The sequence below is a fragment of the Populus alba genome, chromosome 14, assembly GCF_005239225.2.
Source record: "Populus alba chromosome 14, ASM523922v2, whole genome shotgun sequence".
In the NCBI taxonomy this organism is placed as follows: domain Eukaryota; kingdom Viridiplantae; phylum Streptophyta; class Magnoliopsida; order Malpighiales; family Salicaceae; genus Populus; species Populus alba.
Window position 1 is genome coordinate 12,187,416 of NC_133297.1, and position 62,976 is coordinate 12,250,391.

The following is a 62,976-nucleotide window of genomic DNA, read 5'->3' on the forward strand; positions in this document are numbered from 1 at the left end:
TAAATTATTCGAACACTACAAGGTTTTATATCGATAGCGACCGAGAAAGAATAAGTAGACGAGGTGTCTTTATTACATAATTAACACCTGTTCTGGGCACTTTCATCTCTTCTTTGGCACTCTCAAATCAAATCCCTTTGAAAAATCAGAATAAGTTGCTTGGGGAATTTGCTTCACAGATGTGTTTTTCAAAAATTTGTCCCTGTGATTGTCAATTCAGACTGATCCCACAAGCATCGTATCTATTAGGGAGGTTCGAGAAAGTATAGAGTTTGTTCCTTAAAATAAAATAATTAAGATCCGTGTCGAAGTAAAATAATTAAAGTTAATATATTACTTTTTAAAAACATTCTAAGGTTTTTTTTTTTTTTTAATAAAATAAGAAGCCTCCTATCACTTTTAAGATTTTTTTTAAATAAAAAGCTCATATACTTTTAACTTAATTTTTTAAAATTCACAACAAGAGAAGTGTAAAATTAGAAAAACAATGATCGGGTACTAGAATCCGAGCCATTGTCTTCCGAAAATCGACATCAAGATTTTAAGATTGTGAGAATATTCTGTATTTTATTTGTGTCAATTTTCAAAAAAATAAAAATAAATAGCAATCCATTTAGAGGCATGTATATATGTAAAACTGAAAATTACAGGAAAAAAAAATTAAAAATCTTAAACACTTGCAAGCTTCTCCAATTAACGGGTTCATCAAATTACAGATCCAACTTCTTGGTTCATCAAATTTCTTAAACACATCAATATCTTTCATTGACTTCGCCTCAATTTGTTGATCTCTAGCTCCAGGCTGCCTTGGTTGTTCCTCCGGTGCCTTATTTTGCTGTTATCCACCATTGTTGATCTCTAGCCACAGACTACTGACCCACCATTGAACAATCCAATAGTGTTTTCAATAGTGCTTGTATGTATATTCAAATATGTCATCGATCTTTATAAAAAAGTGTAAGCAAAAAAACCTCAATTTATATGGCCAAGATTGTGACGGTCCCATGGAGATTCTTACAACAGATATGAGATGCCCATTCTAAAAGAAACCAAATAAAATAAAATATACATTAAAAAAAATACCCCATAGAAGCTATAGGAGAGAGAACCTTTTTATCAACATAAAAAGCACATTCAGCCCCCCCTTTGAAAATCATATTTTTCATCCTGTTGCAACAAGCAGCTCTTTGATTAAGGGTCTCTTTGCTGTTTTCTTATTTTTTGAATTTTTTTATTTTAAAATAAATTTTTTATATATATTTTTAGATCCTGTTGATGTTAAAGATAAAAAACTATCCTAACTTATGGTATTACCAAGCAAGGTGTGATTAAAGTCACAAGACAAGTTCTTTATTCTCGCACGTACATATATAAAAATCATGAGACAAATTCACTGGTCAGGTTTTAACGAGGAGGCTGTTTACTACGAATTACTATACTCATTTCAACGTATAACTGAGATTGAAATATAACAACAACAAAATTAATTAATAATTAATAGAGGATTATAGAAAAACTAGAAAACTGATTTTTTTACAAGTAAAGTTACCATATTAAATGTCAAAATAGAATTGGTGTGAGTATTTAGAGTTTATTTAATAATATAGTTATGATTATTGTTTAAAATATTTTTTATTTAGAAATATATTAGAATAATATTTTTTTATTATTAAAAAAAATTATTTTTGATATCCACACATCAAAAATATCTAAAAACATTAAAAAAAATTAATTTTTTAAAAAATCGAAAGTACATAAATAAAACAAACAGTTGGAAACACGTGGCACAACCACGTGGAATGAAATGAGGGGGGGGTGTTATTTCCTCGCATACTGCGGTTTATAAACAGCCACGATGTGTTTCGTGAATCCCATCCCACTTGCCCATAAAAACTAGATAAAGAAGCCCATAGGCCAAAAAGTAGGATATTAAAAAAAAATCAAAGACTTGGTGATGATCTAATTTATGTTGCTTTCCAAGTAAATACATATATTAAAAAAAATCTAGGGCATGTATGTATGATCTATATTACATTTATTTATTATGCAGTTCCTTCATTACTTCACAAACTTTCTTAATTCTCAACCCTTAATTTCTATAATTCTTTTTACATATATGTATTTGTCTCGTTTCTGATCTGTGTATACTCGCTTGCTTTGATGACAGCTAGCTGGGCTATATATTGACCTGTGGCGATCGAGGTGCAAGGGTAGGATTTTAGCAGACAAGAAAAATAGTAAAGCAGACCTCGAGTTATAAGAATCTCTGAGGATTTTAAAGAAACAATTATTTACGACAAGATTTGTTGAAAAGTGTTGTGATTTTGTCTAGTCCCGGGATCGATTTTCAAGAAATAGAAGTTGATAATTCAGTATATTACCTGATCCTGTGAATGGTTTGCCTCGAGGCCGTAGGCTAGATGCTTTATCCAAAAAATGAAAAAAAACAAAGAACAAAGAAGAGGTATAACGGTATTTCGGAAGAGGGACGGGCATAATTACTAATAAAATTCAAGTAATAACATGTTACTTTGGAAAAAAATTATTCCTGGAGCATAATGATAGCGGGAAGGGCATTAATTCCAACGAAAGGATCGATTCCATAATTAGCCGTCATCGCTTGATCTTAGCCACAATGCACTAACTAAAGTCACGCATGGATGTGACCAAAAGCTTTCGTTAACAGTGCTGGTTAAATGAATTGTTACAGATACAAAAAGTAAAAGCATCCGATCGATACTGTTCAGTGCTGGAGCCCATTAATCCTGTTTTTTATAAGTCGATCATTCATGCATGGGGCTATAATATGACTTGGTTTTTTGATAAAAGAAGCCTTTTTTTTTTCTAATTTAATAAGACTAATTAACTAATCCTCATAGTTTTTAATAATTTCAATTAAAAGGGATCATGTATGGCTTACAAAAAGCATGCCCACATGCAGGTGCAGGGACGGTTTAGGTTATATGGTTAATTTCAAGCTGGCCCGGAGAAACTCAAAGATCCTTTAAGAAGTTTCAATGATATTTTCGGACAATATATACATAGAAAAGTGGAACAGTACAAGATTGAAAATCCCCCTATTTCTGTGCAAAACATCGATAGGATTCTGGAAGTGAGTTGTCATGGCAGACAGATGGTATTCTAAGAATGCCATGGTGTGGGACCTTAATTTTCACCTAGCTAGGTCAAGACAAGCTTCGTCATGTTGCATGCTACTGTCCATTATGTTCTTCCTCCTGGATGATCAGTGTGAATACCATGTGCGTCTCCACTTGCGTCTGGCATGGTACTATACAAGCCAGGGGTTTCCAGAATTAGTGGCGGACGCCCAATGAAAACCTTTTTTTTTTTTCAAAAAATTTTTTATATTAGAATTTTAATATAATAACTTAACAAGTTTAATTTTTTCTAGTAATCCAAATTTTTTTTTTTTAACTATTGTTCGTATATTTTTTTTTTTTACAAAATTTTTCTTTAAATTCTAAACTATTAATTAGTTAAGTAAGTAATCTTTTATGCTCTATATTTTATATTTTAGGTCAGTTTTCTTTATTTTTTTTATTGCATTGTCTAAGTTTTAGTTTTATTTCTTTAGTTATTAAAAATGTTAGAGTTTATGATAATTTATGAGTTTGTTAAATTAATGTGTATGGATAATATTATATGAATTGAAATGAGTTTTGAATGAATTAATATTATTTTGTTATGAATTTTTATATGAAAAATAATAATAATCAATTTACTAATGATTAAAAATAAAGTACTAGATAACCAAAAAATTAGGGACACAATAAAAAAAATATATTGATATCTATATTTAACCTCACTTGTATAAAACAACAAATCAATAAATAATTTGTTCCTAATAATTTTACTATCACTGAAGATTTAGAAATAAATAAATGAAAGTTTGATTGTACATATTAAGAAAGAATATTTTAATGAAATTAAGAATATGTAATTATAAAGCAATTTTCAAAATATGAAAACTGGAAAAAAAAATAATTATAATGTAAATTTTTTTATTTTAAAAATATTTTAAATTAATTTTAATTACTTGATATGAATAAGGACATACATTTCAAATTGATTTTTCTATATATAATATATAAATATTAAATATTTGTCATTTAAAAAATCTCGGGCCACCGGCAGAATTAATGACTGGGAGCTCGAGTTGTGGGACCTTAATTTTCGTAGAGGTCAAGAAAAGCTTCATGATGTTGCATGCTACTGTCCATTATGATTCCTCTTCCTGGATGGGCACTATGAAAGCCATGTGCGTCTCCACTTCGTCGTCTGGGCATGGGTTTCCATACAAGGCCGTTTTGAAAAGTGCAGGATAATTATTGGTTGTGGGTCTGGCCAAATTAATGGATTTTGCTGGATTAAAAGCACCCGAGTTTAACTGGTCTGAAAAACCTTTGATAGAGAAGTTACAGTTCTGGAACTCTTGCTGAACTGAAGACGTATAGGACAAGGCCACGGTAGAGTTGTTTCTAACCGAGTGACCGACCAGTACATAAGGAGGAGCCACAACCGAATTCCCTCCGATAATGACGTACAGCCAACGGGTATCCAGGGTCCATGGCCCCCATTGCTTGTTCTGAGCTTTTTTTCTTTCTTGGTCGGTCCTGGTCTGCTGGGATTAATCAAGCTTCCCCGTAGTTTTAGGCTTTAATCCTGGCTGCATGCCTCGGCTGTCAGCATATCGTTAATTAGAGTTATATCACCCATTACAAAAATCAGTGAGAAACTAGAATTTCAAAGCTTGCTTCTCGCCAAATTAAGTGAACTTTAAACTGATTATTAGTTGTAGTTTGCCTATCATTAGTTAGAAAACTATAAATTTTAGTTTCGTTCAAGATTTATATATTTGTTAATTTTAATGTTTTTAAAAATTAATTAAAATGTATGTAAATTAGTTTAGATACCTATAATTAAAAAACAAAAAAGAAAGAAAGAATGTAAGACACTTTTGAGATGGTTTGATTACTTCAATTCAAACCCTATAATCTTCGAAGCTTCAATTATATGTCCTGTGCATTGAGATTTCCCCTTATTTTAACTCTTTCTCGGAATCAGCTACATTTTTTCATGAATATAAATTGATAGTAAACCGACAAGTTATGCATATACGATATGTTGAAATGCTTCTATGATTAGGCTAATATATAACCGAAACTTTGATTCATTTTCACTGAAATTGTTTGACTTAAATGTTTGATGGGGTCAAACTTCAAAGTGCAAGGAGGTTTATCCCTGTCAGCATTTCTCAAACAGTCGGAAGTCGGAAAAAAAATTCAATTTCAATTTTTTTTCACCATTCTCTTCTCAATTTACTATATACTCTTTATCCTTTTGTTTTGACCCCACGACTCGTTCGGAAAGGTACTAAAGAAAGCATGCGAGGATTGAGGTGATCCATTGATTGTGTTTTCCACGAAGTAAATCATCATTGTTTCATAAAAGCAATGCTCATTTTCAATTCAGTGCTGGGTTTCCGCTCGGTTGGTGGAAGCTTGTGGAGGAACCGGTGAGGGAAGCTGCCAGCCACGATACTCCGTCCCAAGTATTACATGGCTAAGATTTAATTTCCTGGCATTAAAACACGATTCAGGCCATGATTTTGCCACTTGTTTCACAAAGATTGTAACGTACATTTTGTACATACACGAATCATTCATGAGCTGGACCCTACAAAACCTCTTTGTTTGACTTCCATTAGTTGTCAGACCTGATTTCAGTCTGTTATATACAGAAAAAAAGCTGAGTAATTGTAACAATTCAACTTCCATAATTTTTTTTAAAAAATAATATTATTTTTTAATTTGTCAAAATTTAAATAATCTAGTCGGATTAAACAAATTTATCCAGCTAATTTTTTTAATTCAAATTAAAATTTGAACCAAATTAAGTTTTGAATTAATTACAAATTTTTGAATTCAAGTTGGGCACTAGTGATTCTTATCCACACGGTTTGCCACCCCAATTAACAACCTGTTTGTTATTAAGTTTTAAAAATATTTTTTAAAAAGATTACATTTTTTATATTGTTTTTATATGTTAATATTAAAAATAAAAATTTTAATTTATTATTTTTAAAACATTTTAAAAATAACAACTGCTGCCATACCAAACTAGCTCTAACTTTATAGAATCAAGGGGTCACCATTTTATTGTTATATATTTATAAATTATTGTAAAACTTATAAATTCTAAAAGCACAACCTCTGTTTTGAAAAATATTATTGTAAAACAGAGTCAAAATCTTGATTTAATAGAAAATGAAATTTAAAATTTTAACTTAAAAAATCTAAATCATACCACACATATTTTTTTAAAAAAGTTATTTTAAATCATTTTTATCAAATATACATATAACTTAAAGTTATCTTAACTCGTTACAAGTTATTTATGCTTGAATTACGATTCAAAGTCAACGGTCGGCGCCTTTCCCATCAACTGGGATCCAATTCAAGATTTTTTTGGAAGTGATACTTTGAAAAATCTAACAATCCAAATTTATTTTTAATGGATACAATCTGTCGATGATAAAACTTTAAAGGAATTCCATGTACCTTTTTATCTTCAATAAATATCTCACCCTTTAATGAGGTTGAAAGTTGAAAAACAATTATTTTTCATTTCTAACAATTTACCATTTAAAATTACACTTCAAATAATATATATTTTTTTTAATTATATTTTTATGTTAATTATATAGTTTTAAAAAATATTATTAATTTTTTTTAAAAAAATTATTAAATTTTTTTATAAAAAAACTTGTACCATACTCCTAAACATTTTTGGAAAAAATAAATAAATTTAAGACTTATATTAATTATATAGTTTATTATTACAGAAGAGATGCATCTAATTAATTATTCTGATTAAATAGTTAACCCCTCCTAAGTCATGCTAAATATATTATATATGAAACCTGAAATCTTGTATCGATTTAAAAATAGTTGAGATATTGAATTAAATAAAAAAAAAAAGACAACAATTTCTCAGCTTTTTCTTACTAATGTTAAATTACAGTTTACGTGTGTGTATGAACACACGAGCCAAAAGCATACCGAATTGTATCCAAGTAGAACTCACATGACAACATAAGCATGCCGGATGCCACGTTAGGGCATACTTTAATTATTATTATTATTATTATTATTTTCCAATGATAACCTCTAGTTTCTAAAGCAATCAATCTCCCAATTACCTTACGCGTAATTAAGCAGTCAATTCTCTAACCAGTAGTTTTAATTAATCCCACTACCGTTGCTTGGAACGAAACATGTCGTTAGAAATTAACTCTTAACCAGCCTACCCTCCCTCCCCTCCCTCCCTTTCTCTTCAGCAACCTCTACTCTGATCCCTCTCTCTCTCTGAACTCCTTGAAAACTTGCACTTCATTGCTTTCCTTTTGTTTTTAGTTCCTAACGTGAATATCCACAGACCATGAAGTATTCTAGAACGAAGCAGCAACCAGAGGTGACTGTCTCTCGTTTTCCTCTTTCTTTTCCCCTTCTTCTTTTCAATTTTGAATATTTATATGGAAACCTGAGAGTGAATTTGGGGCAGATAAGTAGAGCTGAAACGTGTTGTTCTTTGGGTTGTCGGTGCATATATACAGCTATTCTGGCCAAGAGTGGTGGTTCGTAAATTGCTAAATATCAGCTCCAAAGAATGCGATTACAGCGCCGACTCTGACGACGATAACGCTTCTGATTCTGCTTCCGATATCAATGGTAACACCAAAATCCCACACTCTCTGAATGAGAAAAGAACTGCTTGTCTTTCTGTTTTCTAAATTATTTCCTCTTGGTTATTTCTATGAAGAGATTTTTGGTTGTGTTTTGGTGCAGAATCTGATGAATGCTCGAGAGGATCACAATCTGGAAGTAAAAGAGGGGAGGATGCTCAAGGTGATCTCAAACTCTATTTGCTTTTTATTGCTTCTTCTTCTTCTAAGTTTCAATCACTCGCAGCTGGATTCTTGGCGCTTTGAGTTCGACTAGTGTGAATATTGACGCTTTTCCATGATATTATCTTGAATTAGTTGCAAATTCGTCCATGGAAGCATTTGATTCTTGAACATAGTCTAAACTGTGGCTTTGTATTCGGTTTAGAATTCTATTGATTCTGGGACGTTGAGATGTTTTCTTCTTGTAGTCTGGTGGGATTGAATTTTATAGTTCTGGGGATTTAAAGATTTCAATTTTGGTATGTAACTCAAACAATTCCATATTGATTCCTCATGTTTACTTTCTCATATAAGAGCTGTCAAGCATAATTGAAAATTGGTAAAGATGCCTGCTATTTCTTGACTATTAGTTGGCTGGCGGTAGGCACTGATGCATTTTCTTTTACTTTATTAAAATATTCAAAGAAATCTTCTAAACCATGGATAAGGCATTGATTGTTTGATGTGACGGTCGTTTTGGTGTGCCCGCATGGAAATATCATCATGATATCGGAATGAGTCAATACTCTCTCTCTCTCTCTCTCTACTTAGATGCAGCAGCCTTGTTTTGCGAATGCTATAAAAAGAGTTAGAGGTCGAGTATTTCGTGGTTTGGAAGTGAAGCAGTCATGGCTGCTTCAAACTTGAGTCTGCATTGATGAGAAGTTTCATTATGCTGCATTGCCTTTTCATTTTGACTTGTTTCCTGGACAAATGTTTTAAAACTCCAGATTCTATTCCAAGGATAAGGAGAAGATTGTCAGAGACATTTAGAGCACAGTACATAAACACAAAGGAAATCAGGTCCAATATCCTTCCCTTATATCCTGGTAACATAAGAGCAAACTCCAGTTGCACTCACGCTGGATTTCTTCTTCTTCTCCACTTTGTGTTACTTGGTGCTTTCTTTGTTACTGAAAAAAAAAAAAAAAAACTCTGTTTGGCCTCCTGTTAACTAAGAAATTGGATTTTGCCAAACTCCTCAGAATATGCGTTGGGACGTGGAATGTTGGAGGAAAACTTCCAAATGATGACCTAGATATCGATGACTGGATAGATACTGATGATCCTGCTGACATCTACGTGTTTGGGTAAGTGTTTCTCTCTACCTCGTCCAATACCAAACTCAGCATATCCATAGGTAATCTGCTATCCATGACCTAAAAAAGGTAATCTGCTATCTCTGCCACAATGCCAGCATAAGATCTGAACATTAATCTTCATTGATTCAATTAAACCTTGCTCTTTTGCTAAGAAACAACATGATCAATTTAAAGAGAAGTCTATATGTATAGAACTCAAGGAAATCAGAGCTCTTGACAAAGGAAAGCGAGGCAACATTTTGATTTTCAAACTGTTATTGGTAAAGGCCAAAGAGGGAAAACAAGAGGTATGAACCTCTACTCTTTGGCACGAAAATTGAAATTTCCACCCATAATTAAACCTACTCTTAGCTGACATCTAAACAGTAACATGTCAGTGAAGGTAAATGATGTGGTTTTATATCCACTCGACGTGACTCCAGCAATTTAATTTAATTTTTATTTCCTCAACTTGATGCATGTTGTTTGTTCTTATCCATAAAATGCATAGTTTGTCTTCCTGGTTCTGTCAATCCTTGTCTCAAATTGGTTCTCGTCCAAGTTAGTTCACTTGAGAAATAGGACAAATGCTTCATTTCTTCAGGCTTCAGGAGATTGTGCCCTTAAACGCTGGAAATATCTTTGGCGCTGAAGACAGCCGCCCAGTTCCTAAGTGGGAAAACATTATTCGTGAAACACTGAACAGAATTCGACCAGCAAGGACTAAGGTTAAATGCTACAGTGATCATCCATCTCCATCAAAATTTGTGCCCACTATAGAAGAAGAGATATTACTTGAAAGCGATAGTGATATTGATGAAGAAATCCACCCCTTCCATGAAGAATCCAAAGGTTTTGATGGACTCGATGATAAATCAAGTACAGGTGACATGAACACAAATTCTGGAGTTCCAGACAATCAAATTCTGGATTTACAGAAGCAATTTTCTTCTCCCAAAAAACTAGATAGATTAAATTGCTCGCGGACCGAAGATTCTGCAGGAGATGTAGAAGCATCGGCAGCTCCTAAAAAATTAACTAGAATTCTTAGTAGTTCTGAATGGATTGGCTTGAGTTGGCCAGAGCCCCCTTTAAACTTACTATCTCAGCATGTTTTGCAGAGACCAACTTCCTTCAAATCAATTAAATCATTTAAAGCAACCAAATCTTTTGGAGGATATAATTCATTAAAGTCTGTTTCAAGTGAAATACAATCAAGATTGGCTTTGTTTGCCGAGCTTGACTTTGAATCTCTCATGAAACGGAATAGAAGATCATCATATGTAAGGATAGTGAGCAAGCAGATGGTCGGAGTCTTCCTCACTATTTGGATTCGTAGGAGCTTGCGTAGGCATATTCATAACTTGAAAGTGTCCACGGTTGGTGTTGGTGTTATGGGCTATATTGGTAACAAGGTCCGTTTCCTAACCTAATTTTACTTGCATTTTGATAATTTCTTTTCAATTCAATCAGTTTGAAGGTTATGATATTGCATACTTTTGACAAGTGATAGTTCCTTTCATATTTAGATTAAATTTTCTTTCCTGGTTTGAGCATGTACAGCTTGATAGAATTGGAAAAGTAGTGATTCTCTCTGAAAAACTCCACTGTATTATCATTTGTTCGGGATTTCAAATCTATTTTATAGACAACTTTATCAGATAATGAAATGTGGAATCTTGTTTCAAGAAAGCCAAATGCTTAATTATTGCCCCTGATGTTATCATGCCTAGAAATTGGTGAAAATATTTCAGAATTTTCATGTTTGAACTGCAAATATGAATTGCTTCAAATCCTTTTCATTTAAGGTAATCCTTCACATAGCATGACTGTTTTTCAAAACTTTCAGGGATCAATATCAGTCAGCATGTCTATATATCAGACATTTTTCTGTTTTGTATGCACACACCTCACGTCAGGTGATAAGGATGGAGATGAACTCAAAAGAAATACTGATGTTCATGAAATACAAAGGAGGACTAAATTTCGTCCCTTTTCCAGTGTTGGACTTCCTAAAGGCATCTATGATCATGAGTGAGTATATGGCATCTAAATAAAAATGCAACATGTCTTGTGTTTTGGCCCCGCATTTGACATCCTTCATACTTTTGAATTTTTTCTTTTCCAGCCTCCATGAAACTTCTTGTTGCTGGTTGTTTTCATCGTCTCTTTAATAGAAGATGATGTAACATAACACTAACCTTTATCACCTATGCAGACGAATTATCTGGTTAGGTGATTTGAATTACCGCATCAACTTGTCATACGACCAAACATGTGAACTCATCTCCAAAAAGGAGTGGTCCAAGTTAGTGGAAGGGGACCAGGTACCTAAGCAATTGTTAATTTTTTTAAGCAAATTATGTAATAAGAGATTGAAGACTTTCCTGTGTGAGTGATTTGTATGTGTATGCGTGAATGTACTCACCTGCTAAGGTTTCTGAACCTTGAGTTATTTGTACAGCTTGTACGAGAATTAAGAAAAGGCCGTGCATTCGATGGATGGTCAGAGGGTATATTGGATTTTGCACCAACATATAAATATGAGATGAATTCTGAGAAATACTGCGGAGAAGATCCAAAGGCTGGAAGGCGTATTCCTTCATGGTATGATTCTGCAGTATTTGAGTTGTATAATAGCTTTTCCACTCATCTGCTTAATTCATTTTGTTAAGTCGTCATCTGCATCTGTATATTTAATTGTGTTGTTGTAGGATTATTTATTCTGTTGAAAACAGTCTTTCACATGACTCTGTATATAATGTTGCTGGGTTTAGAAGACTCCCCCACCAATTTGTTTGTTAGTTCATTCAGTATATAGGATTGTCCGAGGTTACGTGGTTTTTCTTGCTAGTTTGCTGTTCACTCATCTTTTAGAAATGATGCTTACATTTGTGTCTGGGGCATGTTGTGGTGTTCTCTTTGTACATCTTTCATTTTATTCTATCTTTCTGAGGCTAAAGTTTTTACTTATCCACTTAAGATTAGGTTACCATATCCCTAACAGCTTTATGAAAACATACCAATGGATACACAAGCATTCTGAATGGTTGAAACTGCAGTGCCCAACTTGGTCATCTGGTGGCCATCCCAAAATGTGTCTTCTGTCAATCATTTGGTGAAGATGCTGGAAGATGACCATGTAAAGTATAGGAATGGCTATTGTATTAACACAAAATAAGTTGAAAATTACTCAACCTTGAATGGAAAAAGGTATCATCATCCCCTCCCTGAATCCTTTCTCCTCATTTACATTCATTCCCTCTTCCATCCTCTAGATTTTTACCATTAATGTGCTTGCCGTCACAGCCACCATATTTCCGACCCTCCAGAGAAAATTGAACATGATAGATTTTAGAATATTATATATGTAAATTTTTATATTATACCAGTAAATGCTTCAACTCTCAGTTTTTTGCTTAATAGGACCTACCTAATTGTGTGATTATCAGTTTCTTCTATGAATTATACACCAATGTGCACTATCTTTTAGGTGTGATCGCATCCTTTCATATGGAAAGGGAATGAGGCTACTGAACTACAGTAGGAAAGAGCTAAAACTTTCTGATCACCGGCCTGTGGCTGCCACATATATGGCTGAGGTTGAGGTGTTTTCTCCTAGGAAGCTACAGAAGGCGCTCACATTCACAGATGCAGAGATTGAAAATGAGGAAGTTGTGGCAGGCTTGGGAATTGATGTTAGAATAAGCCAGTTGAGATTGGAGCAGGTGAGAACTAAGCCATGTATGTGAACTGCATAAGTGTTAATGGGTTAAATCTATGTAGGTCTTAAATGGTGCAGTGTTAGCATTTCTGGGTGCGATGTGTCCAGGGAAAGAAATCTAGAATTTTTACCTTAATCTTCCACAATTTCGATTGAAGTGTAAATCCTGTCTCTTACAATTTCTAATAGACCTTATGCTGCTGGAAGACATTCAATGAACTCATTTCACAGCATTGTTATTCATCTTTCAGCACTTGTGGTGTTTTTATTGAAGTTGTCTCACTCTGAAAACTATTACTTGTTCACAATTTCGATTGAAGTGTAAATCCTGTCTCTTACAATATCTAATAGAAGTTAATGTTGGTGCGAGTTCAATTATCATTCCATATCTTTCTTTTTCTAGGACCCTGTGTATAGCAGGTAAATCCAGCAAGCATTTTAGATTACACGAGTCACCGGGGCAGGCTTTGGACAATTATTAGAAGTCAGACGACTTTGATGCTGGATTCTGGCTCCTAAAATCTGAATGATGCATGAAGGGGCTCACTTTGGTGAGTGTGACTTCTGTTTGTTTTCTTGTTGAGATTGGCCACAGTTGAAATGGTACTCATGTTCTGAACTTGAATCGGTACCAGTCTTGTACTTTAAAACCTCAGCTAGGTCTCACCAGCCGTGAACAAGATTTTGACTAAATGTGTATTTGTCGTGTGGTAGTTGTTGCGGTTGTGGTTTGACCATAACTTTTGCACAACTTTTGCAGGATATTTCTTATTGGGAGCGTTTACGAGGAATACCCTGTCATGAAGGGGCTGGAACTGAGATCCTGAGAACTCTGCTATTACTACTCTACCTTATGTTCATTCATTGATTTGTAATTTTTTTATGATATCGTGTACTGAACTTCTTGTGTTACTGTGTTCAGAGTAGAACTTCTTTAATTGTAACCTTTTTTTTTAATCACGGACGCCCCTGTACACGAGTCACGAGTGAGCGGCCACTTTCAAAAGCTAAACCATGGGAGAGAGCTCATCAAATGAAGGTTCTAGTTGACCGCACACTTGCATGTGGGTTGAGAAATGCAAGTGATAGGATTCAAATCAAGAAGGTCACCAACTGAGCCACTACCCCAGTTGCTATTATGCATGGTGATTCATTCATGTTCAATGATGCAGGTTACGTGTATCAAAGATTAATCCATTGAGTGTATGCATATTTTTAATGTTATAAAAGAAGAGAATAATTGCATGTTTTTTAGAGTTGCTGCTGCCAGGTATACTCGTGTTTACTAGCCTTCTTTAAACTGGAGAATGAAGAGTGTATTCTGGTTGTGGTTTTGTTGCTATCTTCTACGTAGCAATAGCAGTAAGTGCCCGACTTACCTTTGCATTACCTTGTTCTCTGCGTTCTGGAATTGAGTGCGTGCGATTTTTTTGTAGTCTTTTAAAATAAAATACAAAAAAAACATTAAAAAATAATAAACTAAATGTTATGACTTAACTTATTGAACTTCCCGCTTGGATTTTAAAATCAACCAGGTTAATTTTTTTATATATAAATCTGTATCTAAAAAAAATCCAAAAAATAACCCAACACATTGTGCCTTTAAAAAAACAGCCTAGAAGCATGGGTTTCTAAGCTCAAGTCCATAAACATGGATTTTTTTTTTTTTTTTTTAATTTAAAGGTATGGATGATTTTTTTTTTAAAAAAAAAATAAATAGATAGATAACGTATTTTTGTAACTTAGATTCCATCCATCATAATAGTAGTTGTATAATCAGGATTATGAGTTTTTAACCCAACAAACTTATTTTTTAATCCATTTATAACTAAAATCTAGTTCTAGAACATGAAAAAATCAAATCTAGCAACCAAAAAAACAGTTTAAATTATAAAATCAAATAGAATAAATTACCTCATCTTTAACTTAGATATGTTTTTTAAGATATTATGAAGGCTCAAAACAAGTAAAATTCATTATCATTAATTTCAATTATTTTAATGTTCAGAATAAATAGATATAAACAATTATTTTCTTTACCTCTCCTCTCCTAAAAATTACACAAAAATAAGGGAAATGAACTTTGTTGCATCTAATGCTCAAGATCCTCCGGTGGGATGTGCTGTCATGTGCACAGCCCCCGAGTACAGATCTACAGTTACCTTTTGTTATGAAATTCTTTATTGTCATTGTTACAGCTGAATACTTATCGAACTCCCGACTAATTTGTCTCAATGCAGTTTAGCAAAGGAAAATTTGAAGGCATAGAACAGTATGCTCGAAACAAGCGAATTCAAGTTTGCAGCTTTTGCATGCTAGAGCGTCATAGATCCTCTCCGGTCATGAATTGCTTGGATGTTGTGATTCTGTAGATATCACCTTGCACTTGTTTTCCCTCCTTTAGTTGACTTGGTTTCATTTATATGGTAAAAAAGAAAGAAAGTTTTGGATTTAGATTTTAGCTGTGATTCTTGTTTTGAACTATCCTGCATTCTTGATGCGCATGCTCTTCTTTGGTAGATTTTTGATATTTTTTTAAATTGGTTTCCAGATTTAGGTTTAGAAATTGACTTCACCCTGGCCATCACGTTTATTCTTCGGGCTGTAAAGCCAACCAAATAACAGTGTCTCCGCCTTCCTCGATCGTTGAGCTTTCCTGCGAATCTGGAATATCGTAGTTATTTGGTTGGCGGTTTACAGCCCGAGGAGAAGCTGACATCAGATGCATTGTATTTCGATAGAGCTGAAGCTCCCGAGCACCTGATGTTTTCTGCTACCAGAGGCTATCATTCATCGATCAACTACATTGAGGCGGATCTTCATTCCATGTCGAGATTTTCTTCTTGAATTGATATAACCATAGCTGGACAGTTCAATGCTTACAACGAGATTCTGTTTTCAGATTGGTTTCAAGTCAATTTTGAAAAGGGAAGATAGCTTCAGTTGGAGTGGTGATGAAAGTAATTCTCCTCGCGTCTTCGAGACTTCTTGCCGTGGTGGTCGCATCATGATATGAGTGTATTTTCTGTCTTCATAAGCACAAAACGTCTATCTGCATCTTATTATGTACAGTAGAGTAATCGTTTTTCTATAGAATTACACCTTCTGTTTGCAAAATAACATCTAGGCAAGCATATACCGTAACACAATTACAGAAGCTGTGAATCAGATTCTGCTCTAAATAAACAGCCAAGCGCTGCGTTCCTACACAGATTTGACCAGGAATACCCTTATCATCTATCGTACACTACATATCCATCTACATGGTTATCAGGGGCTTTCTCAGAGGATGCCAAGAGCTTTTGCTTTCTCATCCAATACTGCTGAAACCTCTGCCTAGCATACTCCATGTAGTCGAACTCTATCTTGTTAACATAGCCCTGCAACAAGTAGAAACACACTCCATGAAGTCTCTCACGCATGCTTGTGAGTGGCAAGGATAAAGCAATATGCTGGATGCTTACCGAGATTATTCCCCATAATCCCCAAAAGAGATGGCTTGCCAGAGTGTACTTTTCCACTTCTTGAAGTAGCAACTCCGCTTCATCTTCACTGGGTTGCTTCCCTGTATGAATGACGGGGATTTGCCACACGAAAATGAGATATTCATATAATTTGCAACAAGCAGACAGCAGCGTTTTTCTTTCTCCTTATAATTCAATTACTCACTAGTATTTCATAAAAGAGATACAATAGATCATAACGAATTTTACTGGACATGCTGCTGTCGAAGTCATTGTGCTCCATTTCTCAGACATTACTATCTATTAATGGTATCTTGATGACCTCAGTGGAGACCTCCTTCCCATTCTATTACCAATCAATAATTCTTGGTTTCAAGGTCAAATTGGAACAACCATGGTCAAGCATTATTAACAACAGTGGTAAGCTTTTGCAAACCTAAGCTTAGAAGAAAGGGTTCATGCCAACATGGTTTCTTGTTTTTAATTTTTTTTTCATGTTCAACAGTATATAGATCAATCAGACACTTGGGGATTTAACTCCTTTTCTCATCAAATTCAAATTTAAATGAATAGGAAATTTATAAACCAACCTGCAGAACATAGATACGCAAGGACAAAGTTGTGGCGCTCCTCCAATTCTGTTTGCAGATGCGATTAAGAAACGCAAACTAATTAGTTGGGAGGATAGAGTATGGTATGGATCATAATATACTAAGGCGCTGTTTGGGAACAAACGCACGCGGCCCCAAACGGCATTTCACACAAAATTAAACATAATTTTTTAAAAATATTATTTTACTGTATTTTTAAACGAAAAATAACCGCTATCATACTCTCAGGTACTCTATAAAATAAAAAACAGGAAAATTTTTGAAGACAGCATAATCAAGGAAAAGAAAATATAACAAGTTGCACACCTGGGTATTTACTGTAGTCCAAAATATGTGGCCTCTCGGAATGATAATTTGCAACCATTTCGCAGAAGTGATTTGCAATGTCATATGCAACAGGATTGAAACTTGCATACTCATAATCCTATAAGAGAATGAATAGTTCTTATCAACAAAATCCCAAACATCTTGTCCTACAATTGCATTTCAATAATCATCATACTGAGCAGAGAGTCAACCTAACAACAAGGCATGCAAATTCTTCCAAAAAGAGTTTCAAGCTAAACCAGATGTTACTATACTTTTTCTTGGAATTGGGATATGTTATACCAGTTAACTCCAAAAGCAATGATACTGTATAAACTTACACATTGCATTTCACAGAACAAGGAAACTTACGATTAAGGTGATTGATCTTGTCTCTTCGTCAAGCATTATGTTACCATACTGCAAGTCATTGTGGCAAAACCCAATATCCAGATACTCATGCGACAGCTCCTTCTCTAGCATATTGATCTCATTTTCTAGACTATCCAGGCAAAATTCTTTCACATCTTTGGCTGAGCACATGCTTTTAGCCTGAACCAGCCAGTCCCTAGGGAATTCCAGAAGAAAGGAATTAGATACCTTCAATGATAAAAGAAAATGCTTTTAACTTCCTTATCATATATCAATACCTCATCCTGTTCCAGAGGAGCACATTCCTAGGACCAGGCATCTCAAGATCGTGGAACTCTCTCATCTTTGCAGCCACCAGAGCAGATATTTCATGGTCACGAAGATCAGCAGCTGATAGTGTCTGGACATCCAACCAGGAAGAAGAGGAAAATAAACAGAATATCAGTTGATGTATAACAAGAATTACTAGTGTCTATCTTAGCACTGGTTTCCCAATAATTCTTGATTGGACTTCGCTATTTAGTCTATTATGAAGACACAATTTAGAAGCTCTAATAGCTGAAATCTAACCTAAGAAGACCAACACAAGATTCCAAGCCATAGTTCAATCTAAAATCTAAAACCTAACATAAGCTCTTTACAATTCGTTGTGTGAATTTGCTAGTCAAACTACGGAGCTTGTTTCTACTAATCCCGAGAACACATAGCAATTGCTCCCAAATCCAATCATGCTAATGACCAATCCAACAGCTTTACTGGTGATTGACTTTTGAGAAAGAAGGTCAATATCCCACGGAACAGGGCTCTGAAACTCCATTTGTGTCCCCTCGTTTAGTTCAAAGGGCACTTTTAGAGCCTCCAGGAGCAGAAATGTTCTTCAACAAATTTATGTGAAGCAGAAGTTTACTTCAGCGAACGAAAAAAAGAATACGTATAATTATGAAGGCAACAATTTATACATGCCAGCCGGTAATAAAATAGAATAATTGAACTTCAAAATCACCATTAATTTAAGGAAGAAGTTCAATTTCACTTACTCTAGCATGAATAAACTCTTCAACCCTTCCATCAGCAAACCGGCCAAGAAGCCTAGGGCCTTGTCCATGCTTCGACATGCACTCGAAAGTCCTAATCTCATTATCCCTGTTGAAAAAAGCTTCAACGCCTTCACCATAAATCCGAACCAATACATTTCGATTAAGATTACCACACTTTGTAGGCCAGATGATCCGGAAAACCTCATTAGTCATAGCCCCCTTCAAAGGCACCACCTGCAATGCTTCCATGTCATCTACTACATCTCCCCACTCAGATCCTACTGATCGAAGGACTCTCCTTAGCTCATCTGGGAAACCTCCTTCGATGAATCCATTTGTTTTCATCACCATCTTTGTAGCAAAAAGCTACGAAGTTTAACCTGCAAGAAAGATTGATAATTGGAATCAACTCCAGTCTTTTCAACTTTCAGATAATCGCAGTCCAAAACAAATCAATAAAACCAAAAACAAGAATCTGAACAAAACCTTCAAGAAACAAAAAAGAACTGATCAGTGAAGTAGAAAAAGAGATCCCAAGAAACAGAGATGAGGTCCAGGAAAGTAGCAAGAAAATGGAATGCAATCCAATGATCGTTGAAACTAAGAATTTATAGCGCAAATAAAGGAATACCTACTAATTAAATATTGCATTATTATATTGGAAAGAAAGAAAATGTAATTATTAATGTATTTGCATATCAGTATGTATATAAGTACATTAACTTTATTTTTTCTGCTAATACTTCAAGAAAGTCGCGCGTAGAATCTGAATGGATTGCGTGTGAGATTCTCTGTTACAGTCACACACGGAGATTTGGATCCATGAAACAAGCGAATCATGATATGACACGTGGTATAACTGAACTGAATCTTCTGTTGCAGATTTTAACTGCAACGCAGAGACTTTGTTTGTAACGTACGGCAGAAAAGGACGGTGACGGTCCTAGAACGATTCAAAAGTCAACGTATTTGCCCATTGAGAATATGACACGTGTTGATTTGTCTTTTCAATGATGAGCCCGTTCGAGATGTAGTTTTCTCGGATTCAGGGCTATATTTAGTAATAGAAAATAGTTTTTTATTTTATTTTCTTTTTTCAAATGAAAATTAGATAATATGTTTATTTGTTAAAAAATAATTTTTTCACTGAAAAATAAAATATACATTAAAATTACAACTATTTTTCATAATAATTCATAATTTATAATAACCATCTGAATATTTTTTATTTTATGATAATTTAATTGTAGAATGTTAATTTTATTACATTCAAGTTAAAAATTATTATAAAAAAGTTATATTGTTAACTAAAAAAATTATTATATTATATTTTTAATAAAAATTAAATTTATGATACTAATTAAATATAAAAATATATAAAAAAATTAATTTTTTACAGCACTAAAAGGTACTTGTATAAAAAAAATTGTATTGTTCATGTTTTTTTATTTATTTGGAAAACAGTTAAAAACTTGTATTAAAAAACTATGTAGAACTTTTAAAATGTATTTTTTAAACTTAGTACAATTTTTAAAAAACTACTTTTCTAGTTTTTTAATAGAAAAATATTATATTTGAATAGAAAGTTTTAGTTTTTCTTTTTATAACTTTAGTTTTTTTTAAAAAAAAATAAAACATTACTCCAATTTTATTTTTTTTTTTTTTTTTTTTTAGTTGAGATTGTTTTGTCTATGGTTAGAAAATATTGAGGATGCATATTTCTAGTTTAGACATTTAGCCTGTTTGAAATTGTGATAATGGTTTCTATTCAAAAAACTTTTCATTTAGAAATATATCAAAAATGATATATTTTTTTAAAATTATTTTAAAAATCAATATATCAAGACGATCTAAAAACTAAAAAGAAAAATTTAGCAAAAATAAAATTCAAAATAAAAAATATGTGTTGTTGGCAAAATATATAAATAAAATCCATCCAACGACTTTTAAAATGAGTGAAATGAATCGTGGAGGAGATGATGTCTAACGTTAGTGCTTATTAGCAAAAAAAGGGGTGAAATGGAAACAAGGAAGATGAAAGTGATGGGATTTGAACTTTGTTTACGTGGAGATGGGAAATGAAGAAGAGGAGAGTTAATAAAAATATATTTTTAAAATAAACAAAAAAAAGTTGGAGGAAATAAATTTGATAATTTCTTTCTTGTTTTCTCTTTAAACAGGAGAGAATGAGAAATTTTTTTTTCAGTTTTCTCTTTATTAAAGAATTATATAAATTATATCTTAAGGTCTTATTTAATAGTTTAAACTTAATTTTTTAGCTTAAATTTTTAGATTGAGAAGGTTTGTTAAAATGATACAAGAGTTTTATTGATTAAGCGGCTGCGAGTTTAAATTTCACTATCATATTTTATTTGATAAAAATTAAATATAAGATAATATTAGTTTATTCGAATTTCAAGTTTAAATAACTTTTATTTGAGGAGATGTGTTGAATAATTATATAAATCATATATTAGGGTCTTACTTAACAGTTTAAATTTTTTTAACTTATATTTTTAAATTAAAATGATTATTTAACACTCTTTGCCATCTTCCATTCATATTCCTCCAAACTACGAAATATCTTAGAATGTTTGTGGTTTTGGTACACAATATCTTGTTTAGGAAAATCTATAAAAATATCAGGAAAGAGTTACATGATACATAAACATTAGAACAAGACTACTTGATCTGGCCCAAGTAAATTGTTTCAGACAGTTATAATATTAAGATATTTGAAGTCCTTTAATATGATTTCCATGTACGTTATTTCAGGCGAGCATAAAGGAAAGAATACAAATAAATAAAATTAAACATCCATGCCTATTTGAAAACACGAATTTCCTTAGAAAAAGTTATAAAATACCCACTTGCGATTCTAAAAAGGAAAGGAAAGAGAGAAAACCTCAAAACTTGCATCGAGTCAATCCACCAACTCTCACATGGTATTATTTAACATCCAAGGTTCATATATGAGAAATTTTACAGTGATGGGAGAATAATTAAGTTATATTTATTAGTTATTTTTTTATTATATTAAAAAAAAATAGTTGGACAAAAATAGAAAATAAAAACTCTAAATAAAAATATTCTTATCAATTTTAGTAGATTATGAATTTTATTATCTATTTTATGCTAGTATTTGTTTTTTTTTCAAATAAAACTTTAAAAAATAATTAATAAAATGCTACTCATAAAATTTTCCATTAAAATAATCTTGTAGCATATATACACTCAACTACCAAAGTAACAACTATTTTAACCATTTAGTAGGTGGTTCACTAATAAAGAGATTGGGATCAAAGGGTTTGCTCTCCTTGTGATCTCAGGTTCGAGCCCTATGATTGTTAATATGATGGTCACTAGAGGCTTACATGTTCGTTAACTTCAGGGTTCGTGGGATTAGTTCGCGCAAAATGTATGTAAATTAATCTAGACATTTATGTTAATAATTAAAAAAAAAAAAAACTACTTTTTTCTACTCGTGCCCTACCCTTCAATGCTAGTCAATTCAATGTTAGATTTAAACATGGAAGGAAACAAAAAAAAAATCGTATTGGTTAGAAGTAGGCTTGTGTTATTCCTCTCATGTATGGTGGCGTGTAGTAGAGAATACGCACTTTGGTTGGATTAAAGGAAAATAGAGGCACTTACAATGGTTTGAAGAACCCTAAACCCTACCGCCATGCCAGTGTGCACCCCACTGCAACTACAAGGGTTCCCTTTTTTGACCACAGAGTACCATTGAAAGGTTTCCATCGTCTCCTTTTGCATCTCCATCATTCCGCGAATATTATTTTCAAACAAAATTCACTTTAAAAAACAATTTATTCGATCAATGCAAAGGCAAAGGCCAGTAATTAAAGAACATTTAATTATGGCATCCATCGATCGTGCTTATATCCATTTGCATCAGCTGTCATCGCTACAAGGAGTCGACTTCATCGTCTCCTTCTCAGCTTGTACTCTTTGTGCGTGTAAATATCATATTGTGTTGACTCTTTAGCATTCCTTTATTCGTAGCCGGACGATTGCACTATTAATTAATACACTATTCTCATATCATTTCTCAATTAATTAATTATTATATGAATTTTAACTACTATTTTTGTTTAAGTACACTAATGTTTTCGAAACTTCTAATTAATTAAATGCGCTTACCTCCAAACTCAGCTAATTGCTTCGTTTTTGTTGACACTTACTAAAGGAAATTTATGAGTTAGTATACCAACTCTCAGTTTTTATTAATCGAATATATGAACTTACTTTTAATCTTTTGTTTTGGTACACCGAATTTTGTTTCCTTTTTCCAATCAAGTACGTGCTTTTATATATAAAAAGAATCCTTTTTTTTTTTTCATTCATGTTGCAATCACATTATATTCATTTATCTTGTCGAATTAAATAATAAATATTCTAATTGTATTAATAATTTATTTTTTAGTTTTAATTAATCGTAAAATAGTTTTTAACCTTTATGTAAATAACTTGCCATCAATGAAAGGTGTTTTCTCTTAATAAAATATTTTGTTTTCATTTTAAAAAGTTTCAATTTAATTTAAAATATTTTTATTTATCAAATATATTCTTATTTTAAAGGGTATTTTTGCTAAAATAACCTACATTAGAAAATAAAGTATTGACCAGGATCCAAACGGCGTCCAACATCAAATGCCGTTGATATATTGATTTTGCTTTCATTTTCTTCAAAACGTCGGTTCTTATTTTTCTTCAAGCACTACTAAAGTTTCCATTCGTCGAAGTAATAAGTCGAAATCATCTTGGCTCTTGACAAGGCTTAGACGCACGAAACGGCTTTCCGCGCCAAACAAGCTACCTTCTCGGCCAATGATATTTGACGTTTTGAGCACTTCAAAACAGTTTTTGTCTTCTTCCTTTTCGCACTTCAGCCATGCAAATGCTGCAATAAATTAACTAGTCCTGTAAAACGGTAGCGTTGCATGAAGCATGAATGAAACAAGTTCACCGGTGAGAATTACCTGGAGAAGGCGCCCGGAATCTTTTGGAAAAAGAACAATTCTGATGCTCAAGATCTTGGAGAGAAAATCGTTTTGAAATCGATAAGATTTTGCTCAGTTTTTTCCACCGATTCCTCATTGCTTCATATCCGAACTCGAACATTTCCCTTCCTTTTTCTTCGAGGACTACTTTTAGAAGCTTCAAAACTCGTAATTGAGTTTCTCGAGGAACCCCATGCGTACTTAGACTCATATATGCTAGCATTCTTTGGTACACGGCCTCATTCTTTATCAGTGCCCACCTGTGGAAAAGAAAGAAAACGAATTATCATCAAAACATTGCGAATTAATTACATTGGAAGGCATGGAAAACAGTATTTGTGGAAGAACAATTTGCAATTTTACAGACATACAATGGAGTTCTGATACACGCTTACCCGAATCTACTGCCAGCATGGCCGGTGAGCTTAGAAATTGTAAATACCATGAGGTCTTCATCGGCTGGAGCTGGGATTGGTGTAAAATGAGGCCAGAAGTAGGCAAGATCATGAATTGTCTTTACTGATGATCCTTGAAGAACTGCTTTCTTTAATTGACCATCAGGATTGTTTGGTGAAGTCACAAACTCAATATAATTGCTCAAGGAATCCATATTGTCTTTCCACATTGAAGTTTCTCCACTAAATTTGTAATTATTAGATTGGAAGAACTGTGTTTGCTCTTTATAAACCTGTTAAATACAGATTTTATCCATGGCACTTGTTAGGTTGAATGAAATTAAAGTTATATATATAAAAGAAAAGTTGTGTTTTTTTACGGGAGAGTTGTGTGTATATTGAAAGTTTATTTAAAATAAAATTGTGTCTTTTTCAAGAGGAAGTGTCTGTTAGTTTTACAAGTTAACGTTAAAGTAATTGTCATAATTGTCTACATAAAGATAAAATTTTGACAAGGTTTTGATATAATTGTCTACATCAGTGGCGGTGCCACATGCTGTCAAAAAAGGGCAATTACCCCTTTATTTTTTTTAACATATTTTTTATATTAAAATATACAATTATCCTTTAAACTTTTTTTTTTCAAAATACTTTTTATATTAGAATATTAATAATATCTTAACATATTTAATTTTCTTGCTGGCTATTAATTAACCCAAGTTAACTATTGTTAACTTGCAACATAATATAATATATAATATATATGTTTAGCACATTTCACTAAATTTTTTTTTCTTTTATTAATTAATCGAGAGTCTTTTTTTCTTTCTTTCAAGCTGCTTTTCTTGACTCTCTTTTTTTTATATAAAATTTCTCTTCGAGTTCTAAGCTATTAATTAGTTACGTAAATAACCTCTTATGTTTTATGTTCTAAGCTATTAATTAGTTACGTAAATAACCTCTTATGTTTTATGCTTTAGGTAAGTTTTCTTCATCTTTTCTATTTGTTTCATTGTTTAATTTTAGTTTTATTCCTTTACAATTAGTTATTGAAAATGTTAGGATTTATAATAATTTAAGAGCTTGTTGAATTAATATGTGTATGAGTAATATTATATGCATATAGATATGAATTGAAATTAGTTTTAATGAATTGATAAGTATTTTACTATGAATTTCATATTAAAAATGGATGGCGATGAACTTACTAGTAATTAAAAATAAAGTATATGACAACTCAAAAAATTAAGGACACAATAGAGAAATAAAAAAAAATATTTAACATTTATGTTTAACCCACCTGTAGAAAACAATAAGTCAACAATAACAACATAAATTTTTCATGACAATCCTTTTAAGTTATAGTTTTAGCTACTCTCTACCATATGTCAGCATAAAATTATTGTCAAGAACTTCACTAGTCCTTGGAAGATTTAGAAAACACAAGCATTAAACCCACCCTAAACTAAAAATAGATGAATGATAGTTTGATTGTTTATATTAAGAAAAATATATTTGAGGAGATTAATGATAAAGTTATTATGAAGTGGTTTTAAAATATAAAAATAGAGAAGAACAATTATAATGTAAGTTTTTTTATTTTAAAAATATTTTTAAATTAATTTTATTTGATATTAGTTAATACATATATTTCAAGTTGATTTCTTAATATAATACATGTCTACATAATATATAATATTAAATATTTGTTGATAATTTGTCCCCACACTTAAAAAATTCTGACTCCACCATTAGTCTGCATAAAAAGACAATTTTGATAAGGTTTTGATGATGAGGAGAAAAATTTAGTCTTTTTAAAAATTCTTTTTATATAAATATTTTTTCTGTCAAAATCTCCTTACTTTTTTTAAAATATATATATATATATATATATTAACATATAAATTTTGGTTTGTCATCTATTTTTAAAAATAAAAAATTAAGTTTGAGAAACAATTTAGCACAAAAAAAATATATAATAAATTGTTTTTAAGGACAGGTAATTAATGAATTTAGCTACACTTTCAAGTTTATATTCTGTCAACAAATAACAAGTTGATTTTCTTGTTGATTTATATATCTATCATGTTTTGTAGAAACCAAATCACGAGAGAAAAAGGAATTGTAAGTTTTTTTACATGCTATTTTTTTTATATAGAGATCAGATCATCACACTGAAAGGAACAAGTTAAAGGGTTACACTAAATAGTAACACATTAATTAGTTAGGCCTAAAAGAAAAGGAGAACATCATATATATATATATATATATATATATATATATATATATGATAAAACTCACCGGGTAGTATGGGACTGAAGCTACAATCCTTGAAGGGGAAGATGGATCATCATGAGAGGAAAGAGAATGCACAGCTGCATTAAGAAGTTGGGTCGCCCCAGAACCAAAAATCATGTATCTTCCATCTGTGTTAGCATTTCCTACAGTAGCATGAAGTTTTCGGATGAGCATCTTGAGTTCTTTTGAGATGAGAGAACAATCATTGAATTCGTAGCTCATACGATGCCATCCTGGAACCACGACAGCACTGCTAGCTGCATGCTTCAGCCAGAAGGGCTCCAGGAACATGGGATCTCCACTGCAGCCAACAATATTGCCTCGAGATGTTAGAAAATATATTTTTGGTAACTTTGATAGATGATTTAATTTACATGAGATCTAGAGATTACTGATGAGTGATGAATCAGTACCTGTCTGCATCCACCACACAATCAGGAACGAACTCTGAGCAATCAGAGCCTTTGAAGCAAGCATTACATTCACAAATGGGCTCGCCAATACCAGCACCTAAACTATCTAAGAATGCCCTTCCGTGGCCTGAGCAAGAGATAGATGCAACATTTTCGGCTTCTTCTGCCGCCAACTTTGTCCATCTTTGCTCCCATCCACCACCAAAATACAAACTGATCATTAAGACATTAAGTGTTATTGAACAAATTAGGAAGAACGTATAAGTAATGCTTCGAACCTTAGTCATCTAATTTCTCGATTGATTCCTAGACTTAATTGTAACTTTGCAGCGCATGAATCTGTCACATATAATACCAGATCGAGGACTATGCATAACACGTTTTAAGTGGACTGAGTCCGTAATAACAAAGAAAGATATACATATACAAATATTGAAGGGCCAATAAGAATTAATCATCAATAAACAAAGGCTCGCGGACGAGAATTTAACAAAGACTCATACTTGTTCATTGAATGTTCACAAAAGGACAACGTATATGTTTAGAGGTTGTTTTGATCATCAAAATGGGCATATAATCTTTCAAAACTGTTAGAATCCAAAACCCTAGCCAATAAGGAGAAAAAAAATTCCACCAATTCTTTAATCTTGACATCGATGATCTACATTGATCAGAAAGATAGCACTCTTGGCCGTAAAACCAAGAAAAGACAAGTACTTGCTCGTTCATTTCTGCAGAAAGATAGTACTCTTGGCCGTAAAACATTTAAAAAGTTGTAATTTAATGTTTTTTTAAGCAAAAAAACAATTTAAAAAACAGGACAGGGCATAAAAACATGTAAATTGCTAAAAGTTTATAAACTCGACGCATCTTAATCTTTTATGTACGTCTCCATTAATTTATCTTAGATTATACTAGGACTGACATGTTTTTCATGAATTACTTGTATATGTTCTCGTTCTCGGAAATTTCTGGCAAACTTCAAGTCTCCCAGGAGTTTAAGTCAGTGCATTTATCTTGTTTTTACGGGTCTTTGTTTAATCCTAGTTGTTTCTTTCTATCCAATGCAGCACAACCCGAACGTCTGTATATATCTTATCAGGATGCGTAGTTCACGCCCCCTATTGATTCCTAGGGTTTTATAGCTAGCTAGCATGTTGCGTAATGTAATTTTCCTCTCCAGAATTGGCACGGACTTCTTCAAACCTCATATCATGTAGTCATATCAGAAATATATAAATAAATAAATAAATCTTTTAAAATTATAAGCATCCTCTTACATCATATTAGTTACATGCCCCACGCAATACTACGGGTTAATTATTTTTTGCATTTTAAAAAAAATCAAGATCTAAAAATGTTAGATTTTTTTGTAAAGTTATACCAAAAAAAATCTTATGTTTAGTTGCAACGCCTGATCTAAAAATAATATTAATAATAACATTAAACTTGAGTTAACCCTTAACATAAAAGTGTCTGGACTGCAATACCAGACCCAATAACATTGGGCATAGGTCTAGCTGCAAGGTCGTGTCATAAAGTGTGATACTTAAATAAATTAGTTAAGAAGAAAAAAAAAACAAAGAAAAAAAACCAACAGGAAAAAAAAAATAATGAAGAAAAAGAAAAAAAATATGAATTAATTGGGTTAACCCTTCAAACCAAGTTAACTCGTCATACCTTGAATTCCCATCGTGAAAGTTTGATAATTAAAAATGAAAAAAAAAATTAATGGGTTAACCCAGAATTAACTGGGCTAACTCGTCAAACCAGGTTAACTTGTCAAACCTGGAATTCGTGTCATGAAAGTTTGATAACTAAATAGAAAAAAATTTAACATTAATAATTTAAATTAAACAAAAAAATAATTAAAAAAAAAAAAAACAAAAGATATCAGCTTTTTCATTGTGGACTGCATTGTGCAGTCCACAATCAAAGACATAAAAAGAAAAAGAAAAACTAAAAATATCAGCCGAGAATTACTTAGAAAAAAATTTAATATTAATAAACTAAATTAATTAAATAAAATTAATTAAAAAGAAAAAAAAAACCTCTAAGAAGAAAAAAAAAACTAAATAGAAAGAAATTTAACATTAACAAACCAAACTAAACGAAAAAAATAATTAAAAAGAAAAAAAAAAAGCAAAATTTTTTTTTTTTCAGGTTAACTCGTCAAACCAAGTTAACCTGTTAAACTCGGGATCCGTGTCATGAATGTCTGGTAACTAAATAAAAAAAAAATGAACATTAACAAACTGAACTAAACAAAAAAAAATTAATTAAAAAGAAAAAAAAAATTCGGGTTAACTCGTCAAACCATGTTAACCTGTTAAACTCAGGATCTGGGACATGAAAGTCTGATAACTGAATAACAAAAAATTAACATTAACAAACTAAATTAAACAAAAAAATTTATGAAAAAAAAAATTAACGGGTCAACCCAGAATTAACTGAGTTAACCTGTGAAACTCAGGATATGTGTCATGAAAGTCTAATAACTAAATAGAAAGAAATTTAACATTAACAAACTAAATTAAACAAAAAAAATTAATTAAAAAGAATAAAAAGCAAAAAAAAAATTTATAGGTTAACTTATCAAACCAGGTTAACCCGTTAAATCCGGAAAACATGTTATGAAAGTCCGATAACTAAATAAAAAAATTTAACATTAATAAACTAAATTAATCAAAAAAAAATTGTTAAAAGAAAAAAAAAAACAAAGAAAGAAGTAAAAAAAATCCCAAAAAACATAAAAAAATAGCTATAAATAAATAACCAACCTAAAAAATCAATGTTAAAAGAGCTAATATTTTACCATGGCCTGTACAGTACAAAATATCAGGTCTTGGTTCTCATCAGGTCTCCTCTCCATCATAAACAAATAATAAATAAATAAATAAACAATCCTTTCTTTGTTCTTATCAGGTCTGCTCTCCGCCATAATTCCTGTGGAGAATATCACAGGCGCATTCATGAGGCAAGCTTATGATGGTGTGTAAACTTAATTCTGACAACAATTATTTTTTTTAAGCCACCTAATCAACCTCTTGTGATTATGCATGTGAAAGTATATTTCATGAACTGTTTTATTTTCTTTTTCTTTAGGCAAAGACAGATCTGAAGGATCCTGAGACTGCTACAGATGGTGCTTTTGATGGTAATGAAGCATTTTCTGAAGCTTAAGTTCACTTAGTGTTATAATTCAATTTTTTATCTTTTTATTATTATTATTATTACTATTATTACTACTACTATTATTTTATTTATTGAAAAATAATAAAAAAACAAATAAATAATAAATTAAAATTTAGATATAGAACAACATGATTAGAAGTTTTGGAGTTTAATTAAACTTTAGAATTAATTTAATTAATCAAATAAAGAGTTTAATTGGAGAATTGATAAATTTTAAGAATTAATTAAGCTTGGAATTAATTTAATTAATCAAATCAAGGGTTTAATTGAAAAATTGATAAGTTTTGAGAATTAATTGAGCTTGGAATTAATTTAATTAATCAAATTAAAAATTTAATTGTAGAATTGATAAGTTTTGAAACTTAATTTAATTAATGAAATCAGGGATTTAATTGAAGAAATACTGAAGTTTGGGTTTAATTGGGGGCATAATTACAATAGATTAAAGTTAAATGATTAACTTGTAAAAGGCGCAGAAATGCAGGGGTCCAATTACAAATTAACCAGGGGTTTAAGTACAAGACTTCCAAAATTTAAGGACCAAAATGAAAATGTCCATTAAACTTTCCACTGTTCATCTCCTCCATCCCGATTCAACAGAAACGGCAGAGGAACGTGGTCACGTTTTTTGCCCACGATGTGCCATTAATACATGCTAGGAGGTGTAAGGGTGTTCGGTTGCTTATAAAGATTGAGCACAGCAGATAAAAGAAAAGATTTTTGACAGTGTGATTGGACGAAAAACTGGAGAAGAAAAACCCAGAACACAGAGAGGAAAAGAGGGCATAAAACACAGAAAAAAAGGCAACTATACAGGGGAGAAACCGGCAGGAGAAAGAGGAAGCAAACGAAACAAGGGGAAAATACAGAGAGAACGAAACCCCTACATCACCATCGGCTTCATCTTTCTTCAATACCAGCCTCCAGAAACAGAAGCGAAAGAACAAGGAAAACACAAAAAGGGGGGGGATTGAACCGGCAGAGGAACGATCAGGGAAAACCAAAACAAAAGAGAAAAAAGGAGAAGACAGAGGGGGAACGACGAGCGGGAGATCAAACGCAAACAGAGGAACGAACAGAAGCAAGCCAGGAAATAAAGAAAGCAAGAACCAGAGGAGTAGAGGAAAAGCAGAAACAGAGAGGAGTAACACTTACCAATCTTCATCTTCGCCTCCGGCAGCACCAGAACCAGGTAAGTATTTTCTTCTCTCCTTTGCATTATAATTCACAGCTACAGTAGCTGCGAATTATAATTCCTTGCTACTGTAGCAAGTGAATTATATCCGGTGGGGTTACTAGTTTAGATCAGTGACCAAAGTGAACCAGTTGGGTCCAACCCAGTTTAGACTAAACTGTACCCAGTACCAAAAAAATAATAACATAAAATAAAAACGAAAAAATAAAAATAGAAAGCATAGAAATAAAAATTTTGCATGTCCAAAAAAAAAAATATTTTTATTAATTTATTCATATCAGGATCGGGAATTAAAAAAAAAAAAAAAAGGTATATTGATTTTTTCATAGCTACGAATTTTTACCAACATCAGAGTTGGAATTATTCGTAGTGGAATTTTTCCCAACGTCAGAGTTAGAATTATTTGAGATCAAATATTCACTGACGCCAGAGTTAGGAATATTATAAACAAGTTATCATAGCATAAGCGAATAAATGTTTAGCAATTTAAGACAAAACCAGCAATGCAGTCTGTCTCAGGCAGAATGTTTAAAGAGTGATAATATTTTTTCTTTTACATAACCAGCCTCGTACCATAAAATCTTTGTTGATCAGTTAAGGTTCCTAGTGACCATAATACCAGGTGACAACTCCTTAAACAATATATATATATATATATATATATATATATATATATTTTCTAAAAGAGTAAGATGCTAGAAATATATTTTTTTTTTATAATTAAAAATTATTTTTAAGACCGCCGTGATATCGGTGCGCTACTTAGTATTCGCATTGCTACTTTTGGTACTTAAATAAATTATTTTTATTAAACCTATGATAATTTTTTTATTTGATTCTCTCTAATCAATTCTACGTATCATAGGTTTAAGTTCTACATGTAGCTGCAGTTGTTGCCGCCTTCTCATCCCTTTCATTTGAGGATATAATTTTCTTATTTGATGTTCCTTTCTTTCCAAGATTTTATTCGATATTCTATTAAAATGGAAGCTGCCTCGTCTAAAGATTGAAAATTCAATTTACTAGTGTATCTTAACTCTATTTTACGATGATCGGAAGCTGCCTTGTCTAAACTCTTAAGCAGAGATGATTGAGAATTGAATGTAAATTGCTGCTGCATATAAACCTCGACTTTGCGTGAGAATCTATCATTGAATCTGATTATTTATTAGTGTTATGTTCCGAAGTCGCGTGAGCTTGATTACCCAACAACACCTTGAGTTACAAGGTTTCAAAATACATTAGTTGAGCGTACATTAGATGTTCTTGCCTCTGTTTGGTTCCAAGTCACTCAACGTAACAAAAGGCAAAAATATTTGTTTTTTCTTGTATATTTTTGTTGCGCATGTTATGTTCGGCGTGTGATTTAGGTATTTTTTATTATTATTATTGTAATCTCTTTATCACTACACGATGCATATACTTTTTTTTTATTAACGATATTTTAAAAAAAAAAAAACATAATAATTGTTGTAACCCAAATTTTGATTCACTAAGATTTTGTTGAATGTTATTTTATTTCTATTATTATTCATAAAAATTCAAAAATATATTTTTCTCGTGTCAACCGCATCTTTTCATAAAAGCCGAGTCCACTGGGTCAATACGGGTCAAACCATGTTGACCAGGGTAAAAAATGAGTTTCAGGTTGTTTCGGGTCAAAACCGTCATTTCCGACCAAAACCGAGGTCACCGGGTCAATACGTGTCAAACCATGTCGACCAGGGTAAAAAATGAGTTTCGGGCTGTTTCGGGTCAAAACCGTCATTTCCAACCAAAACCGAGGTTACCGGGTCAATACGGATCAAACCATGTCGATCAGGATAAAAATGAGTTTTCATGACATTTCGGGTCAAAACCGTCATTTTCCATAAAAACCGATTTCACCGGGTCAAACCATGTCGACCAGGGTCAAAAATAAGTTTTCATGACGTTTCAGGTCAAACCGTCATTTTTAGTCAAAACCGTTATTTTTCATAAAAACCGATTTCACTGGGTTAATTTGGGTCAAACCATGTTGACCGGGGTAAAAAATGAATTTTTAGGCTATTTCGGGTCAAAAGTCAAAACCCGGTTCACCGGGTTGATACCAATCAAATGTTTTTTTTTTGTGTTAGTGGTTGAAATTGGCTTTTTCTAATACTGATTTAAATTTTTTAGTTTTACCAATATAAATATTTATTATTATATATAATAAAACAAAATTATTAATTCAAAAATTTATTATATTAGATAAGGTTAGGTAATATTAGTTGCAGCGGTGCAAATTATTTTTTCAGAATTAAATTTGTTGTTCCCTGCTCATTAGCTATAAATAGCCACGAGAGTATAGGGCAGAAAAAAAGAAGAGAAAAAGAATAAAAAAAGAAAAGAACAGAAAGAATTGTTACTGTGCATATTTTTTTTAGTTTTTCTTCACAGATATTGTTTTAAAAAAAAATTAAAAAAATACCAAACATATCCCAACACATCTCAACCCTTAAATAATTTAAGATTTGATACTGTTGCGCCACGTCACCCGGTGGACCGAAATTTAGGTACACCGCGCCATACCGGATCACAACCTAGACTCATCCGGACCGTCTGATCAACCTCCAGATCTAGCCAATCACTGCCCTCCGATCGTTCCATCCGACATCCAACGTCGTACAGTGTTCAGAGATACTAGTATACCATGCACGCGTTCACACCATAGCGTAATCTCGGACTCTCTCTCTCCTCTCGCCGGCGACGCCCTCTCTCTCATCCGATCTCCACTTTCCGGCCGTATCCAACCTCCGAACCACCACAGAAAGGTTTCTACCCTTATGTAAAGAAAAACCCCGGTAATTTTCATCGTTTTATCCGCCTCATCTGGCAAAAAAAGGCCGCGATAGTCGCTGGTTACCGAAGCTTGAAGTCGTCGATTCTCCCTCATCAAGCATCAACGGCCGTCAAGACCACCACCATCAGAATCCTCGACCTCATATCTACCATAATCGACCATCGGTTGGCCAGAAATCTCGCGCGTGAGTAACACGAGCTGCCAGTAACCGCGCGTGAGTAACACGAGCTGCCAGTGGCATTTTCATAAGTTTTCGAGAAATCCGAGGGTATTTCAGTCTTTTACCTATACTGTGGCCTCATGTAATATTGTTTTAGATTTCTAACATTTTTTTTATTTTGTATATAAATTTTCTTGCATGTTATAAAACCAAAAAATAAAACAAAAGGAGGAATAACAACGCGCGGGTTCAACACCCATCCTATTATGTTATCGTTCGTGGGTCCAAAGCTCAATTTTTAAATATAGTTATACCCATTTCTCAATGATATCAAAATATTTGTTTTTATAAACAAATATTGTTTGTCGACACGTCTCTTTTTATAGAAAAGGATCGATGTCAAAAAAAATAAAATTAAATAACAAATATAGATTATGTCCATAATTTTTTGGTAACCCCGACGTAATTCTTCTTTTTGGGGTTAAACATCAATATTTTAGACGAGTTTTCTATTTTTAGAAACTGATGTCGTTTTTTTAACGCATCTCCTACGAACGTTGTTTGTCGACACGTCTCTTTTTACAGAAAAGGACCGATGTCAAGGATTAATACCAAATATGGATTTTGTCCATTTTTTTTGTTTTGGTAACTCAAACGTAAATCTCCTTCTTAGGATTAAACGTCGATATTTTAAACGAGTCTTCTATTTTTAGAGATTGATGTCATTTTTAACGAGTCTCCTATTTTTAGGGACCGACGTTAACTATTAAAAAAAAAAATTGCAAATAAGCTCGAAATATAATAACATTTAAATTAAATAAAAAACACATAAGTAAGGGTAAATTTTCTTTTGAAATGATGTTTTAAGGGTGGTGTATACCTTCCTTTAATCATAACTAACACAATACCCGAATCTCTGGGACTAGTGTTTAATTTGGGATTTTTAGTTCCCTTATATTACTAGATAGCGACTCCAATAAAAATTTAATTTCCCCCAACTAAAAAAAAAAAAATTTATAAAAAAACAAAAAAACAGAGTCGTCGCCCGATGTCTTGTATCGAGAATAATATAGATTGGAAGGAGATGCAATTTGTTGTATATTTTATAAAATTAAGAGAATCAATAAGAAAATAAATACACGCACGGCAGTTTTTAGAGGAAAAGGGAAGAAAAAATCTTATGAAAAAAACCACTGAAAATAGAACGGGCATGAGTTGAGTCCATCGTTCAGGGCTATCCTCAAGGCCTATCCATTTGAAAAAATGACTGAACACGAACAATGTGGATTGCCATCCACATCTTCAATATGAAAGCTTATTTTGTAGTATTGATGTGATTATTTTTTAAATAATTTTTTATGTTAAAATATATATTAATAATATTTTTTTATATTTTAAAAATTATTTTTGACATTAATATATCAAAATAATTTAAAAATACTAAAAATATATTAATTTGAAGTTAATAAAAAAATAAAAAAAATCAAAATTTTTTAAAAATACTTTAAAAATACAAAAACAAACAGGCTTGAAATTAAGATTCCTTATTTTTTCTCATCGGTCAAAATTCAAATTATTTATTCAAAATAAGTAATGTTCAATTTTTTTTCTTTAAATATATCAAAATAGAACGGGCATGATTTAACCATTTTTTTTCTGTTTAGTGAACCTAATTAATATTCTCTAGTGGAAACATATACAGTAAGTAATGTTCCATTTTTTATTCAACAATTTTATCTTTCTCGCTATTAATAAAAGACTCTAAAACGTGTAGATTTTTCATTATAACAATTTTTATTTTTGTTTTTTGTTTTTGTGCTTTTGTTTCTTCTTCTTTTTTTACATGTTTTTTTTTCTTTTTTTTTAATCCAAAATTGACTTCTTCTTCTTCTTCTTTTTTTTAATTTTTTTTTTTCAAAATTATCTTTGCTAATTTTTTTAAAATATTGAGTTGGTCGAAAATTTAACTATATAGTTTTTTTCTTTAAAACATTATGGATTGCTATAATTTTCTCAAACATTGTTTTTTTTTTTTCTTTTTATGATTTATTTATTATTTTTTTCTTTTCAAAATGGTCTTTGTAGACTTTATTATTTTTTATATTAAGTTGGTTGAGAATTTAGCTTTGTAGTTTATTTAAAAAAAAAAAAAACAATATGGATTGTTACAATGTTTTCCCTACATAGTTTTTGTTTTGCTGTAGTGTTTCCCCGTATATTTTTTTAAAAAATTATCTTTATCGAATTTATTTTTTCAATAATGAGCTGGCTGATAATTTAGCTTTAGCTTTCCCCACATGTTTTTTTTTATTTGTTTTTTTATCAAAATTGTCATTTTTTACATGTTTTTTTTTTGTTTTTTTTTTCAGAATTATTTTTGTTGATTTTATTTTTTTACTATTGAGCTAGTTGAAAATTTAGTTTTTTTTTTGTAAAATACTGTAGCTTTCCCTGCATGTTTTTTTTTCACTTTTGTTTCCTTTTTTTACATGTTTTTTTTTTCATTTCTTTTACCCAAAATTGACTTCTTCTTCTTTTTTTTGAAAATAGTCTTTGTTTATTTTTTATATATATTGAGTTGACTGAGAACTTAGCTTTGTAGCAGCATTATGAATTACTACAGTGTTTTCTTTATATGGTTTTTGTTTGGCTGCAGTGTTTTCTCCATATGTTTTTTTTTTAAATTATCTTTGTCGAATTTATTTTTTCAATATTGAGTTGATTGAGAATTTATCTTTGGCTTTAGCTTTCCCCACGTTTTTTTTTTTGTTTTTTTAAATTTTTCCCAAAATTGTCTTTCTTTTTTATATATTTTTTTTCATAGTTATTTTTGCTGATTTTATTTTTTTACTACTGAGCTGATTGAGAATTTAGTTTTTTTTTTTCTTTAAAACACTAGATTGCTACAATATTTATTTACATGGTTTTTTATTAAATAATTTTTTTTTTCAGGAGTATCTTTGTCGATTTTATTTTTTTCATATTAAGCTGGTTAAGAATTTAGCTTTTATAGTTATTTAAAACACTGTAGATTGATACGGTGTTTTCCCACATGATTTTTGCTTTTCTACAGTGTTTCCTCATATGTTTTTTTTATCGATATTTTTTTTTTAATATTTTTTTGTCAAATTTATTTTTTTCATACTGAACTGGTTGACAATTTAGCTTTTTTTCCTTAAAACATCGTTGATTGCTACAGTGTTTTTCCATATGATTTTTTTTGTTATGTTTTTTTTTAAATTGTCTTTGTTGTTTTTATTGTTTTTAATATTGAGTTGGTTAAAATTTACAACTATAGATTTTCTCATAAAACACTGTAGATTATTATAGTGTTTCCCTGCATGTTTTTTTTCCTTTCATTTTTTTTTATATTGTCAAAATTATCTTTGTTTTTTTTTTTTAATATTGAGCTAGTTGAGAATTATAGTTGTATATTTCATCACAAAACACTATAGATTGCTACAATGTTTTTTTAAATGATTTTAATATTGAGCTGGTTGAAAATTTAGCATTAACTTTCCCCACATGTTTTTTTTTTATTTTTTTATTATTTGTTTTTTGCTCTTTTTTTTTTCTTCCAAAATTGTCATCTTCTTTTTTTCATTTTTTTTGTGTTTTTTTTCATAATTGTTTTTGTCAACTTTTTTTTTAATATTGAGCTGGTTGAGAATATAATTTTGTAGTTTTTTCCTTTAAAATATTGTGGATGGTAACAATTTTTTTTTATATGATTTTTTTTCACAAATTCACGATAATGGGCAAGCATGCCACAAGCCTGCGGCATCACGCAGGTATGTCACGCCTTTTACTAATATATTTACTTATTAATATATTATAATAATTATTATATTGTATTATATTATATTATATAACTGTTTTTTTCTTTTTAATTTTTTTTTTATGAATTTTTTTTGTTTGATTTAGTTTGTTAATGTTAATTTTTTTTTTATTTAGTTATCAGATTTTCATGATACGGATCTCGGGTTTATGGATTAACCTGATTTGATGAGTTATTTTTGTCATTTAGTTTAGTTTGTTAAAGTTAATTTTATTTCTATTTAATTATCAGACTTTCATAGTTTCATGACACGTATCCTGGGCTTGACGTGTTAACTTGATTTTATGGGTTAACCCAGCTAATTTTAGGTAAACCTGTCATTTTTTTTCTATTTAGTTATCAAATTTTCATGACGCGAATCCTAGATTTTACGGGATAACCTAGTTTAAAGGGTTAACCCAATTAATTCAATTTTTTTTTCTTTTTTTTTCATTAGTTTTTTTTCTTCTTGTTGATTTTTTTCTTTGTTTTTTTAATTAATCTATTTAATTATCACATTTTTATGACACAAACTTATATAGCTAGACCCACATCCAATATTTTTGGGTTCGGTGTTACAGTCAGGCTCACTTAAACTTTGATTATGCAAGTTTAATTTTATTATTGATATTATAAATATTACTCTTAGATCAGGCGTTGCAGCCAAACCCAAGATTATTGAATATAGTTTTGCAGAAAAACCTAAAATTTTTTTAATTTTTTTATGGAAAAAAAATGATTCATGACATCGCGTGAGTCATGTATATAGTATAATATTATATCGTGTTGGATTATAATTTTAGACGGAAATTGTCTCCTTTCTCTCGGTTATGAATTTCTTTTCTTGGCAAATCTGATTCGGTGTGTGTTTGATTTAGAGATCCAGATGGAGATTTTTAAATGTTCAATTTTTTAAAATAAAAACCTCGCCTCGTAAAAGTTAAAAACACATGTTTTTTATATGCTCCAAAAGTTAGATTATCTTTTTCTATGCATTATTTCGCTCCACTGAAACTACAAGGGTTCTTTTATTGACCAGAGAGTACCATTGAAAGGTCTCCATCGTCCACTGTTGCAGCTCCATCAGTCAGCTCCACTAGTCCGTTTAAAGGTCCTTCCATCTGTTCTTCTGAAATGTTGTTCGAATCTTTTGGGTCGAGGGGCTTTTTTGCACGTGTTTCTTTTTCTTGGTCTTCATATGTGAATGTTTAAATCTTAAAAACGTTCAAGAAAATATTATTTCTTACCGATTTAACATGATTAACGAGCGCAGATTTGAAACAACTGGTTGCTGGAGAATCATGTGTTAAATTAAGTTTCAATTTAATTTAAAATGCTTATATTTATTAGATATAATATTGTTCTAAAGGGCATTTTTACCAAAATAACCTACCTTGGAAAATGAAGGATTGAATGGAGTACTTAATTGAAATAATAAAAAATTTGTTGCACCAAAACGAGAAAGATTAAAGTTGATGTACTCAATTGATATAGATAAAAACAGTTGGAGTATCTATAACGTGTCAGGAGCAAATGACACGTCATTAAATATAAAAAAGTGCTTAATTAAATTGTTTTAAAACAATTATCATTTTCAAATGAAAAAATAATTAAAATCGAAACACTAGAATGAGAAAAGTGTAAAACTGATGTACTACTAATTTAATTTTTCTTTTTTAATTTAGCAAAATCCGAATCTAGATAGGTTGTTTTTGCATGCTACTTTCTAACATTATATTGATTTTTACCATTAAAAGATTTTCTCTTAGCAATATCTATTTTTCGTTTGACAATCACAATCAAATATAAAACTTATTTTATAGTGCTATAGAATCATTAATGACTTTATTATTACTTATATGAACTTAATTTACAGGGTCTCCAATTATATAGATTAGATTATTATTATATTAATTTCTCATTACGTATTAGTTTTATTCCTCTCGATATTTTTAATATCATTTTTTTATCAACCAGGTTAATCAGAGGATCAATCAAATTCATTTATGACTTTATATAATCAATTGAAATAACTTCATATTTTTAACAGCTCTTCAATAACATTACGTCATAATCAAATATGTTGATTTTTACCGTTAATTTTTTGTTTCTTAACAATATTTGTTGTCATTTGGCAATCACAATTGGATATAAAAGGTTTGTATTAATGTTTTGGTTTTTAAATCCTATAAGTAAGTGCTTAGATGAGTAGAAAGGGATCAATGGAATTTCTTAAGTTATTTCCTTTATTTGTTGTTGATGTTTTATAAACTTGTTCTTCTAATCTTTATTTATACTTTAGAGTTTAGATTTGATTTTTGTAGAGAGATATTTGGTATAATTTATTTGAGTTTGTTAGACCTTGTTTAGTAGTATATTTAAATAAGATGGAGTTGTTGAAATATTGAAAGACTTTCTGAAGAGAGACTTCTTGCACCATTAACGAGTAATGAAACTTTAAAAACAAAAAATTAATACTTAACAATAAAATTTTAGATTGAATATTTTTTAAGAAATTCAATAAATAAATACTTGAAACTAATTTTATTTAAGTCTAATTTCAATACTTATTATTTCCTATATGTTTCAGTACAAGTTTATAATTTTTTCAGTATTCATACTAGTTTTTTATAATAATTATATAACTACTATGTTTTTACATGTCAAACATATTTTTTTTACTTATCTAATTTTTTTTTCCTGTGACATTTTTGTACGACGGTAGCACACGTTTCCATTGTTGAGGGGTATGGAGTTGTTGGCGTCGGCGTGGAGCCCTCAAACGAAGAAAGTGGAAATTTCAGCGGGGAATCAGGACACACAGCGTGATGCGCACGGAGAAATATTCAATATACGATATATAAATTCAAATTTAAAAATATAAATTAAGATTATTTAATTTAAAATCATGAAAAGCATGGAAAAATAAAATATAGTGTAGGTGAGGCTAGTAGCTTTTTTAGCAATGTGATTATGATTGTTTTTCAAATAATTTTTTATGTTAAAATATATGCCATGATGTTTTTTAATTTTTTTAAAAAATTATTTTTGATATCAACACATAAAAATAATTTGAAAGTACTAAAAATATATTAATTTGAAGTTAATAAAAAAATAAAAAAAATTAAATTTTTTTAAAAAATATTTTTAAAATATAAAAACAAACAAGTAAATTTATCTATATGGATGACTATATAAATATAAATATTTGGTTTTGCTTTCCAGCCACGGGACAGAATAAAATGCAAAAAATATTTGTTTTCTTTGTATTCTCTTTGTTGACCATGCTATGTTTGGTGTGTGGTTTAAGTATTCTTTTTACTGTAATTTTTTATCACCACATTAAACTTAAATATCTTTTAATTCAAACTTAAATATCTTTTAATTTCTTTTTTCATTTTTTTATGAGGAGAGGGTATGTTAGGTACTGTAATTTAAAAGTGTATTTGAAAAAAAAATTACTTTGAATTAATATGTTTTTGATATTTTTATATTATTTTAATATACTAATCTCAAAAATATTTTTTAAAAATTTAAAACATTATTATTAAAAAAACACTTTAAAAAATAATAATAATCACACACACCAACCACACACTAATTCGCCTGAATATCCATGGCGTTGGCATTTAGCCGTCAAATGCAGAAATTGGAAATTTCAGCGAGTTAAAGTCCTGCCCTTGCCAGGATTTTGAAAGGGAATCTTAGACGATGATAGCAAGTATGCCATTGATGACACACAACATGATGTCAATGAGCTTGGAGGAATATTCAATATGTGATACATGAATCCAGATTAAGTTTTAGATCTGAAAATACTTTAATTTAAAATTATTACGAACGTGGAAAAACAATACCATGATGAGAAGATGAAGTTGCTTAAAAACAAAGTAACATTGTGATTCTTTGAAAAATTAGAATCAAGGAAAGCAAAATTGAATACTCATCTTTAAATATAATATTTCTCAACTAATACAATTAAGAAAAATTAGATTTTTAATCCTGAAAAGTATATCTTAACTAGTCAGATTCTAAATTTGTTTTTAAAAAATTATCAATTCGAGCCTCATAAATCTTAAAACTGTTAGAGACTTATATGGTTGTTAATTTTAAGATCCATGAGATTAGTCGAGATGCACATAAATTAACTCGGATACCCATGTTAATAAAAAAAAAATCTAGATTTTTTATTTCTTAAATCTATATTGGGTTTGAAAAACATATTTTAGAGATATTCTACAGTTTTTCTTTCTAGATTTTTCATTGTTTTTCAAATTAAAAAAAAAACTAAAATGATGGATAATATAATTTTATTTTATGTACAAACACCACAAAACATTAAAATTACCTTTTATTTTATTTTCAAAGTCAGCTAATTCCATGCATTATTGTGAATCTCGCATGCTAACCTGGAATCTTGCATCGGAGTGGACCCTCCAACTACTACATAAATCTTCACCTCCTCGATGATGATTTAGTGTCTGAAAAGAACAATCAACTATGGCCAAGACCCAGAGCTTAAAACATGTGCTGTGTTTGGTTTGTTCAATAATTCTCAATATCTTCTTTCTTTTTAAAGTGGGTGGTGAGTGGAATCTGAGTTGGAGCAAAACGGCAGCGACCGAAGCTGAGGCTGTAGCAGCAATATCATGCTCGGGACATGGAAGAGCCTACTTGGATGGTTTGGTTCTTGATGGAAATAAAGGACCAGTTTGTGAGTGCAACACTTGCTATGGAGGCCCTGACTGTTCTCAGTTCTTCCCTGAATGTTCTGCAGACGCTAACGGGTACCTAACTCCTCCTCTTGCTCTCTCAGCCACACACAGTTACATACACCCCAAAATGAAGACTTTTCTTGGTCAAGTTTGGGAGTTGGTGCTGAATAGATTTCAAATATACACATTTACTTGTGGTAAAACCAGATTTGGGCTTAAATTTCTGATTAAGTACTTTAACTTCATGATTTCGCACATCCTATCTTTATTGTTTCGTTTTTCTTTCTTTTCTACTTTTTTTTCTTTTAGGATTATAGAGAAACCCAGATAATGATGAACTGTAGGAAATTGATGTTTCAGTTGTTTGCTTGATTCTTCAAACGTTTAAGAGAGCAAAGATCGATAGTTATAAAGAATAAAGGAAAAGGAAACAAAAAGAAGAAATAGCTCATGTGTATTGAATCTATCTTCTTCATATACAAATTGTGATGAAAAGAAAATAGCTGGACCCGTTTGTCAGGTTGATCAATTTTGCCCAACAAACATTTATCACTCAGAATACATTGAGACAAGATAACCATCATGCCCACCATGTATGCGAGGAATTTGTATGGTGATCATCAAGATGGTTGAATATATCTGAAAATTTGTAAACATGAAGTTGTAAATATATTAGTGAAGCTGAGCTGCCATTTAATATATATTTTTTTAATCTTGGGATATACTGGGAAAGGAGGTTCTTGAAGATATAAACATCGATGGTATGTTTGAGAGCTCAAATCCCCTGGAGAATTATTATTTTTCAGGCCAAGAAACTCTGTTTCACATAATCTCCCAGTTCTCTCTGCAGGCTCCATAGCAGCAGAGAAACGAAATGTGAAGGATTAAAAAAATTTCCTCTTATAATCGCTGCTTGGTTTTGAAACGTTTTGGTGACAATTCTACGCACTTACAGTTAATAAAATTAAATAGTAAGCAGCTAATCCACATCAGAAATCTTCCTGAGAAATAATATAATGCCACTGGAGTACTACTTAATCAAAATATATAACTGACAATCATTAGCATTACTTAGTTTTTTCTTGATCGAAGTAACAATGCCATCATTTATCATCTCTATTGATGCAGTGGGGATCCTTTATTCTTGGAGCCCTTCTGGATGCAGAATGCAGCCAGCAGTGCACTTCTAGTTGCAGGGTGGCACAGGATGAGCTACTCGTATGGTGATCAGTCTACCATCTCTAAAGAGCTCGAGAGACACATCCGCAAACTACATGATACTGTAGGAAATGCAGCCACGGAAGGAAGATATGTTGTGTTTGGTGCCGGCTCAACCCAACTCCTCAGTGCTGCGGTTTATGCTTTATCTCCAGATAACTCCTCGTCGCCTGCCAGGGTGGTGGCTTCAATCCCTTTTTATCCGGTTTGCACCACTCAGATTCTTGATTTTCATTAATTTCTTGGTGGACATTCTAGATGCTTCATTGATACCGGTGATGATTCTGATGTTGCTACTAAAACCCTGCAGGTTTATGAAATGCAAACAGACTTTTTTCAATCAGTAGATTTCCATTTTCAAGGGGATACATCCTTTTGGAAGAACAAGTCAGACACTGATACAGAAATAATCGAGTTTGTAACTTCACCAAACAATCCTGATGGGCAGCTGAATACGGCTGTCCTCCATGGCCCAAATGTCAAAGAAATCTATGACCATGCGTATTATTGGCCACATTTTACAGCAATTCCGGCTCCGGCAGATGGTGATGTGATGATATTCACTCTTTCTAAGCTCACTGGTCATGCTGGATCTAGATTCGGGTAACAACAAAGATATTACACTCTTGTGCCCAACACTATATATGCACTCTGTTATTTTTTAGTTCTGTTTAAACTACTTCTATTGAACGCATCTTGAGCCCTTTTGTTGTTAAACATTCCCAAGATTATGCTTTCCTAATTTAGTCTGGTAGCTTGTCTCTCTGAAGCTGTTCCTGGAAACATGTGTGGATATTGCTTGTCTCTCTGTGAAACATTTTATTGCCGCTGCTATTGCCAGTTCCTTATGGTAGCAGCGTGTGTGTTATTTGTTTTATACAGGTGGGCAATCATCAAGGACAAGGACATCTACCAAAGAATGTTAACCTACCTAACCTTAAATACCTTGGGAGTTTCTAAGGACAGTCAGTTGAGAGCTTTAAAACTTCTAAAAGTAGTTCTTGCAACGGGAGGAAGGGAGATATTTGAATTCGGACACGAGACAATGAGGAAACGCTGGGAAAAATTGAACAAGGTCATTTCAACGTCTAAACGCTTCTCCCTGCAAAAAATCATGCCCAAGTACTGCACCTACTTCCAGCAAATCAGGGGAGCTTCACCAGGTAACTCTCCGCCAAATAAACGAGATGTTTTTTTAGTATAGGGTCTTCACGCTCTGCTTTATGTATTCACCACATCTCGTTAACTATTTCAAATACATTATACATTGCAGCTTACGGGTGGCTGAAGTGTGAGAAGCAAGAAGATAAACACTGTTATGCAGTCCTGCAAGCAGCTGCCAATATCACCGGCCGTCAGGGCAGTCTTTTCTTCGCAGAAGATCGTTATGTGCGCCTGAGCCTCATCAGAAGCCAAGATGATTTCGATTTACTGCTCGACAAATTAAACGGGGTAGTCGCAGGAGAAGAAGGTGCTAGAACCATGTGAAGGATGTGGCCCACATCACAGCTACGAAGGTCATGTTTATTGACCTTGTATATACATGTGCACGTTCATCCATTACTGGTCACGTCTCTAATTTTTTATGATCGATTTATAGATAGTCATTGAGGTAAATTCTGTTTACCTGTTTGACTTTGATGTATCGGTAGCTAGAAAGGAGACGTCATGTCTATTGACGCGTCCTGTTCGTGAATGTCTACGTAGGTGGCTTGAATTCGCACGCCCCAGCTTGGCTGCTTCTGGTAATGCTGAGACTGCAGAACACTGCTTCGTGTATTTGTAATAATGTCGATTTGCCATATGTTTCTGTTGTTGACTAGGATAATTGATGTTTGACGTGTCTTTATAATTCGCTGGGTCCCGTTTGGTGAGGTTTTTCTACTTGCATTTTCTGTTTCTAGCCCCTCTAGCGAATTCTGCATCATCAACTGTTCTGCTGGCAAAACAATAAAGAAGACAGGAGGCAACAAAAACATCACGAAGCCAAAACCCCCGACAAGCAAGCCTGCTCCTCGGCAGCTCAGATAAGCAATTGCAGAGCATACTACTACTACTCATCGTCTCAAATTAATGTTTTCGAGAAATAAAATGAATACAGTACAGTTGAACGGATTTCCATTACGTGGATCTGTTTTACACCTGCCCAGTTAATTTGAGAGCCTGAATCGGACAAAAGAATGAATACAGCACTAGTATTATTACTTTCTTTTTTCTGGTAAAAACCCTAAATTTACCTCTGTGCTTTTAATTTGATCAGTCAATCTTTATGTTTTCTGGTTTTAACTGGTGTTGACTATTCCGTTGATAAGTTGAAATTACTTGCTCCGAGTAACTAGCTACTCCACTTCTTTTTGCATTTAGGCTTCATGGCAAACTTCAAACTCTTTGCACATACATAACAAAGAATGACTAAATGTAGGAGGTTAACAGTTACTCTGAATCAAATCAATGTTCACTCAGCTTTAGTTTCATAGCGTCTAAATTTCACTTCTATTGGACAAATACTTGGGCCAAACAAACTAGGAGTTTGGCAGCAGATTTGCAGATAATGGATGTACATGTATCTTTTTGATGTTAAGGTATGCATGTTAATTTCAAGCACGCACTTGCTTTCACAGCTACAATCATTAATAATTGGTAGATTCCCCTTGGTTTTGACCTCTGGATCCAGAATAAAGTCCAGATCCATGGCTGCTTCTCCCAGAGAAATATGTGTGGTCTTTGGTTTGTATCCAGGCGCAGTGGCCATAACTACAGACACAGTCGTCCCATTGATATCAGAGTTCCAAGCAGGAACAGGAACAGGACAGTACTCTTAAACTATCCAGTAAATCAAACATATAATTTCAAGATCATGTTGATTTTTGAACCAGCAAATGTTAATATATTCAACTAATATAACTAATAACTAAATCAAAGGTTGTATGTAAAATTGTTGGGATTATGCAATGAAGATTACTTTGTTAGAATAAGATTTAAGATTCATGAGATCAATTCGATTAAGTTTTTACTTTTGGATGGAGTAATGTTCTGGTTGATATTTGGCTCGGCATTGTTGTATTGCCACGCAAGGGACGGATTGGCTTCTAACATTACGATATTCATTAATTTTTCTTACTGGCAAGTTTTGAAAATTTCAAGAACTATTTGATCACTTTGAACTTTTAAGAGATTTGATGTCTTACCCAAATAGCTAGGAGTTTAATCCTGATCTCAACATATCAGCATATGACATACCTTCATATCTATCTCCGGAGGCAAGGAGCCGATGGTAATCAGCAAACCCTCTGCCAGCTTTAACCTGTCAATTGAAGTTAAACTGCCAAGGCATATGTTTCATGGGAAGCATCAAGTCAAAGCACCGAGTTTCAAAGCAATAGAGGAACATTTCCTTAAAGGACTGGCCCACTGGTTTGGTTACTATATTGAAAGTGACAGTACATATTTCAATTAAAAAAAACTTTTAAAAATCTTCATTTGCACGACTGCATGTGATTTCACCATGAAAATCATTTATGAGGATTCGAATTATAGATGTTACAAAAAGTGGAATAAAACTGATACATGAATACATGATAAACAAATTAATTGCAACACTGCAGCCTACCTTCACAAGGCTGGCTGCAATGTTTATTAAACTCATTTTGTTGTACTCCCAAAGAGTAGGAAGCTGCTCAGGTACATGGCAAGACATATTACGCAATTGGAAGACTGTAGGATAGCAAGAATGAAGGAAAGTGGGAGGAAAGGGGTGATTTACTGACAATTAACGCAAATACAGTTTTAAAAAAAAATTCTGACCTCGCTTGCATTAGGCCATTTGTTGTCACTGATCTCCAATGTCAATTCAAAACACCCAGCGTGTATATAATTCCAATCTTGCATTCCACCATATATTGGGTACCTGCAGCAAGTTTTGGTTAAAATTGTCGCTGAGCAACAAATAAAGGAAAGAAAACAGAAGAAAAGCAAAAACTAAATAAGTGCATATTTTGACAGCCTTGAATGTTTACAACAGTGCAGTTCTTGTGCATGAGAAATAGTTCTGAGTTTGCCATACCAAGATGCTCCATTTGTTATTCCTCCAGGGAATTCCTCACTCAGAGACATTTTATGGTGAGAACGACTGACTATATATACTTGCCATGAACCGGAATGTATCATCATCAGGGCATGCATAGTAATTTCTCCTGAAATTGGGTTCACATAACAAGATAAAGCTATGTGTGCAAGAGAACAGAAAGGAAATCCTAGGCAGAGCATAGAAAATTAGGCAACTTAATTACAGCGTCTTCGGTGTTAGTAAGAGCATTTAGGGGAGCAAAATCACAAAAGATAAACAAGAAATCCACTTAGTGAAATCACTTGTGCCATCTTTTATGGAATTATATACTGGCAGAACCTAAACTACATTCACCAAGCCTGATATATAGCCATAAGAAAACTATTGAAAGGAAAGATTTGTTTAGGAACCACATCATGGTGATGATGCCTGAGATACAAGTATCGTTTTTTAAGGTGGAAACCTGAACTATAAATAAGAAATGTGAATCAATAAACCATCTAATAGATTGATGATCACTGGTCAAATTAAAAAATAAATGTTAGGCAACAATGCTGAAATATGCGAACTGGGTTTGAATCAGCATGGCAATAGTCTAACAATTTCCATAGGGATAACATGGAAACATTTACAGAGGAATTACAGGATTATAACAAAACATGAAGAGGTCTGCTTTAAAGTTACCAATCTGTGCGATAAACATAATTACTTGTTGTCCTCAGTGCCACCCCACGGGTAATTTGCAACTAGTGCACCCTGAGAATAACGAAAGACATGACTAAGAAGTATGATTAAGCAGGAAAAAACCCACATCCCCGTGTTTATCAACTGTCTTAGTAGCACTCATGGAACCCATGAAAAAATTCATTTGTTTAAAATCAGCTGAATTTGGCTGGAGGAGTCAACCCTTACAAAGATGAGTTGAAAATATGGAGATGTAAAGGAAGGAGAGACAAGTTCTTAGTTTCAGGATTAACAGATGAGAATGAATGAAGAAAAGCAGGTTTTCCATTTCTGATCAAGAAGAATGTCACTCGCAATGTTCAAGATTTTGATAGCCACTTTGGGCACATATTGATGTAAGAATCAGCAGACATTCATGTACCCATATGATTACTTCATCCCCTTTAGCAGATGTTCATGTATCCATATGATCTTCATCCCTCTGCTTGTGGATTGAGAATTTTATTTTGATTGAATCACAACATGTAGTGTACACTACCAGGTAAATGAGTGTCTATCATCTTAGCTTAGAGAAAGCAAGGAAATTATTTTTTCAAAAAAGCAGTGTATGTATATGACTTTCACCAAGTTCATAGCATAGAGGAAAATAAGATGAAGAATTACCCCGTGCAAACTGGCAGATGCTGCAAATTGTATCTCTCTCAGCCAATTCATAATTGCTCTTGTTTCAGGTTGACGTGCATTTATCTCATTATTGAGTGAAAAGAACCGGCACGTCATGTCAGTAATACTTTTATCATAATACAGTCACAACCAAGTCTAGAAAGGAATTGTAAACCACAGATTCAACTAGTGCATTAAATAAAGCAATATTTTGGAACATGTCATTGCACAGTAAAGGCAGTTTTATAATTTTAAATGAATTTAGGCCAAACAATTTAAACGCAAGGTCTAAACACTAGTTGATAAGATCATTTCAGTCACAGAAAAAATAATCATGTTCCAACATATGTTTTGTATAGGAGTATTATTTGAATTTCAATCTCGGCCTGAAAGGTCCAGATCCAATGATTGGACAAAATACTACCAAAACCACAATTATATTGTTGATCAGACAGCTAAATTATTTAGCAATGCAATGAATCTCAAACTGTTTACTATTTTCTTTCTATCTTCTCCTGGTCTATCTCTTAAAAGAACAGGAATCCACACATAGCACTTCCATGTAAAATATATTGCAAAAGTTACTCCAATTAGAATTTGTTTTGTCAGGGTAAAATGATTCAAAGATTCTACGGGTTTTTTTTCCAGTTAGGTCTGCAACTTGTGACATAGGATATAAAAAATGCAGAACTGTTTCATTTTATACATTTTGGTATTCATCATCATCAAAGTAGACTCCAATCAATTTTGCATTTAGGTTATATCTGAATTTGACAAAACAAAAAAAAAAGCAGCAAAAAAAATGAGATACATGGTCAGGAAAATCTCGATTTAGGTCAATATTGTTAGCATTACCACGCCTCCTTGAAAAATATCCATCTGGATTCATGGATGGAAGAATATGAAGGTGAATATTTTCAACAATCAATCTGGCCTGTAAGATAACATAAGACTTCAAAATGAACCAGACATTGCTGTGAAACATATTTTGTAGCAGTTCAAGTTTATTCACAGGCCACAAAGCAATGGGAAAATTTCTGTATTAATCAGGTTTATTTCACTAGAAAAATTGATTGAAATTATAATATTACCCGTGTGAGCTTCTAGAACAAGGATATCAAACAACAACGAAAATTTTCTTTTATTTTAATTTTATTAGTAAATATTCAAATAATGTGACTATCAACGGTCACACACGGCAACTCTATTCTTAATTAGCCTTTCTTAATGGTAGTAAATTTGGCTTGATTTGGAAAAAATAGATGCATGGATTACTGCTGGAGAAGACGCATAGAGTCTGTCAATGATTCGTAAGTGCAAAGGAGATGGTGAAGAAGTAGATAAAAACTACTACTACAACAAATACAAATATTTGGGAAAAAAATATGATGAAACTAGATAGGGAAATTTAAGGAAAGATCACTAAAAAACAAAAAATAATAATTAAAGATGCTACCAATAGATGGAAAAAAAACAAGAACATGCAAGTAATCTGCAGCAGAAAGTTCAAAATCCTTAGATGAAGACACGCAATGAAAGGAGAAAAGAAATACCAACGAATCCTTCGCATAGTTGTCGCATATGCAATTGGCGAGACGTAGCAGAAGCTCACGACCTACAGGTTTATCCCCATGGAAGTTTCCAATGAACTGAAAGATTGAAAAGAAAACAAGAAAAAAAAAATCGGTCACCTAGTTGCTCGCAGCAAATATTGTAACTTACACATGCATAAATGGCTGCAAACAGGTAAGCTCACTCACCTCGAATGCAGGTTCGGGCTCTTCCTCCCCAGGCTTGTCCGAGATCTCAATAACCCACTAAGAAAGTTATGTATCCTTCAGCTCTATCATCGCTGTTCCCACAATTTTTTCCAGATTTTAATTTTTTTTAAAAAAGTACACATTAAAAAAAAAAAAACATAAAAAAAACAATTATAATTATAAAATAAGCTTAAAAAGGAAAAAGAAAAGAGAAACTGAGCTTGTAAGTACCTTAACTTAGACTGTTTATCCTGAAATAACTCCCTCCTAACAGAACCCGAATAACTAATTCCACTACCATTTCTTGAACCTGCAGAAAAAAATTACAACTATTCTGCGGATCATCACTAAAACCTAAATCAAAACAGAAAACAACGATCATAAATCGTAGAGAAGATATTTGAGAGGGGGGGAAGTGACCTGAAGGGAGAGAAGAATGGAGAGGGCCGCGAGCGAAGAAAGAGGAGAAAGTGAAAGAGAAGGGAAGAGGAAGAATTTCATTTGTGCAAACAAAGTGCCAGTTAGGCCCAACCATCTGATGTTTGAAGGTTGCAGCTGGATTTTTTAGTTTCTTCTAGTTAGAGTAGACGCTTGGTTTTATATATATATTTGGCACGAATAACTGTGAACTGGATCGATTTCTCGTTTTTCAGGGGTGTTTGGTAGCGTTCGTTTTTCTCGGTACTGAGGCAGTTTAACGGAGTCGTTTTTTAAAATATTTTAAAAAATGTTTTTTATTTTTAAAAATTTTAATATTAATATATTAAAAAAAAAATCATCATTCCTTTTGAGTCTTAGGAGGGAGGGAGGGTGGCGTGGGAAACGCAAGTCACGTGAGCGGGAGGGAGCTGGGGACGTCTCTGGGTGGATCTGGGCCTTTGGATGAATGGACCTTAAAATATTTTACAAGCATAGGCTTTCTTCTTGATTTTTTTTAAAAAACATAAAAATGGACTCAACCTTTATTATTATTTTTTTAAAATAAGAATATAATAACATAAGTCGGCATATTGTCATTTTTTACGGGAAATGTTACTCTGTTAGGTGTTGTATATCTTTTCTTGGCTGATAACTTGGAATATATAGTGCCTGAACAAGTCAGGAAAAAAAAGAGAAGAAGATGCCGGAACAAAAGTCCGGTGTGTGTTTTATTTTTTCGATTAAAACAATATATTTTGACTTCAAAGTATTATAAGGTGTCGTTTTGGGTTACACTGTTTATAAATATAATTCAAAATATTAATTTAATAAATATAATTTTAATCTAAAATTAAATTAACTTGAAATTATATCAGGAGAAAAGCTTTTTCCACATCTGTGGATACATGACTTCGGACCAAAGAGATCACAGACTCCAAGTAGTTTGCAACACATGGCAATGTTAGAGGGCCATTGCTATGCATGCCAAATTCTTCTTCTGCCAATCTGAATAGCTGTCCGATAGTTTTGTTTTTCAGATATGCTAAAGGAAGCACAAACCGTTTCCCATCAGCACTATACACAACGAAGTGGCCCTTCTCGGCCATGGATGGTCGGCTGCTGCACACCACCGCGTCTCCGTAACCAAAACTCCTTGGAAATGACATTCCTTTTCTCCTTGTAGCGGGAAGTTTTTGCCATTTTCTTGCAATTTTGATTAGCTTCGTGGGAGTGATCATGCTGTCGACCTGTGTGCCAGAGATGAAATGTTTGAGATAGTGACTGTGACTGTGAAAGTAATATTGAAGACAATGAGGTGAAAGTTGTTCACGGATGAGAGCGATAGAGAAGGGGGAGGTTATATATGTTCTCACCAAGGCAGAGACAGTGCCTTAAACGTGGCTTTCATTTTGCAGGAATGCATGGAGAGCAAAACCGTGTGATGGAAGGATAAGATGCTTAGGTTGCTGTCATGTATTAAAAGTTTAAAATCTGTTAAGCCAGCCTTCTTTTTAATGCCCAATTTTGTGAGCAGTTTTACGAACCACAGTAACTACGTGGTGTTGGTACCAGAATCAATATATAAGGTGTGAAGATAACACACCAAAGTTTTACGAACCACAGTAACAAGATTGAATTGGGAAGCAGATCATGGTCCATTGATGAGAAAATGGAAAAATGCTGCTGGATTTTGAATTTCCCTGACCTTACATACAAAATAAAATGCGAAGTGTAATTCAGGAATCAGTATGTAAGCATCCGTCTGTATGCTACTGAATTTTGCAGAATTGACCTATGAACTTAAAGTCTCAGGAATCATAGAAAATATATAGATAATTAACCATGGTTACGAGACTCGGTCTAGACTGGCCCTGTATGTTAATATGGTGACTCATTAACTCATGACCACGTCGATCCGGCAGGTGAAAAAAGATAAAAATCTTGTTTTACCAAAATGAAGCTGTTTTAAGTTTTTTTCAGGGAAAAAAAAAGACAAAGGTTAGGTTAACTGGGGCTAGTTCCTGACTCATGACCTGAACCTTGACCGGGTCAGCCCGAGTAGGATCTTATATACATTCAATTAACTCAGAGCAACTGCGACTTAATGGAGTTTGTGGGATAGGATGGCCATGCATGATAGGATTACATGATACATCAATGATATTTGCATTAAGAAGAGAATCCGAAGACCATTTGAGCTGAGAAGCTTTTTCCTTGGTTTACATACGGATTATATGCAGTAATTCGCATAATTAGATGAGTTTTGGTTCTGGAAAAAAAAAAAGACCGGAGTACATCAAGAATCTCTACTGTACATCACAATTGTGTCAGCTTTTCCCGGTTTAAATCATGTAATGCTGCCGAACCCAATAATTTTAGACCAGCGAGAAACTGCCACATTCGTGGTGTATATATCGAGTTCAGGTTTTGCGGGGGTCATGCATGCTAAAACAGTCCGCTTTCAATGACCTTTATTTGGAAAGTGATTGTTATCTTGTACAGGTGCCTCTGGAAGCAATTTTCTACGCGATATTAATTTGTTAGATGAGCCAAGTCACTAGTCTTGAGAACCACATCTGCCTCGGATTTGCTTTCAAACAGCATCAGAAAATGAATATCTGAAGGTTTCTATGATGAAAATTGCCGGTGGCTGAATTAGTGTCTGGGAAAAAAGAAAACGAATTAGTGCTTGAGCAGGTATATCTGCTGATTGATATAGTCAATGAATGTTGTGATTTTACTTGATTTCGATATATTTTGGATCCTTAATGTTTAGAGCCAATTCATAATTTATGTTTCCCTTTGAAGAAAAAAATCAAAAAAGGTGATCGCTGGGTATATCTGTACACTTGTGTAGATCATTACATGATCAGTATAATCTGTTTCAGAAGCTGCAGATAACTACTTGTTGGCTTCCAGTCTACGAGTCACCAAGAATATTACTATGGTACTTTCCGCCATGAGAAAGAATACATCAATAATCGAAAAACTATTTTCGGTTCCAGTTGAGTATTTAAGGAGTCCAATATACACACTCAGCACTAACATGGAATTGCAGGGTTGTTGGTTCTTCATATGGGAGAGAATATGACAAGGCACAGCGTGGGGCAATTGACATAAGCCAAGGTTTCTCCAGATCTTCATCCACACCTCTCTGGATTAACATGATCATGTATTCCATGAAATACGCTTCACATGGTAATGTGATTGGTCCGTTACTTGGCAGCCCAAACTCGTTCTTAGATAATTCTAATAGCGCTCTGAGAATCCCACTGTTAAGAAATAATAAGGGAATTACGAAGCGATTTTGATCGACTGTGTGGACAACAAAATGACCCTTGTCAGCAAGCACAGATGATCTTTCATCATTCCAGGTTGTTCTTGGTAGCGAATTGTTCTTCTTGTTGATGGAAACTAACTTCTGCATCTTCTTTCCCAACTTGGTGAGGATGCTGGAACTATTCATGTAGGAATACTTACAGGCAGAAGACTTGAAGAAATGTATAAGAAAGTGGAATTCTCGCTGTTGTTGATTGCTTTTTTACAAGGAATAGACTATTGGTGTGGCAAGTTTTGGAGAAGGCTGACTTGTTTCATGCAGAAGGCATCCGTCCTTCAGCATGGTGTACGAGCACAGTCAAGAGTAGGGGAGAGTAATTTCCAGATGGAACATAGGACGGAGGAGGAGGACGATCTACCTTGTTTCAGTTATAATAATAAAAATAATATTTATCTGTTTCAAAAGTTGAACAGGAAGCTTGTATTTTGTCTTCCATTACTAGCTTCCACCTTGTCAGTATGCTGTTCGTCGTGTTTTAACTTCTATTACAAAAGAAAGTCGCCATTCCTCAATGAGATTGAAAGCAGTAACGCAAGATCCAAATAAGGTGGCACAAAAGCCCAGTACACAAAACCCATTGACGATCAAGAGTCAAGACCGATTCTAGCTCCCTATCCCACTGCATCAGGCCGCCATAACTCATAATTAGTTAGGAATTATTTTTCCAAGGCGTCTCTTCTTGGTACAGGGGGAGATTAAAGATAATGGAAGCGAAAGTCAGACGATGATGCCGCCGTCCAGGCCTGTCAAAACAATAGAATATTGAGGTTTGCTTTATTTGTGATTTCAGGGTTTATCATGTAATAGTTATTGAAAATTTACATAATTTTTAATTTTAAAATATATGGAATTAGTCAAATTCAAATACACACGTTAAACTAAAAAAAATAATAGATTATTGGCGCAAGACAGGATCCTAGTCTATGGACCTACCAGTAGTGGACCCACCATGATCGGCGTTGGACGCGTGTACGGTTAATAAACGAACACGGGGTCACCAACTCGGGGATTAAGGCCTTGATTGCCTACTGGGAGCAAGGGAACTATCATGCTTGATAGCCTTGGTGAATATAGAACTGCCACAAAGAGGTGACGACAGAGCCCACCTTGTCTCTTTCTCGATGTTTACTTGCGAGTGCGTAACCGACTTTCATCTCATCTTGTAAACTTTTTATGCCATTGTTTTTGTCGTTCCAGATTGTTCTATTTCAGAGTCTTTTTCTCGATGTGATGTCTTGTTATTGGAGAGAGTGTACTCGAAGAAGAAAGGGACCCCAGGGGAGGAAAAAAAAAAAAGAGTTTTATGAACAGTTTATTAGCAGTGAGATCATCAATGGTGTGGATTGAGATTAATATTTTAATTTATTATTGTGTCAAATCTTGTTTAATCTCGGCAAAATTCTAATGGATCTGGGTTTCAATGTGAATTTAAGAACAAATAATCGATTTTTTTTTTTTGAGTTAATCTTGGGAATTCATTCACAATCCATATGATAATATTATAGAGACAATGTTATTTGCAATTGTTTTCCACATAGTTCAAGTTCCTAGCAAACTTAAATTCATAAATGATAAAGGATAAACAAGTTGAATCAACTCAAGAAAGTGAAATTCAATCAACCAAAGTGTCTGGACAACATGATGATTAGACACCTTTAGCAAGCAAGGATAGTGTTATATTATTTATAATTTTAAAAAAGGACTGGAAATAAGTATAACAAAAAACAATTACAAAATAAATGAGATGGATGGTAAGCCATGGTGGAGGCTGGGGCCGGGCAGGGGCCCAGCCCCTGTAAAAAAATGTTTTTTTTTAGTTTTTTTTTTTTAATATTTTATAATTTTAATAGTAAAATAACTGAATTTTTAACTTTCTTAATTTTTTTTTTTATTTAACTCCTTTTAATTATTTTTCTTGCTCCGTCCCTAGATGTAAGAGAGATTGGAAATTATGGACACACCTTGTCAACAATGCTACTGCTCTTGGCTGGGATCCTTGGAGATAAACCTTTACTGATTCGGAAGAATGGTGGACAAAGATGATTCAGGTTAATGTGTAGTATTGTAGATTTGAATTTTCTTTATACATGTTTTTCAGGTAAGAATTAATATATGATTTTTTTTCATTATAGTTTGCTCCAGAATGCGAGAAGTAACCCAAAGTTAGTGCTTATAAAACTGTGTTTAAAATTTGAGAGAATGCTCATGAATATCGTGGCTACTGGATTTGCTGTCTACACACATTTCTCGGGTGGTCTAATGGATGAGGATAAAGATCACGAGGAAATATAAATTAACATTGCTTCTCTTTTAATAAAAAATATTAATTAAATTAAGTATGTAGCCCTTATTATTTTAATTTGACTATGCAATGTATTGAATTAATGATATGCTATAAAAAAAAAATCAAGATCGATATCAAAAGAATTTTTATTTTTATTTTTACCTTTAATTTTGCATTGCTCCGTGTGTGTGTATTTTGGCATGTAAGTCACAAATATACAGGCGTCTTTTTAGTAATTTTGATAATAAAAACACTTTTCACAATTATTTTTATCAAATACTGTATAAAATATTTGTCATCAAAAAGCACTTCTCACATGTATTACCAGACACCTTTTTTAAAAAGCTATAGCTACTCTTAAGTTATAATTTTAATATTATTTTAGTTGTTTTTTAAATTATTTTTTGTTTAAAAATACATTAAAATAATATTTTTTATTTAAAAAAATATATTTATATCAATGCATCAAAATAATATATAAAAAATTAATTTTAAAATAAAGAAATAAAAAAAATTAATCTTTTCTAAAAACATTTTTAAAACATGAAAACAAATTAGGTTACATACAACCCTTTAAAAAGGATCTGTCAAGTTTATTTTTCTGAAACGTCTGGTGTAGCTGTTCCTGTGCATTGGATGATGAAATGTAAATAATTGTGCCTTATCTAAAATAAGATAAGTTTCAGAGCTCCAGCTGCATTGATGGTCATGAAGTGCCCACCGATACTGAACGAGTGAAATCAGAAGATCATGCGGTGCAAGTTGCTCCAACTGCATTGATGGTCAAGAAGTGCCCACGATAGCTGAACGAGTGGAAATCAAAAGATCGTGCGGTGCAAGTTGCTCCAGCTGCATTGATGGTCATGAGGTGCCCACCGATAGCTGAACGAGTGGAAATCAATTAAAGTCCCTCATGACAATTAATTAATGTTGCGATTCATAATTATAATAATTAATTAATGCTAAAGTTTAGAATCACAACATCAAACTAGCGCAAATGATAACATGATAAGGACACGTAGCCAAATTGGTCATCTTCATGCATTTTTTTTTTCTTTTTACTTAAGATAGACATGCATGCTGTGCTATTCTAAATGACACGTCCAAAGTTAAAAATATGAAAATCGAGTCTTGGATCCACTTGGTTTTTGTAAATAAATAAATAAATATCTTCACCCTTCAACTTATTTTAAAAAAAGTGATACTGTTGAAGTATACATGTTACATTTTAGAAACACAGTATAATCAATTATCGTGTTTTTAAAATATGATATCTAGTAAGTATTGTATTTTTAAAAGCATGACAAAGTAAAAATATATTATTTTATTAAAAAATAATTCAAACAGTATTATTTTGCTAAAAAAAAATTCCTAACTATGATTTTTTTTTAAGTGATAAGAAACTGATGCTAATGAGACAGAAAAAATCACACATTAACCAGGAAAAAAAAAAACTCCAAATTCTGCGTGCATCGGGGTCAGAGGGCCCTTATCCAGCAAACCAAAGCGTGCCGCGTATGTCAAGACATGTCACTGATCAAGCACATACATGCTATCTTATCACATACATACATGCATACAAGCGCTTCCCGTCAAGAACCCAAGATTAAAAACAAAACACACATGGAAGGTGGTCCCCACATAAACCATGTGGGCAAGTGGTGCAAAACCCAAGATTAGAAGAAAAACGATATATATTCCTGGCACGGCATTGGAACACGTGTAATTAGGCTAGTATATGGGAAGACGCATGTATACTGCCCCGTTTAGTAACGCGGTTTTCCATCAAAACAAATTTTAAAAAATATTTATTTATTATTATTTTAATATATTAATATTAAAAATAATTTTTAAAAAATATATTTAATTTAATATATTTTTAAATAAAAAAATTTTTTAAATCACAACTGTTACTAAATTTTCAAACACACCCCAATAATTCTACTCTGGTTGGTTAAATGATACCCCAATAATTTTATTTTCTTTTTCTTTTCCCTTGATCCTTTTGTTGGCCGTTTGATTCACTTCAAACTTTAAAGGAGAATATCTAAAGGAGGGATGCTGAGATCCGCCAGTCATTTAAGAACCCGACCGCCCGTTAATTTTTTAGCCACTGAAATTGTTTGCGTGTCCTGCAGATAATGGTGCAATTCCTTTTCGGGCACCACTTGGACCGATGCCTTTTGGGTTCTTGGTTAGGGTGTATCCTAGTAGAATGTTCGTTTTTGTGTTAAAGATGTATTTTGTAATTTTTTTATGGTTTAGAATTTTTTTTTGAACTACAGCATCAATCTCAATAGCAATAAAATTTTAATTGACATTGTAGTTTAAAATTGTTTAAATCAAAAACTAACTAGTTGACTGATTTGTAATAGTCAGTTAAACAAGTTGATCGATTCAAAAATTACAAGTAAAATCACAAAATTTCTAAAATCAAGGTTTGGAGGATATTTTTAAAATCTAGCGATTTGATAATTGATATAGTGATTCCACTATAAGAAAAATAACATCTTAAAACTCCTATAAAAATTTAAACGCAATCTAACAATCAAATAAAAAGTTATGGCCCTTTTAAACTATCATTTTAGTATGGCGCAGCTAAACCTTTTATTGGACCTAGTTTTGTCCTGCTGATTTGTAAATGTATCTATTAGACATTTCACGTAATTTGCTTAGGGTAGATTCTCATCTAGTTGTGGCAGAATCACACTTGATTGTTTAAAATCATCCATTATCACAGGTCCAACTACATTATTGACACTTATAAAATATATTTGAAAGAAAAAATTCATAAAATTATGATTTTGTATACAACGATCAATCAATTCATACAAATAGATTAATCAACCGACCGATTGAGCCAGATAATTAGCAATGAGATTATATATTAAGTTATCGTGTTTCAAAAGCACGACTTGTTTAAATGTCATTGTTCGTGAGCATGATAAAATAATTATCATGTTTCTGAAGCATGACAAGATAAAAATATATTATTTCACTAAATAATTTTTAAATAATATTGTCCTCTAAAAATTTTAACTTAAATAACCTTTTTTTTTTTTAAATCCTATTGATTGCGTATTTGTAATTATAGATTACACTAGTTGTTTGTAGATTGTTTGTTTTGTAAGCAAGGTTTATTTTATCATGTCGAAATGAAGTTCACTTTACTATTTGGTCAAAAACATATTATTTGTATTTAATTGATAAAATTTGTAATAATTTTACTTTTTATAACTCAATACATGACTATAATTTTTAAAAAACAACAAACCTCTCTAATCACCTAAGAAATTTTAATGCGATGTTAAGATTTTATAAGCCACATGTGATGTGAACCAGTGCGAGACCTCAATTAAATGACTATGGATGCGATATACTAGCTATCTTATCCATGTTTTGGATATGTTTTTTCAATATAATAATATTTTTTATATGTTTATTGACATAAAAAAAATTATAATTCAAAAAATTTGTACATGTATTTAATTAAATAAATTATAAGCTTTCTATACAATTCAAAAAAACATGAAGTATGATTCTTAATCAATTAAAGCAGTTAAACTTATGACCTAAATCATAAATTTAATCAGGTTCAACATTTTTTTTATAGTTTTTTTAATCTAAAATAAACACTTATAAGATAAAAAAACCAAACAAAATATCAAGGCAATTGAAAAAAAAAACCATATACAAATTATGTTTCCTAATTAATAATAAAAAATGTTAAATGGTTAGATGGGAAAAAAAAAACACAACAAAAACAAATAAAAAATACAAATGTGGTGGATAAAACTAGAAAACAAAAAAAAGATCAAAGCGTGTTGGCCTTGAGTTGTCGAAGTGTTTGTGCCTCATTGTTATTCTTTAAAAAAAAAAAAAATCTTATAAGGTGGATGGCTTGTTACTTGTCTATTTTTTAAAAAAAAAAAAAAAAAAACAATAATAGGCGACATGTTGCTTGATTTTCTTAGATTCCAACAACTTCTAGTCGCCAAAAGATATGGTCTTGATGTTTTAAATTAAAAAAACTCATTTTCAACCATATCTTGACCCAAAAACAACACACACAAAAAAACCAAAACTTTGTAAAACATATCCATGGCATCAAATAAACTAAAAATTAGCCTAGAAACCCAAAATTAATTTGAAACCAACATTCTTTTCAAGTTAACATCTATCAATCTCATGCAAGGTTGTGTTGTTCTATGATTAAAGTAACACAAACACCTAAAAATGGGTGAATTAGATATATAACGTAAAACTATAAAGTAAATTGTTTTTCTCATAACATGAAATTTTAAGTACCCAACCAAATGTGTAGCAAAAAAACAATATAAATACGATAATTAAAAAGTGAGTGTTTATAAATATTACACAAAGATTTATAAAGGTTCAGCAAACCGCCTACTCCTCTCCTTGAACTTTTGTTCAAAAGTTTCACTATCATACACTAGTTTTTTTTAATAGATGAGACATAACCATTACATGACTTTTTTATGGATACAAGATCAAACCTAATTCCTTTACAAGCTTAGGGTCAGGTTCTTATCCCTGTTTTTTTTTTTAAAACAAGGTAAAGACTAAAAAACCTTTCATTAATACTTGTTGAACGAAAAGTATTAAGCCACTCATAATTTTATCTCCGAAAAAATTTCAGAGTGTTTAGAATGCTACTTGCACTTTTCACATTATACTCTCTTAATATAATTAATTGGATAACAATTAAACTCTTTACAAGGATTTAGTCAATTCACGTGTAACCTTTTTTTTTATGATTACAAATGAAATAAAGGTGTTATATGTTGTTTTCTAGAGAGAGTATGCTTATAATTTTTCTTTAGGAGTTTCACGCTTGTTTTGGGCAAATAAAAAGCTATTTATAAGTTTAAAAAAAGAAACTAGTCGTTAGACATAATTTCCTGTCCATTGGCATTATCAGTCAGACCTTTTTGAAAATCAATCAGATCATTTTGAAGAATCCCAGGAGTTTGGGGGAATTTTTTAAAAATGTATTGGTTGTTTTGAGAAACAATAAAACCTGTTTAAGAAACAATATGACTGTTTTAGCTATTATAGTGTTGTCTTCGAAAAGGTGATACCATTCTGGTTATTATTCAGATTTTGTCATATTTTTCTGTTTTGGTAGTTGTTTGTTTGTTTGTTTAGGTTGTGCTTTATAAGGTATCATAAACAAGTCTAGTGCTATTTGACAAAATTTTATTGCAAATTATTGATCATCAAAGTCAATACTATAATTTCAACAAGTTTTTTATTATTGACCTTTGCAAATACTTTCCTTACTTATTTTGATGATTTCTTAAATGTTATAAACTCCTGTATATCATTGCAAAGGTGTGTGCAAAGTAAAAATATAGATATTTATATTTATATGGCCTGTGAACATGTTATTATTTAAATCATTTGAGCATAAAATACATTATGATATTGGTATTGTGATATCTATATATCAAAACTATATAAAACAATGTTTTGTTCTATCAAATATTTATGTTATCATCAAAAATATAATTAAATCATTATCGTAATCATAAGACGAGTAGGTTAATGGAAAATAACACATGGGATAAAACTTACTCCATTAAAATGAACCTATTATCACTAAATCACCATTTTTCACAATTGAATATTGGTGTCAACCGGAGATTTTTTTTCTTTGTTACTGGAATCTATCATTTTTTCTTTGCTCTCTCGAACCAAGGACCAAGAACAAGAAAAATGAAGTTTGGGATTCAAAATTAATTTGGATGTAGCTTGAAGGATCAAAAGTTTATAATTCAAAAAGTTAAAGGGCTAAAGTGAACATTTCACCCCAAGCTTAACACACAACCGTCTCTTTTTTATACCTTTTTAAGTTTGGTTCCTTTTCTCTTAATATTGTCCTTTCCCAATAAATATGTTTTAATTTGCAATTAATTTAAGTCT

General features: G+C 32.2%; 4 protein-coding genes and 1 pseudogene across 11 annotated transcripts; 2 read left to right on the plus strand and 3 right to left on the minus strand.

The window, feature by feature from the left end:
• The first annotated feature begins 7,245 nt into the window (after window positions 1-7,245).
• LOC118040846 (type IV inositol polyphosphate 5-phosphatase 3) lies at window positions 7,246-14,026 on the plus strand. Of its 8 annotated transcripts, none has more exons than XM_035048000.2 (12): window positions 7,255-7,494; window positions 7,637-7,751; window positions 7,869-7,928; window positions 8,698-8,770; window positions 8,953-9,057; window positions 9,653-10,463; window positions 10,898-11,082; window positions 11,267-11,375; window positions 11,513-11,655; window positions 12,542-12,776; window positions 12,835-13,375; window positions 13,487-14,026. In XM_035048000.2, the coding sequence occupies exons 1-11, from the start codon at window positions 7,462-7,464 to the stop codon at window positions 12,892-12,894; spliced, it is 1,929 nt and encodes a 642-aa protein (XP_034903891.1). In that variant the 5' UTR covers window positions 7,255-7,461; the 3' UTR covers window positions 12,895-13,375; window positions 13,487-14,026. The 8 variants fall into 8 exon arrangements, with proteins under 8 accessions (XP_073260616.1, XP_034903891.1, XP_034904348.1 ...); XM_035048457.2 differs by having other exon boundaries at window positions 7,258-7,494; window positions 12,542-12,792; window positions 13,176-13,375; XM_035048209.2 differs by having other exon boundaries at window positions 7,264-7,494; window positions 13,176-13,323.
• A 1,780-nt stretch (window positions 14,027-15,806) lies between these two features.
• LOC118040763 (probable choline kinase 3) lies at window positions 15,807-19,206 on the minus strand. Its single transcript, XM_035047824.2, has 8 exons — window positions 19,049-19,206; window positions 18,563-18,942; window positions 17,804-17,925; window positions 17,526-17,721; window positions 17,154-17,271; window positions 16,827-16,874; window positions 16,237-16,337; window positions 15,807-16,152 (listed from the first exon to the last, which is right to left on the minus strand). Exons 2-8 carry the CDS (start codon window positions 18,911-18,913, stop codon window positions 16,006-16,008), a joined length of 1,083 nt encoding a protein of 360 aa, XP_034903715.1. The 5' UTR covers window positions 18,914-18,942; window positions 19,049-19,206; the 3' UTR covers window positions 15,807-16,005.
• A 4,339-nt stretch (window positions 19,207-23,545) lies between these two features.
• LOC118051867 (tryptophan aminotransferase-related protein 4) lies at window positions 23,546-26,942 on the minus strand. The gene is made up of 4 exons (XM_035062657.2): window positions 26,690-26,942; window positions 26,280-26,577; window positions 23,979-24,271; window positions 23,546-23,843 (listed from the first exon to the last, which is right to left on the minus strand). Exons 1-4 carry the CDS (start codon window positions 26,908-26,910, stop codon window positions 23,546-23,548), a joined length of 1,110 nt encoding a protein of 369 aa, XP_034918548.1. The 5' UTR covers window positions 26,911-26,942.
• A 15,342-nt stretch (window positions 26,943-42,284) lies between these two features.
• LOC118040694 (tryptophan aminotransferase-related protein 4) lies at window positions 42,285-45,687 on the plus strand. Its single transcript, XM_035047714.2, has 5 exons — window positions 42,285-42,667; window positions 43,724-44,018; window positions 44,124-44,416; window positions 44,696-44,976; window positions 45,087-45,687. The coding sequence occupies exons 1-5, from the start codon at window positions 42,381-42,383 to the stop codon at window positions 45,299-45,301; spliced, it is 1,371 nt and encodes a 456-aa protein (XP_034903605.1). The 5' UTR covers window positions 42,285-42,380; the 3' UTR covers window positions 45,302-45,687.
• A 565-nt stretch (window positions 45,688-46,252) lies between these two features.
• LOC118051790 (carboxypeptidase SOL1-like) lies at window positions 46,253-54,872 on the minus strand (annotated as a pseudogene).
• Between the last annotated feature and the right edge of the window lie 8,104 nt (window positions 54,873-62,976).

Bases quoted from the DNA above. Each gene is read 5' to 3' on its own strand.
- LOC118051867 (XM_035062657.2), bottom strand. From the start codon at position 26,910: ATGATCAGTTTGTATTTTGGTGGTGGATGGGAGCAAAGATGGACAAAG. The intron at 26,578-26,689 runs GTACTGATTCAT...TGTTGGCTGCAG, and splicing joins TGTGTGGTGGATGCAGACAG to TGGAGATCCCATGTTCCTGG. The intron at 24,272-26,279 runs GTGAGTTTTATC...TGTATTTAACAG, and splicing joins CTTCAGTCCCATACTACCCG to GTTTATAAAGAGCAAACACA.
- LOC118040763 (XM_035047824.2), bottom strand. From the start codon at position 18,913: ATGGTGATGAAAACAAATGGATTCATCGAAGGAGGTTTCCCAGATGAG. The intron at 17,926-18,562 runs GTAAGTGAAATT...TTGGATGTCCAG, and splicing joins AAGAGTTTATTCATGCTAGA to ACACTATCAGCTGCTGATCT. The intron at 16,875-17,153 runs GTGTGCAACTTG...ATCTGCAAACAG, and splicing joins GGACTACAGTAAATACCCAG to AATTGGAGGAGCGCCACAAC.
- LOC118040846 (XM_035048000.2), top strand. From the start codon at position 7,462: ATGAAGTATTCTAGAACGAAGCAGCAACCAGAG. The intron at 7,495-7,636 runs GTGACTGTCTCT...GCATATATACAG, and splicing joins GAACGAAGCAGCAACCAGAG to CTATTCTGGCCAAGAGTGGT. The intron at 11,376-11,512 runs GTACCTAAGCAA...TTATTTGTACAG, and splicing joins AGTTAGTGGAAGGGGACCAG to CTTGTACGAGAATTAAGAAA.
- LOC118040694 (XM_035047714.2), top strand. From the start codon at position 42,381: ATGGCCAAGACCCAGAGCTTAAAACATGTGCTGTGTTTGGTTTGTTCA. The intron at 44,019-44,123 runs GTTTGCACCACT...AAAACCCTGCAG, and splicing joins CTTCAATCCCTTTTTATCCG to GTTTATGAAATGCAAACAGA. The intron at 44,977-45,086 runs GTAACTCTCCGC...TATACATTGCAG, and splicing joins AATCAGGGGAGCTTCACCAG to CTTACGGGTGGCTGAAGTGT.